General features: G+C 37.0%; 3 protein-coding genes across 4 annotated transcripts in view; all 3 read left to right on the top strand.

Moving 5' to 3' along the window:
- LOC149817473 (GDSL esterase/lipase At5g45910-like) overlaps nucleotides 1–2,534 on the top strand; it is a 3,468-nt gene extending 934 nt beyond the window's left edge. Inside the window, exons 2-5 of the mRNA XM_089985397.1 lie at nucleotides 1–208; nucleotides 962–1,110; nucleotides 1,656–1,932; nucleotides 2,305–2,534. The exon at nucleotides 1–208 is cut by the window's left edge and continues 11 nt beyond it. Of these exons, the coding sequence (XP_089841523.1) occupies nucleotides 1–208; nucleotides 962–1,110; nucleotides 1,656–1,932; nucleotides 2,305–2,534 (864 nt within the window). The remainder of the gene's footprint in view (nucleotides 209–961; nucleotides 1,111–1,655; nucleotides 1,933–2,304) is intronic.
- Nucleotides 2,535–12,564: 10,030 nt separating this feature from the next.
- On the top strand, nucleotides 12,565–16,032 carry LOC149817472 (GDSL esterase/lipase At5g45910-like). Its single transcript, XM_089985396.1, has 5 exons — nucleotides 12,565–12,832; nucleotides 13,488–13,706; nucleotides 14,460–14,608; nucleotides 15,154–15,430; nucleotides 15,803–16,032. The coding sequence occupies exons 1-5, from the start codon at nucleotides 12,565–12,567 to the stop codon at nucleotides 16,030–16,032; spliced, it is 1,143 nt and encodes a 380-aa protein (XP_089841522.1).
- A 26,456-nt stretch (nucleotides 16,033–42,488) lies between these two features.
- LOC149817471 (putative lysine-specific demethylase JMJ16) lies at nucleotides 42,489–56,825 on the top strand. 2 transcript variants are annotated; one of them, XM_089984758.1, is made up of 13 exons: nucleotides 42,489–42,765; nucleotides 47,079–47,217; nucleotides 47,357–47,658; nucleotides 47,838–47,909; nucleotides 48,010–48,087; nucleotides 48,208–48,729; nucleotides 48,809–49,033; nucleotides 49,257–49,418; nucleotides 51,246–51,614; nucleotides 51,727–53,404; nucleotides 53,508–53,611; nucleotides 54,977–55,174; nucleotides 56,299–56,825. In XM_089984758.1, the coding sequence occupies exons 3-13, from the start codon at nucleotides 47,359–47,361 to the stop codon at nucleotides 56,599–56,601; spliced, it is 4,011 nt and encodes a 1,336-aa protein (XP_089840884.1). In that variant the 5' UTR covers nucleotides 42,489–42,765; nucleotides 47,079–47,217; nucleotides 47,357–47,358; the 3' UTR covers nucleotides 56,602–56,825. The 2 variants fall into 2 exon arrangements, with proteins under 2 accessions (XP_089840884.1, XP_089840883.1); XM_089984757.1 differs by lacking the exon at nucleotides 47,079–47,217 and having other exon boundaries at nucleotides 42,668–42,765.
- Nucleotides 56,826–72,089: the final 15,264 nt, after the last annotated feature.

The raw sequence follows: 72,089 nt of genomic DNA, 5'->3' as shown, positions 1-72,089 counted from the left end.
GGTCTTCCTCTTCTTCCTCCATATCTGGCTGATCCTGAGGGCAAAGAATACACCAATGGAGTCAATTTTGCTGTAGCAGGAGCTACAACACTTGATGTTTCATACTTTGAGAGCAAGAACATCAATCAACTATGGACCAACAACTCACTAAACGTCCAACTCGGCTGGTTCGACAGGCTTCTACCTTCACTATGCTCTTCAAAAGCAGGTAACCAACATATAAAATCTTGTTTTCTATTCTTCCCACAACAGATGAAAAGAAAAATAAAAACAAAAGCCCACAAGAGCTCTGCTCATCTGGTAGGTAACTTCAACAAGTAATTGACGGGATCATGTCAAGGGTTCGAAACCAACAGGGGGCATCTCTTGCTGCAAGGTCAGGTCAGAGCGGGGTGTACTCCCTGGTGGGCAGGGGGGGATCTTAATGGTTTTACCAACCGAAGGCCTGTCATTGTGGCTACAAAGCCGAAAAAAGAATCTTATGCCATATGTATATAAATGAATTGGATTAGACATGGTGGTTATGATTAGGGGTATCAATGGGTTCAACCTAAATAAGAAGGTCCGACGGTAAGACCCAAAGGGACTGATTAATACATGGAGCCAGGTATGGTTTGTGAAATTTCGTAAGACCTAGGCCCGACCCAAGTTTCGAAAAAGATTCACAAATTTTCAATTAAAAAGGATAAATTTTTTTTTTTTTTATTTTATTTTACCAGGTATGGTTCGGGTCTGGTTCATGTAATCCATATACGATTCAAGTATGGTTTCTCTTATGTTTTTTGGGTCTTGTTGGACCTGGGTCTGAACTTGATCGGTACCAGTATCTCAAATCAAGTCTAGGTCTGGTTCCACGTGGGTCTGAACCAAACCCAACCTATTGACAACCTTAGTTATGATTGAATGCATCAAAATTAAACTAAAAACTTCTTTGTTTCTCATTTGGGGTATGTGATAACAGAGTGCCACCACTTTCTCAAGTCATCACTATTTCTCGTTGGAGAGATTGGAGGGAACGACTACAATTACGCCTTCTTTCAAGGGAAGAGCATTGATGAGGTCAAGGCTTACGTGCATGATGTAGTGAACACCATTGCAGATGCTGTGAATGTGAGTTTTTAACATTTTTCACACTTTGCTACTTTTTTTACCTTTTTACATTTCTTATCTCCATTTAGAAATTTTGAAGGATTTATAGTACCTTTTCATTACCACCAACATCCAGAATTTCACGGATATTGGTATTTCCTAAGAACCTTGATAAACTAGAAAGTTCTTGATTTAGGGAAATGAACAACAACAACAACAACCCACTAGAATTGTTTTTATGACTCTGGTTAAGGCCTATATCACGGCAGCGGTCGACTGCATGGTCAGTGGGGTGGTTGTGAGGGGTGCTGAGATGAAGCCACCGGATCAAACCCCGCTGGTGCATGGGTGTGTCTGAAGCTTTCAGACGTGGGCCAAGTAAGGCAGGGTATAATTAGTCGTAGGGCTCACACGAGATTTTTCTCACTTCGGCGAGGGTTCCTCATCGTAAAAAAAAACAAACATACTCTGGCAAAGGTCTATGCAACTAACTGGAACTGGCCCAACTTGGTTCGACTTCGAACCTTTCAAGCCTTTGACTACTGAACTAACCTAATGAAATGCAGAGACTGGTAAAACATGGAGCAGTGGAGCTGATGATTCCGGGGAACCTTCCCATCGGCTGTTCGACAAGTTACCTGACGGCTTTCGGGTCGCAAAATGCGTCGGTTTATGACCCTCAGATCGGTTGCCTCAAGAGCTACAACGACTTTGCAGTCTACCACAATTCTCATCTGCAAGTTGCCCTCCAAAGGCTAAGGGAGCAACACCCACATGCAAAGATCATTTATGCTGATTACTACGATGCTGCTATGGGTTTTTTCAGAAACCCCAGCCAGTTTGGTATGCCAATGACTCAATTAAATTTACCTGTTTGATTTATCAGTTTCTGACAAGAACAAAAAAATGATATATATATAAATTGGTCTGAATTGGTTTTTGAATCGAATGGATTTTCCCAAGAAAAAGGTCAAATTAGTCTGAATAGAATCAAATCGAATTGTTTTGAATCAATCTATTAAAAAATTCATTTTTTTTTTTAATAGAGCACCCCTGCATCGAATAAAAAAGGGCAGGTTCTATCCGATTCGATTCGATTCGATTGGGATTTGTTAACATCGTATCCAATGATCCAACCTCCAGTTTTTTTTTTCTAAACCAAAATAAATTGGTAACTAATGTTTGTGTTTGCTTTTCTTCATGTGTAATTTTCAGGATTTGAGAGTGCTCTGAGAGCTTGCTGTGGTAAGGGAGAGCCATACAACTTCAACCTTGGGGCCACCTGTGGACAGCCAGGGATCGATGTATGCGGTGATCCATCCAAACATGTGAATTGGGATGGCATTCATCTCACTGAGAAGGCCTACCAGTGGATGGCTAGTGGATTCATCAATGGATTCTTCACTTACCCCACTCTGAGATTACCCCTAGAATATTGCTATTAATTAATCAAGGCTCTCAACCATTCAATCCCTTCAGTAGTATTTTTTTTATTTCATTTAACTCTCAATTGTTTCTCAACAGCTGGTGATTGGATCCCTCAGGAATAGAATAGTCCAAGGAAAGGTCTTACTTTTTTTTGGTCCAAGGACATGCATGGAAGTATACATCTTATAAAGAACTGATGAAATTATTATTTACCTGATTGTTCAAGGTTGCATATATAATGTTCTTTTCTATTTAAATTCCTTCCAGATTTATTTTTTGTTTGTTCATTCTTGTTGTTTTTCTTGAATGCTAAAAAGCACACAAATACAAAAACAAAAACAAAAAAAAGAATTTGGGGTTGATGGCACCTCAAATTTCCAACTGCCCCACCCCACAAAAAAAAAAAAAAAAAGAATTTGCGGTAGGTCATGGGATTTTTTTCCCTTGGACTATCTAAAGAAAAGCATATAAACATATCTCATTGGGAGTGGTGGTGATGACAAATAGTTGGACCTTAAGGGTGTGCTTGATTGTTTGTCCAAGATTTGATGGAACATAACCGACAGAACACGGAGAGGCCTATTTTGTGTGTTGGATTTCAAGCATCAGCTTCCAAGATTAAATAGTGATTGACTATTTATGATGGCCTTCAAGCTCTGGTTTCTGAAAAATGCCAAAGAGGGGCCTATTCTCATCATTGACCGTTAAACCCAGTTTAGATCTGATCAGTCGATTGAGTCAAATGAGATTAATACCCTCAATTGTTTAAAACACCTGTCGTTCCCTTTTCTACGAGGGTAGATAAGTGTTTTTGAATTGTAAAGGTTAATATAGAAAACTCAAAAGAATAGTAATTTCAAATACGGAAGAGGTTAACCTCATGTATTTGTTTGACTTTTTTTTCAAAAAAAAAAAGAGAGGCTCATATTAGTAAATTTGAAGAATGTGAGGTACTTTTTGGAATCAATGCTAAATAATTCGCACCTAATTGAAATTTGCTCAATTCCTTGCCTTCAATTAATCATAGTGACTAATATAATATTTTCAAGAAATTGCTTGAAAGTTTAAAACGGTAATTTCTTGTGAGATTTTCAAAATATAATGAGATTTAAGGAAAAAACATAAATATCATGATTTAAATGTGATATTTATGCTTTAAATGACTATTTATAATGAAAAAACCATGTGTTTATTTTTAACTAATTTGTATTCATATTTTCTTATAAAATTTATTTTTTACATTTTAAATTTATTTTTTATTGCTAAAATTTTGCCAAAAAATACAAGATTTATGAAAAAATTTCAAATTGTTTTTGAAAAATGATATTTTGCGGTGTCAAAGTAACCTAAGAATAAGATGAGCATAAGTGGTGTGAGTTTTATGAAAATGAGTTTTTTAAAATAATATTTTTAATGAAAACAAGTGTCAAAGCCAGACACAAAATAATAAAAACCGGCTCGCACGAGTGGTGAAATTCGGGTCAAACTCAAAGAACGGAAAATACTTCGTATTCAACACACAATCTAAACTATTCTTTATTGCCAAAATGAAAAAAATAATTTAATAAATAAACAAGAGAGTATTGTCCATGCAGAATTCTTAAACAAATAATAAAGTGTCTTATTACAACCCCAAATAAATTGAATTGAATAAAATAACGCCTATTCTAAAAATAAAAGCAAAAGTGTCTTCAGTGCTTGAAGCTTTTAGAACCTTCTTGATTGATTTGCTTCCCTTTGTCCTTCTCTCTTTAGGTAATGCTTGCTTTCTTGAACTTTTGCTTTTCTGAGAACTCTCTGAGAGCATTTTTGAGGGCCTGAGTAGACCCCAGAGGGTACCTCGAGAATACAAAAAAGGTTTCACCACACGTTCCAAGACTTTTCTGCAAGACACAAAAAGAAAACACACAGCAGAAAAAGAAATCTATGAGAAAATCAAAAGCAAATATGCAAAAAAAGCACAAAAACATGAACTAATTAACACGAACCAACTGTGAACTAATTTACACTAAAAGACGAAATAGCAAAACTACCTAACTAATTAATTCAAGAACTAATGAACAACTAAGCTTAACTAATTCAAGAAATCAAGAACTAACTAAAAAAACCTAAACGAAACTAACTAACACTATATGTTGTACTGTTTATGAATGTAACCGAATAAATAAAATTGAAATATAAAAGTAACCTAGGCTATGCTGAAAATCAAATAAAATAATTAAATAAAAATCGGCTAGACTAATTCTAACTAACTATGCATGATAAACAAAACTTAATACTCTAAAGCATATAACATGAATCCAACGTGATTTAAACTAAAGTAAATAATTTAAAACTATCCTAAGCTACAACCACATGCAATGCATAAAACTAAAACAATGTTAGATATTAAGAAAAACCGCAAATTGCAAAGATCATGAAGATCGGCTAACTAATTTTAACGACTAATTAAACTAATTAACTTCAATCAAACTAATCTATACTAACATTAACTACAAAATTAACCCTAATCTAATCCCTAAAAAAACAAAATTCAACGTGAATTAAAACTAAGAGAAACACACTATTCAAAAATCGGATAACTAAGCATACTTTAAAAAAATGATAATTGCATAAAACTGGCTATTTCTAATGTAATCTATGAAAATAAAATAAAATAAAACTAACTATTTACTGACAAAAGAAAATGCCTAACTTTAATCTAAGTTATTCTAACAAAGAACGATAACGCAATAAAAGAAGATATATTGGTTAATAAAGAAAACCATTATTTAATTGATCTAAAGAACATTGAAATAAACAAAACCTGAAACACATTATTCTAACCTAAACCTAATCAAGAACTAATCAATTGTATACATGAATTGATACAATTTAACACCCCCCATCTCAAACTTAGGGCGTGATGACCGAAAGTTTGTCAAAGAGAAAATTAAATCTGGGAGAACATAGTGCCATTGTGAAAAAGTCTGCCAACTGGCATTCTGAGGTCACATAAGGAAGGTCTGTGATTTTCTGTAAGTAGGCTTCTCTGACATAGTGGTAGTCCATCTTAATGTGCTTAATTGGTAGACTTCTGAAAACTCTGATTTTTAGCAATATAGATTAATTACACTTTTATTATCACAACACAATCTTGTAGGTCCTTGGATCAATATTCCCATATCCTGTAATAATTGATGAATCCACACAATTTCTATAGTCATGGAGGCCATGACTCGATATTCTATTTTTGTTGATGCAAGAGACACCTTCTGTTGTTTCTTGCATTTCAATGAGATCTGTGATTTACCTAGAAAAATACAAAAACCAGTGGTGGAGTGACGCGTATTTGGGTAACCTCCCTAATTAGAGTCAGTATATGCAATGAATTCTAAATTAGAAGTTAAGGAAAAAAATACTCCCTTGTTTATTGTGCCTTTATATATCTGATAATACGAAGTACAACACTCATATGAACTGAAGTGAAGGCATGAAAAATGAAGGGTGATGATGGGATTTCTTTGGAAAATCCTACTCCCTATAGGCAACTTGTGAGATCCCTTATGCATCTTAGCATCACACGACCAAGCATATCTTATGCTGTGTTGAAATTGACTTACAGTATGCACGACATGAGATATGTCTGGTCGTGTGATACTAAGATATATAAGTGATCCCACAAGCTCCAGATAGGGAGTAGAATTTTCCAACGAAATCCCATCATCACCCTTCATGTTTGAGCCCACAACTTCTCATAAAATTTTTTATTTGTAATGCGGGACTTGTCAAGATTAATCCCGCAAGCCAATTTAGTTTAAGACAAAAAATAACCTCTATGAGAGTAAGCAATCTCAATACCCCAAAAAAAAAATAACCTCTATGGGATCTTGTCGAGTTACCTAAGAGAGTAAAACCTGTAGAGTGTAAATGAGTCTTTAAGACCAAGAAGGACTCCAAAGGTAACATAGAGAGACATAAGGCAAAATTAGTTGCTAAAAGATTCACCCAGATGGAGGGCATTGATTATAATGAGGCATTTTCTCCTGTCTCAACTAAAGAGTCAATGAGAATAATTTTGGCCCTCGTAGCTCATTATGACTTGGAGCTATATCAGATGGATGTAAAAAATGTGTTCCTCAACAGGGATCTAAATAAAGAGGTATACATGTAACAACCACTTGGTTTCTCTCACGATGATCGTTTGGTTTGCAAGCTTAACAAATCAATATATGAACTTAAAGAGGCCTCCCGACAGTGGTATATTAAATTTTCCCAAGTCATTATGATGTTAGGGTTTATAGAAAACATTTTTGATCAATGTATATACCTTAAGGAAAGTGAGAGTAAGTTCATTATATTGATATTGTATGTGAATGACATTTTGCTGGCAACGAACGATATAAAGTTACTTACAGAGATAAAACAGTTTCTTGCATCATATTTTGATATGAAAGATATGGGTGAGGCTGCTTATGTACTCGACATTGAGATCCGTCGAGATAGATCAAAAGATTTTCTAGGCCTCTCTTAAAGATCCTATATAAATAAGGTGTTAAAATGATATGGGATGGAGACTTGTTCTCCTAATTCAACACCCATATCAAAAGGTGACAAGTTGAGCTTAAAGGATTGTCCACAAGACGATATTGACAAAACACATATGAGTGTTTATCCATATGCGTAAGTTGTTGGCAACTTACAATACACTAGACATGTTATCGTCCAGATATCTCTTTTGCAGTAGGGGTGCTTGGCCAATTTTAGTCTAACTAAGGCATACCCTATTGGAAAGCTGCAAAGAAAGTCTTGCGGCATTTGCAAGGGATAAAAGATTATATGTTGATATATCATAAAGTTGATCACCTCGAGGTCATTGTCTACTCGGATGCGGACTTAGGAGGATGCCTTGATAGTAGAAAGTCTACTACTGGGTACATCTTCTTACTTATTGGGAGCGTGATGTCTTGTAGGAGTGGAAAGTAGACGACCACTGTTGCTCACACCATGAAGGCAAAATTCATAGTATTGTACGACACTACCTCGCAGGGCATATCGTTGAAGAACTTTATATCACAGTTAAAGGTGGTCGATTTCATTGAGAAGCCACTGAAGGTCTACTCTGATAATGAAGTTGCGATGTCCTTTTCGAATAATAATAAAAGTATTACAACATGTACACATATGAAATTAAGGTACTTTGTTGTTAAAGAAAGGACAAAGAATCATCTAGTGCATATTGTTAATATTGGTACCAAAGAGATAATTGTTGATCCTCTTATTAAAGGGCTAGCACCAGGATTATGTTCCGAACATGTATTGAGGATAGGGTTGTTAAACTTTTTTTATATATACATATAAAAATAAAGTGATCACATTCATTTCATTGATTCTCGTTATTACTTGTTTGTTGTTAATCTCATAAGGATTAGAGATTCAACTAAGGATCTACATAATAGATCATAAAGGCCAATCTATTCATCAAGTTATTCCCATAAAGTTTTTTGGTTAAGGGTTTATCGTCGAAACAAGTGAGAGAATATTGGTATAAACCACCAGCTAGTGGGGGTGGTTACCCACGATGTGGATACCCCCCACAGAAGATGCTTCTTCCGATAAACTTGCACAGAATAAGGGAGAAGGGTTACACAAACGGTTCCCACTTTGTGCCTATAAAAGAGGTATCATGAGCAACCCTCAAAGACGTGTGAAAACACAGGGTGAAAAACAGAAAAATGAGAGAGGAAATCAGTTGGATATCTTACCTCTCCATTCAGTGTTTTTCCATCCGGTGAGGGAACAGATCCTGCCCACCGCCTGCATCCAGCAGCCTGCGCTCGTGGAGTGCAGCAGTCCGGCTAAGGAGAAGTTTTCTCCTGTTCAGCCACAACCAATAGCTTCCCCTGCACCAGCGTCGATCATCAGCCATCATCCAGTTCATCAATGGCGGCATCAGGTAATCCTGCCTCTGCATTTCTTTTGCATTGTTTTATCAGTAACTTGCTATTGTTGTTTTTATTTGTGCGCTGGCTGGCCGAATCATAACCCAACATATTCACATCTAAAATTACTTATAATATCTCTTAACTCAAGTTTGCACAAACTATCGTGGTATACAAGATTGCACAAACTATCGTGGTATAAAACTCATGAGTCATACTATGAAACTTTGGGAGAGGGTGATTGAGTCTAGGTTGAGGAAGGTTGTCATGATATCGGAGAATCAATTTGGTTTTATGCCTGGAAGATCAACTATGGAAGCTATACATCTTCTTAGACAACTTATTGAAAGATATAGAGAGAGGAACAAAGATTTGCATATGGTTTTTATTGATTTAGAGAAGGCATACGATAGAGTACCTAGGGACGTTCTCTGGTGGACAATGATGAAGAAAGGTGTTTCTCTCAAGTACATTAGTATAATTAAAGATATGTATGTAGGAGTAGTAACCAATGTCCGCACTTGTGGAGGGGTGACAACCAATTTTCCGATAACGGTTGGGTTACATCAAGGATCTGCTTTAAGCCCTTTCCTATTTGCGATAGTGATGGATGAGCTTACGAGATCAATTCAAGAAAATGTACCGTGGTGTATGTTGTTTGCTGATGATATTGTTTTGATTGATGAGTCTAGAGCTGGGGTTAATGCTAAGTTAGAATTATGGAGACAGACATTGGAAGCTAGAGGTTTTAAGTTGAGTAAGAGTAAGACTGAATATATGGAATGTCGGTTTAGTAAGCAACGAAGTAGGGATGGGAGTGTAGTGAAGCTTGGTGAGCAAGATATACCGGTGAATGATTATTTCAAATATTTGGGATCCATCATTCAAAAGTATGGAGAAATTGATGGAGATGTAAATCATAGGATAAAGGTTGGGTGGATGAAATGGAAAAGTGCTACTGGAGTGCTGTGCGATCGTAGAATGCCATTGCGGTTGAAGGGAAAGTTTTATAGGACGACTATTAGACCCGCTTTACTATATGGTACGGAATGTTGGGCTGCCAAGAGACATCATATTCAAAAAATGAGTGTAGCTGAGATGCGGATGCTTAGATGGATGTGTGGAAATACAATAAAAGATAAGATTCGGAACGAAGAGATACGTAAGAAGGTAGGTGTTGCACCCATTGAAAATAAGATGCGAGAGAATCGTTTACGGTGGTTTGGACATATTCGGCGAAGGCCTAATGATGCTCCAGTTAGAAGGTTGGAGAAATGGGAAAATATATTAGTTAAAAGAGGTCGGGGTAGGCCTAGGAAGACTTGGATGGAGATGATAGGAAAGGATATGAATGCTTTGAACCTCACCGAGGACATGGCGTTGGATAGAAATGATTGGAGGAAAATGATTCATGTGGAAGACCCAAAATGAATTTCTTTTTTGGTTCATATCGCTGACCCCAATTGTTTTGGGATGAAGGCGTAGTTGTTGTTGTTGTTGTTGTTGTATCTCTTAACTCAAGTGTGAACACTATACTTTTACCGCAATCGAGTCTCAAGGTGCTCAAACAGTATGATATGATCATTACACCAACATATTTGTATTAATGTACAAAACTTCTTGCAGATTTACCAAAATATTTCTCCTAAATTGACTCACAAAACCTGAAATTTTGTGTCACTAGTTTAATCAACACTATTAGACAAGTAGATTCATTTCTTCAATACGAGTCCAATGCACCAAACCTCGCTCAATTTTGAGTTTGGGGTGCAAAGTTATGCCTATTTTACCAAAATGGATCTCGGGTACCTAAAAGGGTATTATGGTCATTTCACATCTATTTATAATTCAAGACTATCTCACAACCCGATCCGAATCTATTTATGATCTGGATCTGACCCTGTCAGATTGGATCTAGATTCATTACTTATCTAAATACATAACAGTTTGACTGGATATAGAATAATCTAACTAGATCCTAGACAATCTAACCGGATCCAGAACACTCTGACTGGATTCATACACTCTCACTGGATCCAGAACGGTCTAATCTAGACCTAGTTCTGATATGGATCCAAGAGTGATCCAATCAGATCTAGAGTAATCAATCTGGATCCAGAATAGGTCTGAATCAAACTGAATCTGAACTAAGAACCCAGATCCAGTTAGACTGAACCAGTTTGGCTTGACTCGGGTTTATCCAAACCGGTTCGATTCAGACCCAATTCGGTTTAGACCAATTCCTCAAGAACCAGTTTGGTCTGAATCGACCCATATAAACCGGTTCGGCGAGACCCGATTTGTTCTGAACCGGTTCAACCAACAAACTCTTTTTTTTCTATCTGGATCGATCTTGGTCTGGGTGCGACCCAGACCGACTCGTTTCAGTTCGGTCTAGGTCGCACCCAGGCTGAACCGACCACACATTTTTTTTGAATGCAAAATTGGTCTGGGGACGACCTAGACTGACACGTTTTGGTCTAAGTCGCACCCAAACTTTGCCTCGGTCTGCTCTAAAAAGCCGAAACTGACAAATCCATATCTCTCTCTCTATATATATATATATAAATAAATATATAAATATATATATGTATATATATATATATATATATATATATATATATATATATATATATATATATATATAGAAAGAGAGACAGAGAGAGAGAACCATTCATTTCTTTCATCGCGAAGGATCGGAGAAACTGACAAATCCATAACCCTGTGTCTTTCCGGTCCCATAATATCTTAATACCTTTACAAAGTTTTGGCATGAAACAATGAAACAATGTACGACATCGAATCAGTTTTCATAAAACGTAGCAACATGTTGCCTGTTTGGGAGACACAAGTCTTTCAGATATACAACATACAAATGTTCCATCAGCCACAAACGATGATATCACGAGGAACTTCTACGTACATTAAATAGATATACAACATTTGTCCCTCAGGCCCTCTGCCATACCGGTGGGAGTCGAACCTTGGATGAAGGGTTCAGCACCTTCTCCCCAAGCCCTCTGCCACTTATAGTTCTGCAATTTAGAACTGGATCTGGAAGTGGACTTGCTCAAAAAAAAAATTAGTTCTGGAACTGGGTAGTCTTCAGCCTCAGACTGACCTAACGATTTGCAACCATAGTGACAAAACATTTTTTGGGTAAATATTGGCAGCCAAATTCTCGTGAAAAATTGATTCTTTTTTTGGGAAGAAAATGGAAAAACATGTACAATAAAATATTGTAATTATTTTTACAAAGAAAAATTAAAAATAAATTCTGGCATTTTTATTGGAAATTAAATATTGGCCAGCCAAAATCTCACATTTTTTTTTCTTCAAAGAAACGCCAATATTGGTCACTATATGTTTGCAACCCTAGTGAGACAGCTCTTCAAGACTCATGTTGAGATCTTGATCCCTTGGACAGCCATGTTTTCTAGAGTTGTAGTCCCAATTAAAGGTCCATATAATTAGTGAAGTAAACCTTGCCTATTGACACCATGGATATATATCCATATTGGGATTAGAACTGTCAACCGAAGAATATTGGTTTCAAGAGTCCATATTACATAAAATTTGTGCAATCCTCAAGTCTCACCATCTCTGGTTGATAAGGATGGAAGAGTTGGTTATCTTCTGGGATTCTTTTTTCCATCTAAAGTCCAGTTATTTGGTCCTCAATCTTGTAGAAGGGTAAATGGAGTAGAACTACGAGTCCTATCAAGTATCATCACTTAAATTCAGTAACACCCCAAAATCAAGGTCCATCATGTGACTGCCGGTTTTATAAAACTTAATGGGCTTTAAAATAGCATAAAGGAGATTTTAGTGTAAAATTTTTTCATGGATTTACAGGTGGCAGCATACGTTCAAGGACTTAATTTTCAAACTCACCATGAAATGAAGAATTTTGTTTAAAGAAGCATGGCCGAAGATTTCAGTTTAATTCCATGAACATAATTACGTACGTAATCACACCACCACAAAAGCTACAGTTCAACTATAACGCTAAACATGCGTGGGCACCCAAAGCCTGCTACAAATAGAACACTGCTCGCTATATATAACGACCATCTAACCCCTCTTGAATTCACTTAAACCTCTCTCTCTCTCTCTCTCGCTCGCCATGGCTTCTTCTTCTGGTTCAGGAGTAATGGTGCTTTCTCATATGACTGTTTTGGCAGCCTGCATGTTCTTTGTTCCTGCAGCTGTTTCACATTCAGATTGCTACACCTCCATCTTTAGCTTCGGGGACTCGCTTGCCGACACCGGAAACCTGCTACACTCCAGGCCTAGTGGGTTTTCGGTCATAGCCAACCTCCCCTATGGAGAAACCTTCTTTGGGCACCCCACAGGCCGATGCTCCAATGGAAGATTGATCGTCGACTTCATAGGTATTGTCTTTTTGTGCTTCTCTACTTCCATATATAGTCTTTCTCGCTTTTAAAAGAATATGGTGAAAGTTGCTTCCATTTGTTGCCAAGGTGGTTCACAGAGTCATGCATTAATATACTACTGGTCTTGGACGTGATAACAGTGGCATCTACTCTGACTCTTAATTAGCCTGAATTTGCTTACATATCTAAGTTGAATCCAAGAACCAGGTAGGATCAGGTTGGCTGCCATTGGATTAGGATCGTGCTTTGCCGATTCTCGGGGCAAACTATCGATTCAAGATTAATTTAGGCATGCCATGATCAGTGTTCAATTATAGTCACTATATATGGCTGAATGAGTTTGTTGTCTGAGTTACTGGTGTGAAGGCCACAGTAGCGAAATAGAACTACTTAATTAGTAGAGTATTTGAATCAGGGTGGACTTCATGACCTGATAAGGCTTTGAACTCTGTGATTTTAGTGTGATTGTGGGGCCAATTTCACTCCCGTATGATTTAGACCTCGATCATGTTTTGCATGAATATAAGTGTGTGAGTTTCATTTAAGGACTATATATACACTTGTATCTAGCATTGAGTCATCTAGTCACAGTAACTATGTTATGATTTGCTATGTTCAGCAATCTTATGACTAATTTCTAATACCTTTTCAGCCGAGGCATTCGGTCTTCCTCTTCTTCCTCCATATCTGGCTGATCCTGAGGGCAAAGAATACACCAATGGAGTCAATTTTGCTGTAGCAGGAGCTACAACACTTGATGTTTCATACTTTGAGAGCAAGAACATCAATCAACTATGGACCAACAACTCACTAAACGTCCAACTCGGCTGGTTCGACAGGCTTCTACCTTCACTATGCTCTTCAAAAGCAGGTAACCAACATATAAAATCTTGTTTTCTATTCTTCCCACAACAGATGAAAAGAAAAATAAAAACAAAAGCCCACAAGAGCTCTGCTCATCTGGTAGGTAACTTCAACAAGTAATTGACGGGATCATGTCAAGGGTTCGAAACCAACAGGGGGCATCTCTTGCTGCAAGGTCAGGTCAGAGCGGGGTGTACTCCCTGGTGGGCAGGGGGGGATCTTAATGGTTTTACCAACCGAAGGCCTGTCATTGTGGCTACAAAGCCGAAAAAAGAATCTTATGCCATATGTATATAAATGAATTGGATTAGACATGGTGGTTATGATTAGGGGTATCAATGGGTTCAACCTAAATAAGAAGGTCCGACGGTAAGACCCAAAGGGACTGATTAATACATGGAGCCAGGTATGGTTTGTGAAATTTCGTAAGACCTAGGCCCGACCCAAGTTTCGAAAAAGATTCACAAATTTTCAATTAAAAAGGATAAATTTTTTTTTTTTTTATTTTATTTTACCAGGTATGGTTCGGGTCTGGTTCATGTAATCCATATACGATTCAAGTATGGTTTCTCTTATGTTTTTTGGGTCTTGTTGGACCTGGGTCTGAACTTGATCGGTACCAGTATCTCAAATCAAGTCTAGGTCTGGTTCCACGTGGGTCTGAACCAAACCCAACCTATTGACAACCTTAGTTATGATTGAATGCATCAAAATTAAACTAAAAACTTCTTTGTTTCTCATTTGGGGTATGTGATAACAGAGTGCCACCACTTTCTCAAGTCATCACTATTTCTCGTTGGAGAGATTGGAGGGAACGACTACAATTACGCCTTCTTTCAAGGGAAGAGCATTGATGAGGTCAAGGCTTACGTGCATGATGTAGTGAACACCATTGCAGATGCTGTGAATGTGAGTTTTTAACATTTTTCACACTTTGCTACTTTTTTTACCTTTTTACATTTCTTATCTCCATTTAGAAATTTTGAAGGATTTATAGTACCTTTTCATTACCACCAACATCCAGAATTTCACGGATATTGGTATTTCCTAAGAACCTTGATAAACTAGAAAGTTCTTGATTTAGGGAAATGAACAACAACAACAACAACCCACTAGAATTGTTTTTATGACTCTGGTTAAGGCCTATATCACGGCAGCGGTCGACTGCATGGTCAGTGGGGTGGTTGTGAGGGGTGCTGAGATGAAGCCACCGGATCAAACCCCGCTGGTGCATGGGTGTGTCTGAAGCTTTCAGACGTGGGCCAAGTAAGGCAGGGTATAATTAGTCGTAGGGCTCACACGAGATTTTTCTCACTTCGGCGAGGGTTCCTCATCGTAAAAAAAAACAAACATACTCTGGCAAAGGTCTATGCAACTAACTGGAACTGGCCCAACTTGGTTCGACTTCGAACCTTTCAAGCCTTTGACTACTGAACTAACCTAATGAAATGCAGAGACTGGTAAAACATGGAGCAGTGGAGCTGATGATTCCGGGGAACCTTCCCATCGGCTGTTCGACAAGTTACCTGACGGCTTTCGGGTCGCAAAATGCGTCGGTTTATGACCCTCAGATCGGTTGCCTCAAGAGCTACAACGACTTTGCAGTCTACCACAATTCTCATCTGCAAGTTGCCCTCCAAAGGCTAAGGGAGCAACACCCACATGCAAAGATCATTTATGCTGATTACTACGATGCTGCTATGGGTTTTTTCAGAAACCCCAGCCAGTTTGGTATGCCAATGACTCAATTAAATTTACCTGTTTGATTTATCAGTTTCTGACAAGAACAAAAAAATGATATATATATAAATTGGTCTGAATTGGTTTTTGAATCGAATGGATTTTCCCAAGAAAAAGGTCAAATTAGTCTGAATAGAATCAAATCGAATTGTTTTGAATCAATCTATTAAAAAATTCATTTTTTTTTTTAATAGAGCACCCCTGCATCGAATAAAAAAGGGCAGGTTCTATCCGATTCGATTCGATTCGATTGGGATTTGTTAACATCGTATCCAATGATCCAACCTCCAGTTTTTTTTTTCTAAACCAAAATAAATTGGTAACTAATGTTTGTGTTTGCTTTTCTTCATGTGTAATTTTCAGGATTTGAGAGTGCTCTGAGAGCTTGCTGTGGTAAGGGAGAGCCATACAACTTCAACCTTGGGGCCACCTGTGGACAGCCAGGGATCGATGTATGCGGTGATCCATCCAAACATGTGAATTGGGATGGCATTCATCTCACTGAGAAGGCCTACCAGTGGATGGCTAGTGGATTCATCAATGGATTCTTCACTTACCCCACTCTGAGATTACCCCTAGAATATTGCTATTAATTAATCAAGGCTCTCAACCATTCAATCCCTTCAGTAGTATTTTTTTTATTTCATTTAACTCTCAATTGTTTCTCAACAGCTGGTGATTGGATCCCTCAGGAATAGAATAGTCCAAGGAAAGGTCTTACTTTTTTTTGGTCCAAGGACATGCATGGAAGTATACATCTTATAAAGAACTGATGAAATTATTATTTACCTGATTGTTCAAGGTTGCATATATAATGTTCTTTTCTATTTAAATTCCTTCCAGATTTATTTTTTGTTTGTTCATTCTTGTTGTTTTTCTTGAATGCTAAAAAGCACACAAATACAAAAACAAAAACAAAAAAAAGAATTTGGGGTTGATGGCACCTCAAATTTCCAACTGCCCCACCCCACAAAAAAAAAAAAAAAAAGAATTTGCGGTAGGTCATGGGATTTTTTTCCCTTGGACTATCTAAAGAAAAGCATATAAACATATCTCATTGGGAGTGGTGGTGATGACAAATAGTTGGACCTTAAGGGTGTGCTTGATTGTTTGTCCAAGATTTGATGGAACATAACCGACAGAACACGGAGAGGCCTATTTTGTGTGTTGGATTTCAAGCATCAGCTTCCAAGATTAAATAGTGATTGACTATTTATGATGGCCTTCAAGCTCTGGTTTCTGAAAAATGCCAAAGAGGGGCCTATTCTCATCATTGACCGTTAAACCCAGTTTAGATCTGATCAGTCGATTGAGTCAAATGAGATTAATACCCTCAATTGTTTAAAACACCTGTCGTTCCCTTTTCTACGAGGGTAGATAAGTGTTTTTGAATTGTAAAGGTTAATATAGAAAACTCAAAAGAATAGTAATTTCAAATACGGAAGAGGTTAACCTCATGTATTTGTTTGACTTTTTTTTCAAAAAAAAAAAGAGAGGCTCATATTAGTAAATTTGAAGAATGTGAGGTACTTTTTGGAATCAATGCTAAATAATTCGCACCTAATTGAAATTTGCTCAATTCCTTGCCTTCAATTAATCATAGTGACTAATATTGTGAGATTTATGAAAATCTCGGGAGAAATTGCTTGAAAGTTTAAAACGATAATTTATCGTGAGATTTTCAAAATATCATGAGATTTAAGAAAAAAACATAAATATCTTGATTTAAATGTGATATTTATGTTTTAAATGACTATTTATCATGAAAAAACCGTGTGTTTATTTTTAAGTAATTTGTATTCATATTTTCTTATAAAATTTATTTTTTACATTTTACATTTATTTTTTATTGCTAAAATTTTGCCAAAAAATACAAGATTTATGAAATTTTTTCAAATTGTTTTTGAAAAATGATATTTTGCGGTGTCAAAGTAACCTAAGAATAAGATGAGCATAAGCAAGGAAGGTTGAACGGCAAAAGGTAGCCATGCTCAACTGGAATTCGAATTAAAAACGAGTTGACATTTTTCAAAAAAAGAGAGGCTCATATTAGGAAATTTGAAGAATGTGAGGTATTTTTTGGAATTAATGGTAAATAGTTGGTACCCAATTGAAATTTTTCTCAATTCCTTGCCCTCGAAGTATAGTGATAAATATTTTGAGATTTATGAAAATCTAGCTATTATATCGCAATAAATTTTCTGAAAGTTTAAAACCGTAATTTCTCATGAGATTTTTAAAATATCGTGAGATTTATGAAAAACATAAATACCATAATTTAAATGTGATATTTACGTTTTAAATAGCTATTTATCGTAAAAAGAACATGTGTTCTTATTTTTAAATAATTTTTATTAATATTTTCTTATAAAAGTTATTTTTATATTTTTTGATTTATTTTTTATTGCCAAGATTTTGACAAAGAATGCAAGATTTATGAGAATTTTTCAAATTTTTGCAAGATTTTGAAAAATGATTTTTTTTTTCGTTTTTAACTTTTGTCACTATGCCTCAAAGTAACCTAAGAATAAGCTGAGCATGAGCAAGGAAGGTTGAACAGCAAAAGTAGCCATGCTCAACTTTTCCCCTCAATTGTCACGCTTTGACAAAAACCATTTGAAGCAGTGGATGGATGCTATAAGGCAGTTGACATTAATTAATGTGCTTTAATGGCAGGACCTAATCTGACATATTGCAAGGTCCAATTTGCACACCAAGACTCTAATGAAAATGACAACTGGATCTGGTGGGCCAAATTTAACTCGAACCATTTGGACAAATGTTGTTACTTTTAATTGATTGGGTCTTGGGGTGTCAACGGTAGGGATTGGTTCCGACTCAAGTGAAACCAGATCCAGACCTGATTTGATATGTTGCTACTGGGTCTGGATATAGGTCCAATCTTACCAACCACAAGAGAAACAATACCCTGATCCTATAAGGACCATACCCCATAAATTTATATTTTTTTTATCTTTTTACATTGAAAATTTATGGATCTTAGTCGGAACTCAGGTCGAGCCCGCGTCTGGTATGAAAGTTCACAGACCATACCCTGCTCCATATATTAATAGGACCCTTTGGGTCTGACCCGGATTCTAGTTGAACCTTCTTATTTATCACCAAACCCTGACCCCATAGGGTTTGTTATGGGTTGGGACTGGGTCAAACCCAACCCCTTGACACCCTTAATTGGGTCTAATCGCTCAAGCACTGATATTTTCTGAAAAAAACAAAATTTTAATTTATGGCAAGATTTCTATTTTACCGAGAGCAACACAACAGCACTTGCCTTTTAGCCCAAGTTACAGGCAAAGATGATGGAAGATTTGAGTTCTTTGACGGCATGAAATTTTAGTGAAACAAAGAAATAGTTTGATAACCATCTCCAAACTTAGAGGCACAAGGCTTTTTAGTTATATTTATGTTTGATGAAACGTTGGTTGTGATTAGGGGTGTCAACGGGTCGGGTTTACCCGGACCAAACCCTATAAGGTCCGGCTATGGTGACAAATAAGAAGACCCGAAAGTTTCGATTAATACATGGACCCGGATTTAGTTTGTAAAATTTTATCCGAGACTCAGGCCCGACCCGAGTTCCGATTAAGACCCACAAATTTTCAACGTAAAAACGATAAAAATTATTTTTTTACCGGGTATGGTCCAGATCTGGTTCATGTAGTTTTTATCCGATCTGAGTATGGTTTCTCTTATAGTAGACCCAATTAAACCTGGGTTCAGACTCGATACCATACCTGAAAATCTGGTCCAAGTCTGATTTCAGCTGAGTCCGAAGCAAACCTTGACACCCCTAATTGTAATGACAACTTGTGTTTTCTCATGATTCATTAAACTCGTGAAAGTGTTGTAATTACTGATTATAATTTGCAATCACAAGAAGCTGAGAAAATCCAAAAAATCACAAGACAATGCAAACATGGTTTTCAAGTGGAAATTGATTTCTCGTGTCTGAAAGAAGGAATTGGGTCACCCAAATGACTCAAAATCACATCACAAGGGAAAATATTCCCTTAGGTTTTGGATCACAAACCTTGCAAATTGCCAGCAAACGTGCCCTTAACTCTCCATAATTTTCCTTGGAAAGTATTTTCCGTTTTTCCTTTGAAAGTACTTTCAGTTGTGGGGTAGTGATTGGATCTGCCCTTCATCCCTGCCTCCATTTTCGCACGGGTTTTGATTTTAACCTCCATCTTCGCCTGCATCTTTGTTTCATGTCCTCCATTCCCTGGGCGGGGAACCATTTCTCCCCGGTCTACTGTTATCACTAAAGACATTTTAGTTATTTACTAATGGCGAACAGAGACGGAACAGGGCGGGAAAAAATGTAAGTCCATCCCTGCCTCCATCTCCACGTGCATTTGGCAAAAACTTGGTCAAATTACCTTGTGGTGGTCGTTTGGAAACTGGTAGCTGGGGTGGGTGGTTTATGCATTTGGAATGGAAAGTAAGGTCCTCTCACTTACACTAAAGAATGGAATCCGTAGCTACCACCTGCCAAATCCAAGATTTGGCAATTCTCACTTCTTCAAATGACACTTCCTATCTGAGCTACTAGTTTCCAAACAAGAACTTATTTTAGGCTCTGTTTGGAAGCTTTGCATTGAGATGAAAACATTATTTACTTATGTTAGCAAAACTATAGTTTTGCCAAGATCATGTTGTGGAAGTTCAGCATTGGGGATGGAACAGCTAAAAACATCCTCTTGTAAAATGGTGTTAAAATGCTGTCTTTGGGTTACCAATAATGCGGTCAAACCAATAGGGGCTCAGCTTGTCTGGCAGGAGCAGTTAGTGCACTGTGAGATGATGCAAGTTGGTACCCCAAATGGTATCTTTGTATAACTGGTAGGGGTCTGCCTAATCCCAGCTTTCTCTGTCCAAAAAAATTAAAATAAAACTAGGGATATCAAAGGATTAGATATATCCAATATCCCACCTTATTCTGAATCCGATTAAGTGGATTTATTAAAAAAAAGATTCAGATTCGGCTTGAGATTTCATAACTAGAACTGATGGATATCGGAATCCGATTACATGTATTTTTTCATACAGTCTTAGCTATTTTCCATCCGAACCCAAGTCTGATTAGTTAGATTTGGTATTGGCTACATCCAACTCTAAATCCAACCTTTTACAACCCTACAAACAATAAAAGGCGTTGAATACACTGCTCCTAAACAGGGGAGGGTGTTAGGGAAATTGCGATTTGCTTCTCATTCAAGGCTCCCAGACAGAACATTAAAATTTTTAATGCCATACTTGTTCTTGGGTACAGCTACATGTAGGGGTGGCAAAATCTGACACGACCGGCCAACCCGCTTATTAGCCGGGTTCGGGTTTGGCTTAAACGGGTTTGTGTCCTAATTAAATGGGTCGACCCGCCTAACCCGTTTATTAAACGGGCCAGGTTCGTGTTAGGGGTATGCCAACCCGTTTAATAAACAGGTTAGGTGGGCGGGTCAACCCGTTTACCCGAACCCGACCTGCCAACCCGCCCACCAATCCGTTTACCTGTTTACTCGTACCCGACCCGTTAACCCGCCCGCCAAACCGTTTACCCGAACCTGACCCGCCAACCCGTTTGTCGTGTCGGGTTACCCGTTTAATAAATGGGTCGGGTTCGTGTTTGCCACAGCCGACCCGTTTAATAAACGGGTCGGGTTCGTGTTGAGGTATGCTGACCCGCCAACCCAACCCGATTGCCACCCCTGGCTACATGTCCTTCCCAACGAAAGGGACATAATATGATATAGAAACTAAAATTAGGGTAATTTTCTTGCTTATTTTTGTCCTTGCACCGGGCACTAAAATCAAGTGTTTGGGTTTTATATATATATATATATATATATATATATATATATATATATATATATATATATATATATATATATGCTTGTTAGGTCTCCTAGGCGGCTGGCTTCCATTGCTAGGGTCTACATTGCCAAATTACCGTACGAATCTAAATTATCAACCATATTCATAAATCTCGTTATTGGATTTTCTTGGCAAATCTAAAAATATTGGAATAAATAAAAAAATATTTTTTCTTGCAAAAATCTTAAAAAAATATCAGTATATTTAAAAATTAAAATGCTTTAAAATATATAAGAATATTTTAAAAATGAAATATAAAAATCAAAGCATGAATTTTCAAAATAAGTGACATTTTCAAAATATTTTCATGTCATATCTAGGGATGGCAGTGAACTTGGGGGAAAACGGGTTGCCCGGTTTGGACAAGTGATGGAGAACATGAAACAGGAATGGAGACGGGGAATGGATGTTAAAATGAAAACCTGTGCGGGGATGGAGGCAGGAATGGACCTACGCTTTCCCCTCCCCGCCCCGTCCCCAATCTTTCTTTAGGGATGACAATGACAATGACAATGGACAGAGGGAAAATGGGGCTCCGCCCTATCTCGGCCAATACTGGGGATGGAGGCAGGGATGGATGTTAAAATCAAAACCCGTGCAGGGATGGAGGCGGGGATGGAAGGTAGGATTTTTAGATGGGGCTGGAGTGGTGACCTTGTCCCCCACTCCAGCCCCAGTCCACTGCCATCCCTAGTTTTATCGGGTTTTTAAAATCTCATAATAAAATCAAGAGATTTTAAAAAAATGGTCCATATTTGTGACTATGGTATCAACCTAGCATGGAGACTGGTACCATGATCCAAACTAAGAGTAGACCCGTGCAGTCAAATGCATCTCTATGTGGATAGGACAGTCAGCGGTCGGGTACCCACCCCCTTGGGGTACGCTCCAATGCTTCCAAATAATAATCTGTTAGTTGGGGTTTGGGTTTGGTTATTTTGAGTCGAGAAAATTGAAGCCCATATGTCAAATACATGGTATCGTTTAAATATTCATACATACAGATACCCGGAGTTAGACATCTTCCAAAAAACGTAGCTTAAACCCAGCTACTTGTTACTTGGGTCGGGTTCAGATTGACCCGAACAATATCCAAGTCAGTTTATGTCGATACCCTACCCGGATAGTTAGGTGAGAAGGTTTGGATACCCGATACAAAACCCAACTCATCGACACCCTTATATGGGAAACCCAGTTGACTTGGGCAATGAATCAGTAATTCATATCCAAGTCAATTCGGCTGATTCTTGTGGCCTTGCCTAATCAAACTGAAAACTCTTGTTGAGATGCCACCCAAGTCAAGAACTCAAGTTGGAATCGGGCTCGACTGGATCAAACCCCAAGTTTTCCTTGACCTGGTGTTTGACTTTCTCTCTTTTTGTCAGCCAACCTGAGGAGTCCCTTTGCCAAGATGGTGCGGTTCTACTCAGTCCATCTATCAGAGGGATGGGCTCAATGTAGTCACAAATACCAGCAATATTTCGAAAATACCATAAAACATTACAATCCTGTTCAAGCCGAGGTGTTTCAAAATACCAACTTATTTAAAACAAATCATACATTATCAAGTTTTTGGTTTATGGTTTTTTATTTTTTATTTTTGAAGTTTTAATTTGTAAAGATTTTATGTATGCCAAATTTTTACCAAGATCTTCCTTAAACTATTTTTTTTTTTTAGTTTGCTTTCTTATGGGTTCTTTCCTCGTTAAAGAAAATCTCAATAGGGAAATTTGTGAGGTTGGATAAGAATGTTCATATGGATCTAAGTGTAGGTAGAATTAGGTGATTGAGTGATCTCTTATGACGTTTCAAAGCCTTAATATACATAATAAGAATGCAGTGACATTTATAAAATTCGAAGGAATGGTAAGGGTGAGATGGTCATTGTACATCATCAAAGCATAAAAATTAGATAAAAACAAGTAGGACACTGTCAAATTTTTATGCTCACGAGTTGCTCGAAGCAGGTTATATGTTCCCCCCGAAGACGGCCGTTAGCTACATCTCGTGTTCGGGGGTCCCAATGAGCGCCACGTATGTAAGCATGTGCAGCTCGTATCGCCATGTTTGTCGGCATCAGATAGCATCGTAGTTGCAAAGACTTAAATACCCTTTACTGCCATTCTCGTCATGGAACAAACAAAAATGCTCTCCATCTAGAGGAGTGAAACGTCGATTCGAGAAAGGACAAAACTGTCCTCCATCTAGAAAAGTGAAACGACTGTTCGAGAAAAGCACAAAATGGTTGATCTTAAGGATTTAAAAAGTCCAAACATTCCGTTTTTGCCCTAAGCAGCAAAGTCTACCAGAGCACCGTTTGCCATCGTCTGCTGTCGTCGAAGCATCTTTTGCTTTCTTTTGCTGCCGTCGGAGCATCCTTTTCCTTCTTTTGCTACCGCGAGAACATCATTTTCCATCGTCTGCGCAGTGGCAGCATCGTTGCCACCATCGGCTGCGTCTGCCTTATGGGTATTTCTCCTCCACTGTCAGATTACCAAAATCTTTTTCCTTCTTCTGCTACCGCCAGAGCATCCTTTGTCGTCTTCTGTGAAGTGGCAGCATCGTTGTCACCATCGGCTGCATCTAGCTTCTGGGTGTTTCTCCTCCACTGTCGGATTACCAAAACTCCTATCATTTCAGTGAGTTTCGTGTAAGGTTTCATTGTGTAAACGAATCGATTTGTAAATCTGAATGTTAAATCTTACAACTGGATGATTGTCTCCATGCTAAATAACACCTATTATCTTACTAAAACAAATCGATTTGTACCTATCTACCTTGTGGGCATCAAAAAACTGTTAGCATGATTGGTTCTTATGAAGGCCAAACATTTCATCGATATGTACTTATGAAGGTTGTGATTTATACAATGATTTGTAAGTTTGAATCCGCAACAATTTATATATTTAAAGCAATAGCGATGTGTATTTATGAAATTACCTCGATTTGTACTTAAGTTTGCTAAATCTTACAACGATGTTTACTTATGGAGCCAAATATTGCGACAATTTGTAATGTTGGTGATCGTTTAACAAATAGGATAATTTATATTATTATATACTTAGGGAGACAGTTATAACGTATAATGATGCAGTTAAATTTATGTGTTGTGAAGGTTAGCAATGTTTGAAGCTCGTCAGACAAGAAATCCTCCGTCGTTCTATGGGATTAATATTAGAGAAGTTATCTGTCAGTCCCATCTATATGAGTGTTATGAAATGTACCAAAATATAATGAAGATTGAGAATGATAAAGACAGGAATAAAGCATTGGAATTGTATTATGCGGAGTATTATCCATCAGATATTGAGGCTGAAGATCAAATGAAGAATGAAGAAGAACTAAAGATAAAGAAGAAGGATGATGAAGAGAAGGAAAAGCAAAGGAATAAGGAGGAAAATAAAAAGCAAAGGCAAATAAAGAAGGCAGAGGAGAGGGAAAGGCAAATGAAGAAGGAGAATGAAAAGCAAAGGAAGAAAAGGCAAATGATGGAGGAGGAGAGGCAAAGTAAAAAAAAGAATAAGAAGAAGGGGGAGAAGGAAAGACAATTGAAGAATAAGGAGGAGGAGGAAGAGAAAGAAAGGTAAAAGATGATCCAGGAGTATTTAGCACAACGAAAGAGGATAAGGCAAATGAAGATGGAGGCAGAGGAGAGGGAAAGGCAAAAAAAGAATAAGGATAAGGAGGAGGAGCGGGAAAGTCAATTGAAGAAGAAGAAGGAGGAGAAAGAGAAGGAAAGGCAAATGATGAAAATGGAATTGGAAAGGCAAATGAAGAAGCATCAGGATGAGGAAGAGAATGAAAGGCAAAGGAAGGAGAAGGAGGACGAGGAAGAGAAGGAAAGGCAAAGGAAGGAGAAGGAGGACGAGGAAGAGAAGAAAATGCAAAGAAAGGAGAAGGAGAACGAGAAAGAGAAGGAAAGAGAAAGGGAGAAGTAGAAGGAGGAAGAGAAGGAAAGGGAAAGGAAGAAGCATGAGGACGAGGAAGAGAAGGAAAGAGAAAGGAAGAAGCATGAGGACGAGGAAGAGAAGAAAAGAGAAAGGAAGAAGCAAGAGAAGGAAAGGGAAAGGAAAAAGCAAAAGGAAGAGAAGGAAAGGAAGAAAAAAATTGAAAAGTAGAGGACGAAGGCGATGGAGTGAAGGACGATAGTAGTAGAAAAGCAATGGTAGGCGGCGGAGCAACAAGAAAAGCAGAGGTTGGAGAGATGGGTTGAAGAGGAGAAAAGTGTGACCAAGGTACATAAATCGATCCTGTCTGTCACGATTTACTGTATTAGTGATTACTATGTATAACCATTTTTGTGATAGCAATTACTGTGATAGGTATTACCTCATATATCGATTACTGTGATATTGATTACTGTATATAGCGATTACTGTGATATCGATTACTATGTATAACGATTATTATGTATAGCGATTATTGTGTTAGCGATTATTGTGATAGTGTGTGTGCAACAATTATTATTTATAGCGATTACTGTCTACAACTAGGTGTATAAGTACAAATGAGACTAATTTATAATTGATATGAATAATATACTATTTTGTGTTACAGGGAGGTCATAAGAGAAGTAAAGCATCAGGTGAAAAGCTCAGAGGGCAGTGTCAGTGGCCTGCAGTTCTGTCATGGTATAGTCAGTTGAGTGCATATCAGAAGGATCGATTATGAAATATGCACTTCGGTGGCCTTTTGGACCAATATTATTTTGAAACATGTGGAACACCATGACCCACCTGGTAAATAAGTAAAATCATCAGACGAACACATTCCAGTTTGATTCTTTTGAGATCACCATGACCCTAGAAGACGTGGCACATATTACTGGCCTTAAGTGCCATGGCAGTGTTGTCCTATTACGAGATTCAAACTATAATGCAAGGGAAAAGTGCACGACCCTTCTAGGAATGTCGATGGATGACTGGAGTCAATGTATTTCTGGTAGAAGCAATTCTATATCGATGAAAGTTTCTTCTTTTCGTAATAAATGGGAAGGTCGGTCTGCTACATGTGCATCTGAAAGAGCTGGTCAAGAGTTGCGCGACTTCCTTCTTTATTTTTTTTGTCTTTATTTTTCGATTGTTCTGGTTCGAAAATAAGTTATTTATGGCTACAATACCTAGAAGACTTAGACTAAGTCAACAACTATGCATGGGGTGTTGCTATGCTTGCATACTTGTACAATCAACTTTACCGTGCGAGTAAGGGTACGAAAACTGTCGGGGGTGTGGCCATTTGTTCAGGTATTTGTTTATTACATATTTAGTACTTGTAGACTAAGCTCGTTGAAGGTTGTAGTATTACTAATATATTGTTTTTCTAGGCCTGAGCGTGAGAGTATATTGTCGCATTGCATCCTTAGTGTGGCTCTGTGATTTATGGTTTTTCAAAGTCGGTGGACTAGAATAAATGTCAAGGAGGATAATGTTAAGTTCATTTTAGATGGGCTGCAACTAAATGAGGTAAATGGTCTAAAATCGTTTACAATCGGTTCAACATTTATCATTCAGTAGTATAAATCGTTGAAATGTTTAACATTCTTAAGTAATCATCACTACAAAATTTTGTCTTCGTTAGTACAAATCATTGTTGCTTTAGCATTTATCTTTTAGTACAATAAATTGTAATAATCATTTGCATTCTTAGTAACAGTCGTTATAATATATTTAGTACTCGTTATTAAAAAGAATTTTAATATTTAGCATTCATTAGCATGAATAATTGTATATACCTAAACCATAATCTCCAATGTACAGGTTGTGTGGAGACTGTATGGAGATGGGGAGGATGAGGACCAATAGCTTGTTGCCGAGGGTGCGAGACTGTCTGACTTGACATTTGGCTGTTTAGCAATTATGAAGCCGAATTACAACATGATAGTCGAATTCTCTTACAATCTGGCTTGGGAAAGTCTATCTCAAAAAAAGCCTGTGGAAGTAAGAAGGAAAATGAATAGTGGTGGGGCCAGGAACGTGAATTGGCACGAACGCTAAAGGGAACAATTTGATAACTAGAACACAAGAGGTGTATGTGCCATAGCGTATGATTATAAAGAACGACAATATGATCCTTTCTATTTCCAAAAATATTGGAAACCCATGCGGCGAAATCTGAAGATTGAGAATATTGGGAACCCATGCCTTCCTTCTGTCCCTCAGCATGTCGCATCCCAGCATCTAAAACCCGTCCATTGTCTCCCTCCAGCTACAACAACGATTCTCTCAGTAACAGTACATGATGAAGAGCGAACACAACTCACAAAAGAGAATGTTATCTCTAACACAAGGTTCGAGATGTTGAAGAGGGAGAATAAGGACTTACAGAAGGAGGTGAGCAATTTGGAGAGACAAATGCAGTCACTGATAGAGATGATGACCAGAGTTTATAATAAGATCAAGGGAACCAAGAGGCCATCGAGGATAGACAGTCTACCAAGAAAAAGAAAGAGACGATTTGTATATCATAGTGCATATGAGTCATTAAGTGCCACTGAATAAACGATAGCGATTCTGTTTATCCCGATAATTATTTGTTGTAATTCTATAATTATTTTTTGTAACATGACATTCTTTAATTGTTTAATTCTTTTTTGAATACTTCTAACACACATGTTCCACTGAACAGATCGTTGTAATGTTCGGCCTTCATAAATAAAAGTGATTGCATTTGTTTTTTTATAAGAGATCACGATTTCATTGCAATCAGTTTTATATAAGAGATCATGATTTGTTTTTTATAGAAGGTGTTCTATCATGATCTGTACAGCTTATATGAATATCCTATTGCGATTTTCCTTCACGGGCTTTGTTCTAGGGAATGATACGTTCCATCGCGATTTGTTATCGCTTTAGCATTCATCTTTCAGTACTATAAATCATTGTAATCGTTTTCATTTTTAAGTAATGATTATTGCAAGATTTTGTATTTCTCAGTACAAATCGTTATCGCTTACGCATTTAACTTTCAGTACTATAAATCGTAGTAATCATTTGCATTCTTAAGTAATGATATTTGCAGGATTTTGTATTCCTTCGTACATATCGTTATGCCTTAAACATTTAATTTTCAGTACTGTAAATCGTTGTAATCGTTTGCATTAATAAGTAATGATCGTTGCAGGATTTTGTATTTCTTAGTACAATTCGTTATTGCTTTAGCATTTAACTTTCTTAAGTGTAAGTCGTTGAAATCATTTTTTTCATTCTTAAGTAATGATACTTTACTGGATTTTGTATTCTTAGTACATATCGTTATGACTTTATCATTTAACTTTTAATACTATAAATCGTTGTAATCATTTGCATTCATTACTCATGATCGTTGAAGGATTTTGTATTCTTTAGTACAAATCGTTATTATAAATAATTTGAACGATACATTACGACATTCATTTACATGAGTATTTAGTTAAAATACATTATGACCAATGGTTTAGCTTAGATACAATACATTACCATCATCATCGAAGAAAACAAACATCAACATCAACCCACGTCCAAATAATGATGTGCTTCGAAACAGACATCATCAACATCAGCACTTTCAGTTTACTTAGTGGCCTTCGCTAGTCACTGGGAACGATTGAAGGCAAATTTATCCACCAATGGAGGTCCTTATTTGTTTGCAAGTTTTTTTTCACGATGAATATTGGCAGCAAATAAATGTATGGATCCCATCAGGCAGAGAATATGCAGCCCGCACGACTAGCATATTTGTCATGAAGTATATCGAAGATTAGGCAGATATTTTTTCAACTGAAAAGTATGGTTTGCAAACGATTGAGAGTCTGATAGTAGAAATAGATCAAATAGATGGTCATCAGTACCCACCTATTTATCATGCAGAATATTTGTGCTTGTTTCAGTATGGAGGCAAAGATTGAGGATGATTATGGTTGTTATATACCGTGTAAGCTTTAATATACTTCACGACAAATACGTCACAGTTGTATGTGTTATGAATATATCGATGTATCTACAGAAGATAACTACTATAATCATCATCAAAGATTATACAGATCTTTCAGCATGGCATAAAACAACTACGGAATCAGCATCAAACACCATCCATCAAGCAAAGGTAGAAGGAACACAGAAGAACAAAGAAGAAAGAAGAAGGAAAAGAAGAAGATAAAGTCGTAAGAGAAAAAGAAGAAGTTGTTCTGCCGCAGAAAAGAAATAGGAAGAGAGGTTAAATAGATTAGGGATTTAGACCTGGACAATGGGTCGGGTCGGGTGACTCCCCCACCTAAACCCATCACATAAATCGAGACATTCAGACTACAAATCTATGTAACTTAATAAATACAAATATAGGTTACTTAATAAATACAAACCGACTTACAACCATAATACTTTAATTTTCAAAATTTAACAATATTTGTCCAATTGTGATTTGTTGTTACGAGCTTTTTCAATGTGAATGATATATCCTATCACGATTTACACATTGACTGATTCATAAATGACAGAAAAGAAAATAATAAACCAATTGAGATGATGTTTAGACTGATACGTCATATCACGTTGACTAGTTTTATAATAGGCAGTTGAAACAATGTTTTTTTATTTAATTAAAGCGCAATGCAATTAATTTGTGCACAATTTTTAAAAATGGGCGGTAAGTGAAATGACGTTTCCTTTATGTATGAATGACATGTCGAACAAGTTCGGCAGACTGTCTATTAGCTTTCCTTTAGAACGATGTGTCAATGAAACAAACATATAACCTGCTTCATCGTAAAGAAGGTATCGATATTGACGTAGTAGACGACGATGGCTATACATCCAGCGATGGCACTAGAGAAGACAACGAAAACTAGACGGCTAGCGATGGCGACGAAGGAGACAACCACAGCTACACGGCCACCGATGGCGATTCAGGCATATATTTTCTAAACCTCATGACTAGTTTCAGCAATATTTGCCTCTTTTATGGTGTATATTTGATTTATGTTGTGTACTATAGAAAGCAATTTCAATGTCGGATACTGAATATTATGCTCGTGTCAGTGGGACATCCACAAAAAAAGGTGGTCGACAACACTATAAAGAGCTCCAAGATAACATCAATCAGATGCAAGATGAATTTGCAGAAGGGAACACTATCAGTAATTTTATACGTATGAAACCATTATCAGTTATATATTTACGTATGCCATAGGTATGTATGTTAACAAGTTCATATTTGTTGCAAACATACTATAGCCGATTTTGTCAATTATATTCAAAGCAATACTAGACGCATCGTCACCCCTTATTTTATGGTATATCTGTACTCTTATTGGTTTATTTTCTTTTATGATTTACTCTTGTTGCTTTGTGGTTTAACCTTACTATTATCACTCTTTCGTTCAACAGACTTACGTCCGTCGAAAGCCATACACCATTGGATTTCAAGATGCACTACCATGTTGGGGTAATGATAATCATTGTAGAGACTTTTAGACAAGTGAAAAGGTAAGTGAACAAACCTTTTGTCCAAGGTTTAGGCCTAACATTCCTAACACGATTTGTCTATCAATTTCTAATATATTGTATCCATTCGCAGATATTGATTCCTACACTCTAGCAAACTGTTGAGCATTGGGTCTTATACGTGATGTATTTATGGGAAAAATAACTATGGTGCTATAACTCATTGGACTTTCACACTGGTGTACAACGTGGCGTTATGCATTTTTTAAGTTTATGTCCATAGGTGTATCGTATCTTTTACAGTGGCCCAGATTTCACTATATTCTGCATTAACCACAGGCGGGATTCCTAAAAGACGTTTTGGGTGCGACATTGGCGAGTGAATTTTTCTATGTGCCGACCATGCTCCTTTACAAAGTAATGTGGTTGATTGTAGCATATTTGTAATAAAGTATATTAAAGCAATATACAATAGATGAGAACCGGGTTTCAACGTTGTATGCTGTTTTTATCTTGTGTTATTGGGGGCTCAATTTATATATTTGTTTCACATTACATTTTTGTTACACGATGATATACCGTGATTCTGCATCGAACTATACAAAAAATTAACTGAGTTTCTAAATGCGAAAGAGAAAAATAATCAGCCAGCAAGAGTACTTACAAGGAAACGAACGACGCGATCCCCCCAGGATTAATTTGATGTACATAGATTTTTAACATGTGTTGTAGACTGTGTATACCAAATTTTGTATGCAAATTTTGTAAGACTGTATACAAATTATGTAAATCTCTCTGGGTTGAAATAAAATTTCAATTTTACTAAACACGCTTGTAAATCGTTGTAATGCTTACCCTACGTAAATTAAAATCGCAAAATAGATTAGCGATGTGTGCGGTGAACAAATGCTTGTAATGTTCGCCCATCGTAAATGAAAATCCTATAAGCGATAAGCGATGTGTGTTGTTCATAAATCATTGTAATGGTCACCCTCTGTGAATGAAAACTGCAAAATAGATTTGTGATGTATGCTGTAAACAAAGGCGTGTAATGTTTGCCTTTCATAAATGAAAATAGTTATAAGCAATAAGAGATGTGTGCTGTTCAGAAATCATTGTAATGCTCACCCTCCGCGAATGAAAATCGCAAAATAGATTTGCGATGTATAGGTCAACAATGGCATGTAATGTTCGTCCTTTATAAATGAAAATGCTATAAGCAATAAGAGTTGTTTGATGTTCAGAATACATTGTAATGCTCACCCTCCGTGAATAAAAATCGCAAAATAGATTTGCGATGTATGCGATAAAAAAAAGCTTGTAATATTCGCTTGGCATAAATAAAAATAGTCCACAACGATAAGAGATGTTTGTTGTTCAGATTTAGGATAATGTTCACCCTCCGTGAATGAAAATCGTAAAATAGATTTGTGATATATGTCGTCAACAAAGGCTTGTAATGTTCGCCTGGCGTAAATATAAATAGTCCATAGCGATAAGAGATGTTTGTTGTTCAGATTTAGGGTAATGCTCATCCTCCGTAAATGAAAATCGCAAAATAGATTTACGATGTATGCGATCGACAAAGGCTTGTAATGTTCACCTTTCGTAAAAGAAAATCCTATAAGCGATAAGTGATGTGTGTTGTTTAGAAATTGTTGTAATGCTCACTCTCCGTGAATGAAAATCACAAAATAGATTTGCGATGTATGCGGTCAACAAAGGCTTGTAATGTTCGCTTTTCATAAATGAAAATAGTCCACAACGATAAGAAATGTTTGTTGTTCAGATTTAGGGTAATGCTCACCCTCCGTGAATGAAAATCACAAAATAGATTTGTGATGTATGCGGTCAACAATGGCATGTAATGTTCGGCCTTCATAAATGAAAATGCTATAAGCGATAAGAGTTGTTTGATGTTTAGAATACATTGTAATGCTCACCCTCCGTGAATGAAAATCGCAAAATAGATTTGTGATATATGCGATCAACAAAAGCTTGTAATGCTCGCCTGGCGTAAATAAAAATAGTCCACATCGATAAAAGATGTTTGTTGTTTAGATTTAGGGTAATGTTCACCCTCCGTGAATAAAAATCGCAAAATAGATTTGCGATGTATGCGATCAACAAAGGCTTGTAATGTTCGCCTGACATAAATAAAAATAGTCTATAGCGATAAGAGATGTTTGTTGTTCAAATTTAGGGTAATGCTCATCCTCCGTAAATGAAAATCGCAAAATAGATTCACGATATATGTGGTCAACAAAGGCTTGTAATGTTCGCCTTTCGTAAAAGAAAATCCTATAAGCGATAAGTGATGTGTGCTGTTCAGAAATCGTTGTAATGCTCATCCTCCGTGAATGAAAATTGCAAAATAGATTTGTGATGTATGCGGTCAGCAAATGCTTGTAATGTTCGCCCTTCGTAAATGCAAATAGTCCACAGTGATAAGAGATGTTGGTTGTTCAGATTTAGGGTAATGCTCACCCTCCGTGAATGAAAATCGCAAAATAGATTTGTGATGTATGCGATCAACAAAGGCTTATAATGTTCAACTGGCGTAAATAAAAATAGTCCACAACGATAAGAGATGTTTGTTGTTCAGATTTAGGGTAATGCTCACCCTCTGTGAATGAAAATTGCAAAATAGATTTACGATGTATGCGGTCAACAAAAGCTTGTAATTTTCGCCCTTCGTAAAAGAAAAACCTATAAGCGATAAGTGATGTGTGCTGTTCAAAAATCGTTGTAATGCTCACCCTTCGTGAATGATAATCGCAAAATAGATTTGCGATGTATGCGGTCAACAAATGCGTGTAATGTTCGCCCTTCGTAAATGAAAATAGTCCACAACAATAAGAGATGTTTGCTATTCAGAAATCGTTGTATTGCTCACACTCCGTGAATGAAAATCGCAAAATTGATTTACGATGTATGCAGTCAATAAAGGCTTGTAATGTTTGCCCTTCGTAAATGAAAATCCTATAAGTGATAAGAGATGTGTACTCATGCAAAAACTTTCATAAGCAGTTTAGGGTTTAGTGTTTAAGTTTTAGGTTTTAGGAATTAGGGTTTGAATAGTAGGGTTTATGTTTTGGGTCTAGGGTTTAGGGTTTAGGGTTTAGGTAATAGGGTTTATGGTTTATGGTTTTGGGTTTAGGTAGTTGGGTTTATGGTTTAGGATATAGGTAGTATGATTTAGGTTTATAGTTTAGGATTTAGGCTTTTGGGTTTATATAGTATGCATTTATGGTTTCGGTAGTAGGGTTTAGTGTTTAGGGTTTAGATATTAGGGTTTAGGGTTTTGGGTGTAGAGTTTAGGATTTAGTGTGTAGAGTTTAGTGTCTAGGCTTTTGGGATTAGGGTTTAGGATTCGAGTTCAGCGTTTAGTGTTTAGGGTATAGGGTTTTGGGTTTTAAGAAGCCACTGTGATAATGATATATCAATCATTGTCTTTGCGAATGATAACGATACATAATATCACGATTTGATGAGCTTTGTGTTTTAGGTTTTTGGGTTTTGCGTTTAGGTATTTGAGTTTAGTCTTTAGGGTGATGAGCTTTGTCTATATGAACGATATATCCTGTCACAGTTGCAAATCGATATCCCTGCAAAGATTTATCCTATCGTGATTTGTTTTGACGAGCTTTGTCCAAGTTAAGGATTTTCCTACCATGATTTACACAATGACATATAAAAGACCAAAAAGAGTTTGAATGTCAAATCCAAACGAGATGTGCTATTGTGATTTGACTGCTACGTCCTATCGCATTAATTAATTTTGTAAAAGGTAGATAAAATGACATTTTTTTAATTTAATTAATGCAGAATGTAATTTATTGGCTCGCGCTTTTTGAAAACTGATGTTATTTTTTGAAAACTGGCGGTCAGTGAAACAATGTTTCCTTTATATATGAATGACACGTCACACAGGTTCTAGATGGTGTGGGTTCGCTTTGCTTCGTGAACAAGGAACCGACAAACCGACTATTCTTTCATAAATGACGTGTTCGTGAATCAAACATATAACTTGTTTCATCGTAATTGTGGTATCGATATCGACTTCTAATAGATTTTATGTACTCTACAACACAATTATGTATAAAAAAATTTGTAAGACTGTATACAAATTATGTAAATATCTCTAGTTCAAGATTTTCGGTAGAGGAAATTGGATTTAGTGTTTTGGGTCACGATCTTTGTCTATGTGAACGATATAGCCTATCACAATTTATAATTTCATACCGATTTAAATCATAGTTGTAAATCGATTTCGCTGCTATGATTTGTCTGATCGCGATTTGTGTTGACGAGCTTTGTCTAGTTAACAATTTTTCTATCGCGATTTACACAATCACATATAAAAGATGCAAAAGATGATGAAAAACAAATCCAAACAAGACTTGCTATCATGATTTGATTTATTCGTCCTATTGCTTTGATTAGTTTTGTATAAGGAAGATGAAATGACATTTTTAACTTCATTATTGCGCAATGCAATTTATTGGCTCTCGTTTATGGTAACTGGCGTTATTTATTTGAATACTGGTGGTCTGTGAAATGACGTTTTCTTCATATATGAATGATACATCGCATAAGTACTGGATGGTGTGATTATCCTATACTTCGTGAATGAGGAACATACAAACTGACGGTTCCTTTATAAACCTCGTGTTCATGAATCAAACATATAACCAACTTCATCGCGAATGGGGTATCAATATCGATGAAGGAGACAACGATAGATACACGACCAACGATGGCAACTCAGGCGTATATTGTCTAAACATTGTGTCCATTTTCTTTATAATTTGTCTCTTTTATGTCGTTTATGCGATTTGTGTTGTGTATTGTATAATGAAATTTCATTATCGTTTATTGAATATTTTGCTAATGTTAGTGGAACATCCACCAAAAAAGTTGGGCGAAAACTTAGCAAATCACTTCAAGACAACATCAATTGGCTGCAAGATGAATTCGTAGAAGGGAACACTATCAATAATTTTGTTTGTATGGAACCACTATCAGTTATCTATTTATGTATGCCATGGGTATGTATGTTAACAGGTTCATATTTGTTGCAAATAGACTATATCCGATTTCATCAAGTATATTAAAAGCAATGCAACAAGCAAAACTAGAAGCATCCTGAGTCCATATTTCATAGTATATCGGTTCTCTTTTATGTTTATTTTGGTTTTTGATTTACTCTTGTTGCTTTGTGTTTTAACATTGCTATTATCACTGTTTTGGTCAATAGAGTATCGTACGTCGATTGCCAAACTCCATTGGATTTCACGATGGACTACCATACTGGGTTAATGATGATCATTGCGGAGACTTTTGATCAAGTGAAAAAGTAAGTGAACAAACCTCTTGTGCAAGGTTACAACATAATAGTCCTAACACCATTTATATGATGGATTTGCAAATATTGATTCCTACACTCTGGCAATCTGAAAAGCATTGAGTCTTATACGTGACAGATTTACATGAAAAACAACTATGGTGTTACAATTCGTTGGACTTATACAGTGGTTTACAACTTAAAATTTCACATTTCATAACATTTCATCTATAAGGGTATTGTATCATGTATGGTGGTCAATAATTTACTTATGCATTAATCACAAGTCAGTTTCGTCAAAGACATTTTGGGAGTCGACGTTAGCGAGTGGATCTTTCGCTTTGCACACCATGCTCCTTTACAAAATAATGGCATCGATTATGGCGTATTTGTAATAAAGTATATTGAAGCTATATACAATGGTCGAGAATCTTATTTCGACACTGTATGCGCTTTATTATCTTCTGTTATTAGGGACTCAATATATATATTGGTGCCACATTACATTTTTGTTACTTGGATTCCTCACAAAACTATGCAGAAAATTGATGGCGTTTCTAATTGCGAAAGAGAAAATAACTCAGTCGGCAAGAATACCTAAAAGACAACAAACGACGAGACCCCCCACACAGGAGTAATTTGATGTGCATTGACTTCCAGTAGATTTTATAGACTATACAACCAACTTTTGTATAAACAATTCTTGTAGACTATATATACAAATTATGTAAATATCACTAGGTTCAAATAAATAAAATTTCAATTTCACTAAATACGCCAATAAATTGGACTATTATATGACACTTCTCATCAACACCAGTTTGACTAACATTATCCATATCCAGCAGTTCAATCTTTGCTTGTCTCCTCCATCTTCGCATTAAATATGACTCATGTATTTCTTGTATCTTCTCTTGATTAAGTGCCTTTAATGCATGACAATATAAAATACCTTTGCACTCATACATTTTGCACGTATATTCAACTTTTTTGTTGTCAACATTATACGTGACATGTGCTTATTATCTTTTCTGATGCTCTTCGCCCTCCCATAAAGTATGGTATTTGTGCATATTCTTGGTTTGCATGAGTCCTTCTATGTTGCAATTCATGACATGTATAACCTCTTTCTTAATCCATTCAAATACAGTTAGTGCATACAAATCTGGATGTCGCATCAATATTTTCATGCACAAAGTTACAGGGCGTGTATTGAAGCATTTCATATCTTATTCAAGCTCATTTTGTCTTATACCGTCTACAAATAATTCATATTGTTTCATGAAGCGAAACATTGTTAAACATGAATACAAGGTTTTCTTTAGCGTGGCATGTATAGATTCAGCTCTTTGTGTGCTTATCATACCTGCACAAAAGTATTGTCTTCCATATTCCAATGCCTACTTCTCTTTTTATGCATATAAATTTTGTAACCACAAACAATCTTCAAGGTTGTATATCTGAATCATTTCCTCTCAATCTGACATAAATGTGACCTCGTCTACGCTCTCAAGTACACACCTTGTAAACTTTTTGTCAAACCCTGTTTTCTGATTAAATATGTGTCATATATTTTTTGCTGCATTTTGAAAGATATGCTACAAACATAGGTGATGATGTGCATCTGGCCACACATGAAACACTGTAGCCGCAATTGCGTGATCACCATATGTAAGTACAACTTCAGGTTGCTTCCCATTCATTTCCTGTGTAAATACTCTGAACAACCACTCAAAGCTTTCTTTGGTCTGAACATACAAAAAAGCGCCACCTAATATATAACTCTATGAGTGATGGTTCATTCCAACAAACTGCATAAATGACCATTGTTCAATATTAATCTTCACTGTCATATAAAAAACAGGCACATCATTGAAGCATTCATAATCTACTCTTGACTTTGAATATGCCCAAAACATATTCACAACATATCCATCTTTATCCAATTGCATTGCACTAAAGAAACCAGGGTCAATGCTTGATTTCTTCTGTAAGTAATCAACCAAAAAATATATTTCTCTATTTTTCATGTTATCTGTCCTCTTCCTTCTCAAGTGATTTCTTAGATCCATAGGTGCGAATAGCACATGCTCGTGACCACCATCTATGTGCACAAACAAATTGTATGTCTTCTTTGGTGCAATGCTGGCGCTATCAGCTATTTCAGCCATTGCAGCATGCACTACAATTATTTTACGATGTGACCTTAATATATGAGTTATAAATAAAGCAGATAAATCATGATTATGATCACTGATTAAAGTATGAACTACATATTTCTCATTTGGAAGTCTTCTTAACACCATTCTCGCTGGGCATTCACATCTTGATTCTGACATGCTCCTTGTTGGATTTCCAATTGATTTCTTCCAACCTTTCTTAGAACAAACATATGTCTTTCTCACCATGACACTCTATGCATTTTTTGACCAAGAAAATCTTCTAACACTGAAGCCAAATTTTAAGGCATAATCATTGTAACATTTATATGCAACATCCTCAGTATTAAACTCCATTCCTTCTACGAGAACAGAGTCAGGTGTACTATTATGTACATTCTCAGTGCCTGTACCTTTATCAAGTGTATTATAAGGATCGTCTACCTCATTATCGAATTGCATTTTTTCTACTGGAACATTCAATTCAAGAGTGAATTCAGTGCTTGCACCCTTGTTATCATGTGCATCATTAGTGCACGTGTTCACTTCTTCAGGTGTGTCATTAATATATATGTTCACTTCTCCATATCTTTCAAATGATTGAGATAGACCATCTTCATTACAACCAGATGATAAGCTCACCACTGTTATAATCAAGATATCAATTTGCGTTAGCAAGCGCATACGTTTACTACGATTTATTCAGGATGCATATAACAAGAGATATCAATAAGGTTAAGCAAGTCAAATAAATGATTTAATGAATCATAGTATAAAAGCAACTGCGGTTTGTAAAGAAACGACATGTCGTACATGTGTGTTGACGATAGTGCTTTCATTATATCAACGATGTTGTGAAGCGAGTTCAATAGAAATCGTTAAATGAGCAACGATTTGAATACGGAAATCGCCACCGCAAGCGCGTAAAAATGTATTTATGCACACACACGTTTTAAAAGTCTTTTTACAAATATCTTACAAATATATACTACAAAACACATAATATCTTATAAATCGATATACATATCGCATAATATATTACAAATTGATACGGCAATTCAGCATAATACCTTACAAATCGACACTACAAAACACATAATATCTTACAAATCGATAAATATATCACAAAATTTATTACAAATCGATATGGAAATTCAGCATAATAACAAATAAATCGATATTAAAAAACAAAACAATATCTCATAAATCGATAGTATGCTATTAAAACCGCGATTTGAGATATAATTAGGGGTGGCAATCAGGTCGGGTTGGCGGGTCAGCATACCTCAACACGAACCCAACCTATTTATTAAACGGGTCGACTGTGGCAAACACGAACCTGACCCATTTATTAAACGGGTAACCCGACATGACATGGTTAACTCGTTTAATAAATTAGTCGGGTCAGGTAAGCGTGTTGGCGGGCGAGTTAGTGGGTCGGGTTCGAGTAAACGGGTTGGCGGGTAAGGTTCGAGTAAAAGGGTTGGCGGGCGGGTAGGGTAAACAGGTTGGTGGGCGGGTTGGCAGGTCGGGTTTGAGTAAATGGGTTGACTCGCCCGCCTAACCCGTTTATTAAACGAGTCAGCCGGGTTGGCGGGTTGGCATACCCCTAACACGAACCCGACCCGTTTAATAAACGGGTTAGGCAGCTCGATCTGTTTACGACACGAACCCATTTAAGCCAAACCCAAACCCGACTAAGAAGCGGGTTGGCGGGTCGTGTCAGATTTTTCCACCCCTAGATACAATGCATATACTGAGTGAATGGAGGATACCGGATGGGGTAGAGACCCTTCCTCGCATTTGTAAACAAGCATTCTTGTCAACAGGTCCCAGCGTCTTACAAATATCAATAAGTTTCCAACCATCAAAAGGACAAGATTCACCTGCAATAACAAAATAATGCTTTAATGACACTCAAGACGACATACGTTCTTCAACAATAGCATGATGACATGGAAGGGTACTCACGACGCCTTAATGGCACTGGGTGAAATGTTTGTGCTTCAATGCTTTCTTCCATAATGCCTAACGACAAAGAAAAAGAAGAGAAGACTGTAAAAAGAGATGACCGACAAATTTGTCTATGACGCCCACGGGAATATTTTGTCATTGGCCGATTGCACCAATGATCGAACCAATCGATCACGAATACGGGGATATTTTGTAACACAAGGCAGGGACGAGAAGGCAACAATGTGTTGTAAAACAGGCTAAAAAATAAGGTGGGAACCTCGACTCGAGACGACGGCAAAGTTTGTGTTATCAAAGGAAGCTCCTGTTACAGCAGTTGGCGCAAAAGTTTACTGCTTAGGGCGAAAATAAAACATTTGGACTTTGAAGAGTTAACATAATACTTTCTGGATGAAGGTTTTTTTTTTGTCCTTTTCTCGAACCGCCGTTTCTCTTCTTTTGAATAGAGGATATTTTTATAATTTTCTTGAGCCATCGTTTCATGACGAGCATAGCAGGAAATGGTACTTAAGTCTTTGCAACCACACCAAATTCTGATGCTAAGTGATGCTGACATAGACGGGGATACGAGCTCTACTAGCTCTTATACATGGCACTAATTGGGACCCCCGAACACGAGATGTAGCTAACGGTCATCTTCGGGGGAGAACGCACACCACCCTTCTTGAGTTGCTCCTACCTAGGGGTGTCAATGGGTCGGAGCTCCTAAATGGGTGATTTCAAACCCAGATCTGACTAAGTGACTGACCAAAATTTTCACAAAAGAACCATATAAGATTTGCATAAATCAGGCCTGGTTCATACTGTAAAAAAATCTTTTTTAAGTTTTTGCATTGAAAATTTGCGGATCTTAATCAGAACTAGGGTTGAACCTGGATTTGGTATAAAATTTAATAGACCATACCCGACCCATTTAGTAATCAAACCTCATTTATCCAACCAGGATAGTTAATAGGACCCTCTTCTTTGTAACCAAACTCTGACCTTATAGGGTTGGATACGGTAGGAATCAGGTTATAACTGACCCGTTGACACTTGACACCCATATGCTCCGATTAAACTCATTTTTTTTCTCTCTCTCTAAAGAATTGCTTTTGGGGAGATCACCCGGTCACCTATTCAACCAATCTTGTGTCACTGGCCGATTGCTTCAACCGACGACTTCACAGCCTTAATGGACATCACAAGAATCCAGTGGCACTTTTGAAATCTAATGCAGAAGTAATGGTAAGGTCGTAATTGCACTTAATTAAAGCATATAAATAGAAAAAAGAATATGAAAAGAGAAAATGGATAAATAATAATTAAGAATGGCAGTGGACTGGGGATAATGGGACCTGCCCCGATTGTATCGGAGATGGAGGACGAGAATGATTGGACTTATGCTTTCTGTTAGTAAAATAACTAACATACTTTCGAAGATGATATTGGATCGGGAAGAAACAGGCCTCCGTCATTTGGATCAGGAATACAGGACATAAAACAGAGATAGAGGTTAAATTCAAACCCGTTCGGAAAAGAAGGGAAGGATGGAGAATAGAATTTTGAGACGGGGCAGGAGTGAAAAACTTGTCCCTGCCTCCGCACCGGACCACTGCCATCCCTAATAATAATCCCAATTAAAGAAGGGTGGGTGGTGGCCTGGTGGGGTGTCCTCCCTAGTCTCAGCCTCAAAAACAGTTTGCCTAGTTGTCCCCACATCAAGTGAGTGTGAGAAAGTGGTCCTTCAACTACCCAACTAATAAGAGAGCCTTAGCCCCTCTCCCTTCAACCTTAAGTCATCCTACCCAGCCAGTTAGGTAAACCCTTTTCTCTCTCTCCAATTGCCTTTTTTTTGTTGTTGTATATGTGCTAAGGTTGACCAAACTGTTGGGGTTCTTTTACACATGGTGATGGGTATGACCAAGGTTAATTTTAGTTGTTTTGGGCACATGAAAGGTATCAAACACATATTCATGTAGAACACCTGATGTGTGGTTGTCATTATTTTTCTTACATAATATATATCTATTTTTTTTTTCACTTTGATTTTTTTCTCTCTTTTGTGTTATATTTCATTATATATAATGACAACCAGGGTTTAATAACTAATTTTCATGATACCTAGGGCGTGTATTTACTGTGACAGAGGATGAGTAGTTTCCTAAACAAGGGTTTTGTAGGCACCCAGTAATATGTCAAACCACCGTGTCATGAAACCAGCGGCTTTTTAATACAAAATATATATTTTTCCTTTATTTGCTTATGCTGTACGCATATTTTGGGGTGTTTACCTGATGGAGAAATTAGGGTTAGATCTGCTCAAATTCTGGTTCCGATATTCTTCAATAATAATGAAATTGACTTTTTCAGATTTCCCATGTTTTTGTTTTGACACGATTTTTGGAACTTTGGGCATTTTTGAGGCAAACCATTATCGTCAATAGAATTGGGAATAGAATTGTTAAGTTTTCTAATCTTTCCAAAATTTTGAAGGTACCCAACAATTGAAAACAACGATTGAACGATTTGGAGTAGTGGGCTGCGCAAAAATAGGTGAGTTGCAATGATTAATTCGAGAGATTTGACTGTGATGCACAGTTTTTGGTATTTGATGTTCTTTAATTTTGTCTCTCTTTTACTGATTTTAATTATATACATGCGTGTGTCTCGTATTGTATGATTTGTTATTCACTATGAGGAACCACAATTGGAAAATGAAATTGCCCCCGTTGATGTTAAACGATCGGTGAATAGATGCCCTTGTATGCATAAACTGATGCTTTGATTTTCTGTGATTAGTAGATCTACATCAAAGGATGTGCTGTTGGGTATTTGGTGGTGGTGTTATGATGGATTGCATGATTTTAGTGGTCTACAATGATTTGATTTTTGGGTTTCTTATTAGCTTTCAAGTTTCTGCAAGAGCGATGAGATTCATGTCTATCGACTAATTATGTGATTTTAGTTGAAATAGAAAAAATCTCGAACAAAATGGAGATAATTCTGGTTATGAGAACTCTATGGGTACCCCGTAAGGGAACTGCCACATTCTTCCCTTAACTTTTATTCTGCTTCCTATTTTTCCTCGTTTTCTATATGCATTCTGATGAATGTTTGATGTCACTTTTGTTAAATTAATGGCCAAAGCCTACTGCTGCAAAGTAGGTGGTGGTTTCATGGAGACTTTTGTTCCATATATTGCTAGAATCCTTAGTTTTGGTGATGTCATTAGGCTTTTATAGGACTTTTTACAATCTTCTTAGAGTAAAAATGATGGTTCTAGTTATTCCATCTGATGGTGTTTAAGGAAAGGGTTCAATATCATGGTAGTTTGAAAAATTATTAGGTTTACGATCTTCCAGTTGAAGTATCATTTATGTTTCAGACGTTAATTAGCTAGATACCACGTAGCCAAATAACTTGCAAGTTATGATAGTCACATAATCTCTATTCTGTTAGGTTGAATGTAATTGAGTTGGGCTTGCATTGCTATAATTTCTCCAATGTTTTGGTTGTTCTTGTCATGGTTAATCCAGAGTTCCGCATTAATGTGTTATATGTGTACATGAAATTGTTCATTCTTAGCTCTGTGATAGACAATTTTGGATATCATCCAATACATCCAAAAATGCAAAAGCTTTTGGTGAGGTAGCTGCCTTTCTTTTAAATTGAACCCTATACGGACAGGTAGCAGAGGTAAGATGAATGAGAGGGATTCTTGCCTACATATTGCACATAAGGGTCTTCTATGCAGGCAACTCATGTATGAGATGCATGGTTGGCTATTCATAGATCGAAAAGGCTAGACAAATGCTCCATGTATGTCTAGCCCTAGGCAGGTGCCTAGATGACATAAGGTAGTCCCTGAAGGAGGTGGACAATCACCTGGCTTTTAGCACCTCATTACAGTCAAAGATGAATGCTTTGCCTTGTCCGGCCAAGTGCCAAGGTGTGCTTTGAGTGCAGTTGTTCTTTGTTTTGTTGCCCATCTGGCTTTGTAATACCTTTTTTTGTCATATAAGACAATTAAAGACAAGACATAGGTTTTTAGGCTGTTTCATTTTCCATCTGTCATGAGAACATCAAATGTAATCACATAGATCATGCAATGTCCACTGTGGGGGTTTATTCTTTCTTTCCGGTTTTTGGTTTAGGTCTGGGTTATGAGTATACATCTTTTAATTGTATTTGGTTTCATTATTTGCTTGACTTTGGTTGAATTGAGCATAGATCTATCTAGATCCATTAGGGTTTCTAAGTGTCCAAGTCAGAAGAAGTCTCTAAATACTTATTGTGATGGAATTCATAATTAGGGAATTGAAGTTTCGCATGGGCCAAGCAATTGGTTGTGGAGGTTAGGATTCTATTGAAGCAATCCTAAATCGTTCTGCTCTCACTCTTACTCTCTTGGACGATCTCTGAGAAGTATCAATTGGTATCAGAGAGTTGATCCTCAGCAAAAAGATGATGAATGGGGAACTCGAGTTGCAGACTTTGGTGCAATAAGCCCCTTGCAACATTGGAAGTTACAAGGTCTGGTCTAAACTATGATGAAGGCATGCCAAATGTTTGATGAAACACTTCTTTGGTGTGGGGACTGTTTAATATTATAGACATACTAAGTGCTTGATGGAACACCCCAGTTTGATCTTGTTCCATACCAGCTGGAGTAGCATGGAGAGGGTGACCAGCAACTTGGGCGTGAACCCCCACTATATCTAGCGGGGGACCAGCCGGTTAGTTGTGTGAAACCAAGTTTGTCAGACTAGGAAGCAGATGCGGGAAACGATACAGGAAGCGGAAGCAAGAAGCGATGCATTTGAAAATGTATAGGAAGTGGGAAGCGATGAATACAAAAAAAGCAATATAAGAATTGAATGAGAATAGAAATGGAATGCAAATAAAAGCTAAAATAAAAGTGACTATTCTTAAATTTCAAGATTTTTTAGTGTAATAATTAAATTTTTAACAAAATCTATAAATGATGACTGCCAATTTAGAGAAAGCACATGGAAGTGAGTGAGAAGCGTGAGAGAAAACACAAAAAATATGAAAAGTAGAGTGAGAAAACATATAAGAAGAGTAGATGAAGCATGTGAAAAGCATAGGAGAAGCGTGGGAAAATTGAGATTCCCATCAAGCTTCGGAAGTGACAAAGCGAGTTTCCGGAAATCGGGCTTCCCACCTATTTAAGAAGCTTCCGGTAACTCTGTGTGAAACTCAAGTGCTTTCCTTCTCATGTTCTTGTTTGCAATAGTCCAAGTGGATGCGACAACAATGTTAGGCCGTGAAGGTTCGTGTTTGCATGAAGTCACCAGTTGTTTGCAGCTATAATGGGTGTGGTGTGGAAGACAGTTTCTGGGGATGTTTAAGTCTTGGCCTAGGAGTTTGGATGCCACAATTGGTTAGATTGCAGACACCATTAAAAAAGGGCTGGATTCTTGCACGGAGGGAACCATGGAAGGCTTCTATTTGCCCCTAATCCTATCTTGGACACCAAGCAACTGTAATGGATCCGTACTCAGCTCAACCAAACTCAAACAGATAATTGGTCCAAATACAATCAAAGGACCTATACTCATACCCAAAACACAAAACAAATGCCCTTAGGACGGGCAAGAACCGTAAACACCTAAAGTGGACGTGCTGTCATTCCACCATGATTGTGTGCATGCCTTGCCCTCAAGCTGTGGTTCTTTAGTTTGGTGTCTCTTCTTTTGGGGTATCTATTCGCCCTCATTGTCTTCATGCATGATCCAGTTGGTCAGTTCATCCTTGGGAGCACAACCCATATTGTAGTCAGATTTATAATTAATGAAAGAAGATTCTTTTGACCAAGCAATTGCTTTTGGATGCTATGGTTCCCTTGAAGCAACCTTAAATTGTTCTTACTTCCTGCTTTTTCTCTTGGATAATCTCTGAGGTCATAGAATATGGATTTTTTTTTCTTTCCTTCATTTTGGTGGTTGTTTTTAAGAACTACAAGAGAAAGTCACAGGAAGACATCCGATGACATACATACATTGATCATGAAAGCAAATCTTGACATGGAGGTTAGAATTGTTATTCTCTTAGTAAAGATTTGGCATTAGATTTTGAGTGTCGATTCCAAGTCTGAAGCTATATTGTTAACTTAATGCCTAAACGTGTTGCTTCCGACATAGGAAGAGCTGGATTAGACTCAGACTAAGATAGTTAAACTTTTATGAATCTGTATACCATAATTGACCTGACTAAATCAGAAACCCATTTGTCAATAATCCAACTTCCCTAGTATACAGAACTGAGAAAAAGCAAGCCTATGGGAAATAGGTAGATTCACCTCGGATCCATCGATGATTTGGTTAACTGTCGGCATTATTTTCTGATTCTAATGCTACTCTAACCATGCACACATACATACATTGTCAGCATCTAGTTTTTAGCTTTGTTCATACAACATTTTTTTTAATCTATGGCCAACCATGATACATTTATCGGTGTCTGATTAACAGAACTTTTCATTCTGGGTGTTTAGATGTCCAAAGCTGTAATCCACTCTTAAGTATAGTAAAGGAAGTTGATTATAAATGAGGAAAGGAAAAAGAAAGTGGAAAAGGAATAACTAATCTGGCTTGGATGTGTTGTCATTGTAGCTGGTAGATGTTTTATGACTTTTTGAGCCGAATAGAAGATGTGAAAATTTCAGCTTTACCTGTTGGCAACTTTCCTTCAAAAAAACATAGATCATATTTTAAGATTTCTTGTTAGCACTTTAGTATGAATGCTTAATGGTGCATTAAATCTTTTTATAGCTGCAAACATAATTCTCATGTTGTCTTTGGTTGACATTGTGACACTTAACAGAAAAATTCTTCTTGGTTCAGTGTATCTGGTATCAGGAAATATGCAATGATGACACATTTTTCTGAAATAGTGGATGTGTCACTGTCTTTCCGAGAGCACTAGCATCGAGGACTTTTTATGGATATCAAACTGATTTTTTTGTTGCATGCTTGGCCTTTGGTAAGATGTCCTCAATTGTCGTACAGTAATAGATGTTATTCTACTGAAATGCGTCTCTAAGACAGTTTGTGGTTGTGTTTAGGTACTCTTCTGTAGCCTCTTTGTCTAATAATAATGTTTTCCTTGTTGGACTTGTCAGTTATGATGGGTACACAATGTATTGAACCTCACATTGGTGAAGGAGAATCTGGGAGGCCTTTTTCTCCACATGGCTTTTTATCACTTACATCATTCACCCTGAAGAAGATTCATAATGATGCTGAAATGAGTTCTGTATCTCCACTAGATGCAACTCTTGTAAACCAGGCAGATATGGATACTGAATGCAGCACCAGCGATGATGTGAAGTTCACCAGGTGTCTTAGGCGAAGGTCTTGGATAAATTATGGGATGTTTGATGTAAGCTCAGATGAGGAATGTGACATGGAGCCATTGAACCTGGTGAGCATCTTGTATCTTGTTATGTCTTGCTATGGAAGTTTTATTTATTGTCAGTGGAGATTATAAAAAAATTTCAGTAAGCAGAGGTATAAGATTTTAGAGTACATAGTTTCTTTATTCTTGTAACAAGTGTTTTGTTTTCTTCCTTTTTTCATTTATCTTTTTTTTCCCTTCTCCAGAACCACTCTTCAAAGCCTCCTCTACCAAAAGGTGTTATTCATGGGTGTTCAAACTGTAGCAACTGCCAAAAGGTTGAGTTGTTGACAATGAATGTGATATCTACTGTTTTTTTTATCTTGTTTTATTTGCTTGTCTTTGTTTAGTTTCTTGATTGAGTTCACTTTTAAACAGGTAGTAGCAAGATGGCATCCGGAAGATGCACACAGGCCTGTCATAAATGAAGCTCCTGTATTCTACCCCAATGAAGAGGTTTGTTGGCACTTCTGAGTTTTTTAGCTTGTGTTTCTGCATGTTCAAAATGAAAATCAATTTTCTTATGAATATTATGAATTTTATTTCTGAAGAGATGTTTATAATCACTTTATCCAGGAGTTTAAAGATACTCTGAAGTATATTGCAAGTATACGACCAATGGTGGAACCATATGGAATTTGCCGTATTGTCCCACCTCCTTCATGGAAACCGCCATGTCCTCTTAAGGAAAAGCGTGTATGGGAAAATGCTAAATTTGTGACACGAATTCAACAACTCGATAAACTTCAAAATCGAGAACCTATGAGGAAACAATCCAGAATTGTGCATATAAAGAAAAAAAGGAGGAGGTGCTTGAGAACAGGGACATCCTGCCACCATAATGATGCAGGAACCACAGATGTACGTGAGGGCCTTAATGAGGATGAGAGGTTTGGATTTCTACCTGGCCCAGAGTTCACTCTAGAATCTTTTGAGAGGTATGCAGATGATTTTATTGGGCAGTACTTTGGCATGAAGGATACAGATCCACTGTCAAGCTCAAGCCAGGGTCAAGCTAAACATCAACAGGAACCATCCGTGGAAGATATTGAGGGTGAATACTGGCGGATGGTTGAGAAGCCAACTGAAGAGATTGAGGTAACTGAGATGGTTTCTTGCTTTCTTGCCTCTAAACATTCTTTGGATGTAAGCTATAATGTCTATCCTTCCTTTCTAGGTACTTTATGGGGCCGATCTGGAAACTGGAGCATTTGGCAGTGGGTTTCCTAAAGCATACTCTGGTTCAAGGAACAATGAGTCAGATGCATACGTGAGATCTGGTTGGAATTTAAATAACTTCCCCAGGCTAGCAGGATCTGTGCTCTCTTTCGAGAAAAGTGATATTTCTGGTGTCCTAGTGCCATGGTTGTATATAGGGATGTGCTTTTCATCATTTTGTTGGGTGAGTTCTGTTTCATTAGGCCCTTTACATGATACAGCAAGTAGGTTATCCAGTTCCATACACATTGAAAATAGTTCACTTATTTCCTATGTGCATGATGTGACATTTGCATATTAGGTTTCTCTTAATCTGACCTTGGAGACGGGGTACAAGATTTTGGATGCAAATGCATTCACCCTTTACTGTGGAAAGAGCCTTACCTTTTCTTTTTCTTCTGTCACAGCATGTTGAGGACCATCATCTTTACTCACTGAACTACATGCACTGGGGTGCTCCAAAATTGTGGTACGGTGTCCCAGGAAGTCATGCCTTGAAACTGGAGGCAGCCATGAAGAAGCATCTACCTGACCTGTTTGAAGAACAGCCTGACTTGCTTCATAAGCTCGTGCGTAGTAAATTGTTCATAAAATAATTATGCAATTTCAAATTCAGCAAGATTTGCACAATAGGTTTATGCATGTTATTCTTCCTTGAGGTTGAATCTTAGCATGACATAGGAATGTTTCTTTTGCATTAAGGGAGAACATTCTGGAATGGTAATGTTGACTGTTGTGCATGAATAAAGTCTTCATACTCTTTCATTTTAGTAACATTGCTGTCACCCCTTACAGACAAGAGGATAGCTGGTCTTTTTGAGGCGAACCATTGAGATTGGTGTTGCAGATTATTATTTAGATTAGAGATGGATATTACAAGCAACAAATTGAAATGATTGAAGTTTTCTCATTTGAAATTGTGTTAGGCCTAATTCCTATTAATGTATGTATAAAATTTTTGATAACAACAAACAATATCTAGTTCTGCCTATGTATCTCTTTGCAAAATTAAGAAGTATTTTTATTATGATCATGAGACAAACTTGGCATAACTTGAGCTTGTAATGATCTAAGCTTGAACAATCTAAGCTGTAGCAGGGATTGATCCTTAAAAAGCAGAGCTGAAAGAGGGGGAGTTTGACTTTTGCTGGCCTTAAAACTAAATTCACTTTTATTTGTTTTTCCACTATTTCTTTCATGTTCTTTCTAGTTCAGCTGTGTATAGTGATGATGTCAAAGGCTGAGAAAGTTTTAGGTGGTTGGTCTCTACTAACAAATGTTTCATTCATTATTATTCACAAAGGGTGGGCTGCTACTTTACGTAGCTACTTTCCTTGTGAGGCTGATGTTAATGTGTTAGACGCCTAACTAATACATTGAAAGGCCTTAGGGTGATTAAGGTGTGTAAAGTCAAACCCTTAAACCACCATGATCCTAATCTACCACTAAGCTCTACAGCGGACGTCCTTGGCAGCCCAATCTAGGATGACTGTCACCAAAAAGCCCTAGGGTGATTAAGGTGCGTAAAAGTCAAGCCCTTAAACCACAAAGTTCTAACACGATGACTATGCAATATGTTCATGGGGAAGTCTTTCAAATAGTTGCATAGCTGAAGGACTCTTGTAGGTACTGCAGTGCACAGGGATGTAAGAGCTAAGATTAGGCAGTTGGATCTTGGCACGGTGTTCTCATGGATTAAGTTTATTAATGACTTTAGGATCAATAAGCTGTCATTTATATGAATATAGAGAAAAAATTTCAGCTATGTGCCGAAGTCGTGCCCTTGCATTGACATTACTTGGATGGACGAGTTTTATCTATATGGTGGTGAAGCATACATTGCATATAGATTACTTGAAGCATTTTCTTGCACTTGTTTGTTAATCATTGCCCTTCTCTTTTTGGGATTCCACTATAATAACTTTTGAATTATGAATTTTCTTTTCTTTTGCTTCTATGTAAAAGAAAAGGCTGACCAGTTGATAGAGATGAAGGACTTGGATTGAGCTGAATGTAAAGCTGACTCTAGTGGACACCTGTCTAATCCCTTCTTCAGTCCAAATTATGACACTGTTGGCATGGGCACGGTAGCCTTTGAGAATCCAAAAAATGAATGCTAGAAGATAATTTATTAAGCCTTTAGAATGATTATAAATCATTGTGGTTTCAATTATGTGACTCGTGACTGATATATTACTGGAGATACACACTTGGGTTGCTACGTGGGTGACATATTTTCTGATGTCCTTTTGCAGTGATTGTATTATAAATCATTATGGTTTGAATCATGTCATGTCTCCTGGAGACACACACTTGGGTTTTGCTATGTGTTCAATCTATTTTTCTAATGCCTTCTTGACCTCTGAATTTATTTTACTTTTTATTTCATTGAACAGGTCACTCAACTTTCACCAGCGATTTTGAAGTTAGAAGGTGTACCTGTCTATCGATGTGTTCAGCGGTCTGGGGAGTTTGTTCTCACCTTCCCTCGGGCTTATCATTCTGGTTTTAACTGTGGGTTCAATTGTGCTGAGGCAGTGAATGTTGCTCCTATTGACTGGTTGCCAAATGGACAGAGTGCTGTGGAACTTTATTCTCAGCAACACCGTAGAACATCCCTGTCTCATGACAAGTTGTTACTAGGGGCAGCACGAGAAGCTGTTAGAGCTCTATGGGAGCTCCACTTTCTGAGAAAAGAGACTCCTGGCAACTTAAGATGGCAAGCTGTTTGTGGAAAGGATGGAATTTTGACAATGGCATTGAAGGTAAACATTTAAGAACATTAGTGTTATTTGATAGTGAGATTTTGTCCTGTAGAATGTGCTTTTGTGCTAAACTGAATTGAGAATTATTCTTGAATCTTCTTTTCTTACATAGACCCGTGTGGACATAGAGCGTGCCAGAAGGCAGTTTTTCTGCAATCCTACACAGTTTATGAAAATGGATGTGAATTTTGATGCTACCAATGAGAGGGAGTGTGTCATATGCTTTTATGATTTGCATCTCTCTGCAGCTGGTTGTGAATGTTCTCCAGATACATTTGCATGCTTAAATCATGCAAAACAATTATGCTCATGTGCTTGGAGTACAAGATTTTTCCTCTTGCGTTATGAATTAACTGACCTAGATATATGTATTGAAGCATTGAGAGGGAAATTGAGTTCAATACACAGATGTGCAAATTTGGATCTAGGACTTTCTTTGAGTTCACATGTCACAAAGAAGGAGAAATCCCAGGAGTCTGAGAACAGAAGTGCATTAGTTGGCAATCTTTCCTTTGAAGAGACAAAGCCAGAAGAACAAAAGCCAGTAGATGATGTTTCATTGAAAAATACTGCTAATGTTCATCCCCAGCAGTTAGAAACAAACAAGCCTCTCGTACAGCCAACCTCTTTTGGCAAAACCAAAATGAAAGATCATACAGTACAGAGCACAGCAGAACTGGTTGGGGACAAAGCATGTCATTTACCATTACATCCAGAACTAAAAGCTTCTACAACTGAGTTGGCTTCTAATGCTCAAGATTCTGTTTTCAAACAGGATAGAGGGGAAATGTCTGACTTGAATGAACCATCTCAAGTAAGGTGTGAAGATGGTGTAGCTTTTTCTGATCATGATGTTCGTGAACTAAGTTCTCCTAGCCATTCCAAATTAAGCAGCCATAAGTTGCAGATTAGTGATGGGCTCTCAGTTCCAAAGCTACCAGTGGAATCCTTCCCTGTTTGCCAGTTTTTAGAAGAGGACACGTCCTATACTAAGCTCCCTGATAACTCTATTAAAGTGCACAAAAGCATATTCTCTGCTTCAGTTACTGTCAGTAAATTGAGTAACTCAGAAAGTAGTAAGTCTAGATCAAGCACACCTCACAGAAATATTATTTGTCTTAGTGATGACGAGAATGATGATCAAGCTGAAAAGGGATGTGGTTCACTTATCCAGGTGAAAGTGGAAGAGTCCACCACAAAAGATGTGAAAGTTTTAGAAAGGTTTATGACAGTTGAGAATAAAACTGATGGCAGTAATTCTCAGAAAGACCAAGTTTCTGGTATCCTGGAGACTGATGAATCAACTGTGGTCAATGGGAAACCTAAACAGTCTGGTGTGCCAACTAAGACTGTGGCTAGCCATTCATTCCGAGAGGCTGTAAGTTCCCATAGAAAAGATGAAAGCTGCAAGGGTAATTTGAGTTCTTCAAGTAACCTTCAAGATTTGTCATCAGAAAAAGGCCTTAACAAACAGCAGCTTGCGAATAAAGGTAGCAATGGGAACTACCTTCACCCTTTGCAATTGAATTCTTGTGGTAACTTAAGCAATGTGCAGAAAGGTGAAAATGTTTCTGATCCCACCACCATTGAAATGAAAAATGGGTCCTGTATGCAGTCTCCAGTCTCATCAAGTCGATCTATTGTTGTACAAAATCTGAATAGAAACTGCCAAAAGGGTCTTCGCATTGCAAAAGTGGTAAGGAGGTTCAACTGTACTGTAGAGCTGCTGGATTTTGGACTTGTGGTCCCTGGAAAGGCATGGTGTAACAGGCAGACGATATTTCCCAAGGGTATGCTGTGTTATGTTTGGAGTTTTGTACAATTATATTGATAAGAATGTACTTTTAGGCAGTTCTATTCCTTTTCAACCTTTTCTTCTTATTTCCTTAACAGGGTTCAGAAGCCGGGTTAGATACCTAAGTGTTCTTGATCCAACACAAATGTGTTACTATGTCTCAGAAATCCTTGACTCGGGAAATTCTTTACCACTCTTCAGGGTAAATTGCTTTTCTGCTCCATGTTTCTGTTTTAAAGATGTAAAGCATGAGCTACTGCTCTGGTTGCTTTTGGTTTCTTACATATTTGTCTTTGTTGTTTCCACACGACTGTTATTTTAGTTTTTAAATCTTTCAATTTCTTACTATGCCATGCTTGCGTATACGAGTGTCTCTATAAATCATTTCTAAGGAGTTTCATAAATCTGTCACTAAGGGATTTGGATTTGGTTTTCTCAAATCACACCCATGTAAATCCAAAAGTAATTTTTGAAATCCAAGGATGAAGAATTATATGCTACCCAGAGGCAACTCTCTCTATTTACAACTTTGTAATGTTAAGTTAGAACAGAGCTGAGACGTGCTGCTTCTGGTTTAGATCGAGTCTGTTAAGTTAGAACAGAGTTGGGCTGAGTTCAGATGCTTTGCTTTTTCTTTCATACCAACTTGGTCGGCTACTGTCTTGGTAACTTCGATCATTGATGAACATTGTCTGCACTCTGCAATCCTTGGTGGCATTTCTCTAGCACCTACTAATCCTTGTTAGTAAGGGGTATATGTGTATGATTCACGACACTTTTTGGTAACATCAATGCATTAACTGCAAGTTAAGAAATTGATTTTGAAGCTATGCAATTTGGTTTTCAAAGTTCCAGAGTCCTTCAACATTGACTTGGAAGGAAGAAAACTCGTGTGTTTAATCTGCTAAGATGAAAAAAGGTCTGCTCTACAGCCATGGATCAGAACCTTCACAATAATCCCTAATAGGCAAAGATAGACCTATTAAGATGACTTTGAGGTGATGAATGATAACAAGACAGTTTTTTCTTCTAGCTTTTTAGCAAGAATACCTTCAGTATCTTGCAATGATACGGATAATTGTGAGTCTCAGTGAAGCTAACTTCAGCATAATCTCCTAGATGTGTAAAGTTAGAAATGATGGATGTTCTGTTTGATAAAGGTAAGGATAAGATTTCTGTTTGATAAAGTTGCATACACACACAGTGTGTGTGTGTGTGTGGAATTTTGAGCAGCATCAGATTCTTACCCATGCTTTGTACAGCTTGTATTTGGAGACTGGAGAGTAGTGGCATACTGGCATAGAACTGCATCTAGTTACAAACTGAAATGTGCCACATTGTTGACATGAAGATCTTGACTGGTATCCAGAAAATCGCAGTTCTAACTTTTCATCAGCTAATATGTAATTTCAGAGTTTTTTAATGCTGAGATCCATGATGTTTCACTTCTCTATGCCACCTAATGTTGTACTCAGGACTGATGAGTGGATGATGTGAAATTATGAAATTATAAATTTATGGAGGTCTAGCATTGTTATGTGACTAATTTTCTTATTCTGGAAATCAGGTTATGGTAGAGGATTGTCCCACTGAGGTCTTCATACATGTTTCTGCCAGTAAATGTTGGGACATGGTACGTGAGAAGGTGAATCAAGAGATTGCTAGGCAACATAGCCATGCTAAACAAAACCTGCCTGCCCTACAACCTCCAGGATCGGTTGATGGATTTAAAATGTTTGGGCTTTCATCGCCATCCTTTGTTCAGGTAGATCTGCTTAACTTTTTTTTTCCAGTTCAAAGTGTTTGGCTGTAAATCAACTAGGTTTCTTTTGTCGTTTGAATTTCTTTTTCCACCGAAGTGAAGGAGATGCTGTTTTTTTAGTAGCAGCTCACTGATCTATTTTATGTACCAAATGTGTGTTAGAATTTTCCTTAGGTGACCATATGGACACATCCTCCTGTGGTTGAAAAACAAAAAAATCCCATCCATGTATATGAAATATTGTTAAGTATGAGCATTCCTGCACATTACAACTGAAAATGAACATGCAAAGTGGCAGTTACTGATTGTTCAACAAGTTATGATCTCTCTCTCTCTCTCTCTCTCACACACACACACACACACACACACACTCACAACTAAAAATATGCATTCTATGCTGTGAGGACCGGTTATTAGTTTGAATAATTTCTATGATTTCATCTGTGACATGGGCATTTTCCTATGAACACTTTATACGAATCTCATCCCAACTTGAACATCCTTTTGGTAGGGTAGCCTTTGTTCTTAAGTTACATGTAGATCTCCTGTTATTGCGGCTGCCTTAGTATTTTGAGTCCTATGCTGGGGGATATGTGTATGTATATGCATATTACTTATTTTTTAACAGGAGTTTCCAGTTTTTGGAGTTTTGAAAATATTGTGAATACATAACTTGCTAGTGCTATCCAAAACAAAATGTTGGCTTGTAATTCAGTATTTGTCTAGGGTGACAAGTGTTGGTGAACTTGTTATTGTTCACTATAAACCATGGACATCGTATACACATATTCATGCATCCTCATGTGCATGTAACATGCAGAGAGAGAGAGAGAGAGAGAGAGAGAGAGAGAGAGAGAGAGAGAGAGAGAGATCATTTGAAGGGGAAAAATTGAAGGCACAAAGAAGCATGCTGCGAACTGGTTGGAGATTTTTTGTGAAGATCAATTCTATTGGACCAGCAGCATGGTGACAGCATTGTGTTTCTTCTCATCATGATGCTGTGTTCAACTGGAAAAAGAAGATGGACAGTAAAATGAAAAATGTGCACTCTTCTGCATAATGATGATTACTTGGTGTCTTGAGCAGAAATAATTTTTTGTTTTTTTCTTGGTATCTGATTGTCACAGAAAATAGTGTCTCTCGACCCTGATCATTTATGTTTAGAATATTGGAGCAGTCGACCAAGTGATCAAAATCCAGAGAAAGCTCTTACAAAAAGTTCATCTGAGGATAACAGAAACAACATAGACTCTGAGCAGATGGCCTCGGACGCAGTAGGATGTATCCTCAAAGGCCTGTTCAAGAAAGCAAACCCTGAAGAACTTAATGCCCTGCATCATGCTCTAAGCAACGGAAATCCATCCTTTGATAAGGGCACGGTAATGCAGGCTCTCAAGGAAGAGATTCAGGAACGCCAAAGGCAGGTCTAGTGATGTTCACATTCTTCCACTTAAAGGATATCTCGATCAGTAATTTTACTCTCTCTCTCTCTCTCTCTCTCTCTCTCTTTGTTTAACCATAATTTTGTGGCATGAGGGTCCAAGATGTTCTGAGAAATAGTTGCAGCATATCGACCTCTAAGGGACATTGTCCAAATGTACAGATTGACAGTATTGAGTAAATGAATCAATGCAATGGATCTCTCTCTCTCTGGTTTTCGGTGCATCAAGTATCTGCGTTCTCAACTGTTGGGCTCTGTTGGGAACCTTGCATTGAGATCTAAACATCATTTCCATGTGTTACCAAAATATGGTGTTGAAGTTGGAGCTGCCAAAAACACTCTTGTTAATCTTGTTAATGGTGTTTAAATGTGTCGTTGGGGCTGCCAACTCCATTCTTAATGCAATGTTTTGGCAACACGACTGCTCCCAAACAGCTGGGCATGAGAGCTTGGGGGAAAGTGGAATTGCAACATACCTTGGATTCAAGGCTCCAAACACAGCCTTAGTGTCAATGGTGTTGGTACTTGACTCTGCATTCCTGTGCTGTAATTGGTGTTCCAACAGTCATGCTTGTGGGCCATAGCATAGTCGTCTATCAATCCACTCAGTTAATTCCATACAAACATAAACATATAATGGTTCAGCCAATCGTTTAGCGATTTTCGGCAGAACGGGAGGCACAACTTGCAAATGAAAAATGTGTTTGCAATGCTCGAACATTTAATATAAAAACAACAAAACAATAACCTGGTTTTCAGGTGCATTAGATGAAGCAACCATGGTTCTTGTTTAACTCTTATTTTTTATAGTATTCGATTTAAACAAAAATATGTGGATGATGTGCTGTTGAATTGTTGAAAGAAGGATGAATGCTACACAGGAACGTTGGTGGCCCTGCTAGTAAGAGAAATGGTAGAAATTGGGAAAATCAACCTGTAATCGGATTGGGGATTGAGATCCAAAACTCACCACACAACAAATTCCTAAGAAACTTCGAAATGGAGAATGTCTTTGTTTAAGGGTTAGTGTATATATAGCATCATGCCTTAAACAAACATGCAGATGTTTGAGACTAATGGATGCACATCTATGCATCTATGTGTTTAATAGTTGTTGACCTTTTATGAACGAATGAGTGAATTTAAAACGATTCATAAATCTGCTAACCATCTATTAAATATAATCACATTCGAGACTAATAGATGCGTATCTTCTCACCTACATGTTTAATAGTTGTCAATTTTTTATGAATGAGTGAGTGAATTCACAACGATCCAATGAATTCGCTAGCCTTCTATTAAATACCATCACATTCGAGACTAATATATGTGCATCTCCTCATTTATGAGTTTAATAACTAGCAACCTTGTATGAACGAGAGAGTGAATTTAGAACGATCTAATGAATATGCTAACCTCCTATTAAATGTCATCACATTCGAAACTAATAAATATGCATCTCTTAAAATGCATGTTTAATAAGTGATGACCTTCTATGAACAAGTAAGATAATTCATAATGATTTAATGAATATGCTAACCTCTTATTAGACACCATTACATATTAAACTAATAACTACACTTTAACTCTTGCTTATTTTCTATGAACAAGTGAGTGAATTCAGAATGATCCAATGAATATGCTAACCTCATATTAAATACTAACATTGCCTAAACAAGTTGCGAATCTCATAAGAAATATAAGCATCCGTTGTTATTCTTTACGGTCCACTTTGGGTAAGAGATACACATTATCCTCATTGCCTAAAAGTAAGTAAAAAAGCTAACTAAAAGTTAAGGAAAAAGGCTACAAATGTTATAAGTTCGTACAAAACACCTAAGAAGGGTAAAATGGTTCAAAAAATATATAAACCTGATAGGAAAATAATTTTGTCAATTAGTAGGTATTTGCGTTAATGCGGTACAATCATTTTCTATTTAAGAAATGAGTTTTCTTTGAAATATTGACAATGGTACGTCCTCCTTCATACGTGCCTTAAAAAGTTTTAAAATATGTGTCTATTTTAGAAATACAGATAAAGCGTCGTTATCGGTCGTTTGAAAAATTTTCAGAATCTAAAAAGCGGAGGGAAAAGTTGCGCTTTCTTGAGTGTAGGGTTGGATGGAGCTCTCTTCCTGACTCCCTCGTCTGCGCCACGACGATCACCGATCTTTCGTCGCCAGGGTACGTAGATTCGGAAACCCTAACCTAGTTCCTCAATTTCCCTTGCATTCTTCTTCTTGCATTGCGATTCACGTAAGGAATACCACGGAATGCCGCGCTTGTTTTAGGTCAGGAATCGCACTCACGAATAGTTTTCGTGATGACCCATTTCTTTTTTTTTTTCGTTTGAAAGATGGGAAAATTGGGTCTTCCCGTGCATTTACTGGAAAGGATGCTGCAATTCGGAAGAATCCCGAGTTAATTGACATAAAAATCGCGTCGAAATTGGAATTCTTGGTTTGTTCTTATGGGATTTTGAGTTCTCAAATCGTAATGATGTGCTAAGGGGGCGCTTGTGTAGCGATGAATCTGGCGGTTTGCTTAGAAAGATGCGGAAGCTGACGCCGTTTATGTTGGTTTCATTGGACAAACCAAAGATGGGGGGCGCTTTCCTCGCGGAGAGCGGCTCTCAGAATCTCCGGGACCCTCACCCCCTTTTATAACATGGAAGAAAGTATGATGGGAAAGTTGTGAATTCCTGTGGTAATCGATAAAAACAAGAATGGCGAGGTTGGGATTTCTGAGGATGGTGCGGAGATGGATGTATCATTGTGGCATTGGTTGATGAAAGAATATACAGAAAAGGGGTTGTATGGGGATGGAGTTAGGGCTGTCCTAGAGATTGGTGAAATTTCGGTGTTCTGCCGGATGAATTAAGGTGAATTCTGATCCTTGTATGCTAGGAATTTGGTTTCTTGTATCTCAGGAATCTCAACTCCCAAAAACAGGAATTGAAAATTACCATGTAAGAGGAACAAAATTCCTTCCCCAAGAATCTTGATTCTTGTACTCAGGGTTTCAGATTCTTGTGTGACAAGGATTGCAATCTCCGAGAATAGGAATCATGATTCGTAATCAATTTCTCTTCAAGCTGATCCCTGTTTTTCCAAAGTACGGATATTGGGAAATGCAATTCCTGTTGTTGCTCGGCTCTTTTGGTATCTAGTTCATTCTTCTTCCTTATTACACAAAACACAACCGCTAGTCCTTGTAAGCTTCTGATTTGGCTGACCTAAAGGAAAAGATGTAGTGAAGAAATGGTGAACCCAATTAAAATAGAAAATGGTCCATGTTACCTATATGTCACATCCATTTCTCACTACTTTGAAAGTAATCTTTTTCAGCATCTCCTTTTCTTTTTCTCAATTCTTACAAGTACATGAGGAATTGCTTGCAAGGTTAACAGGATCTATATGTTATAATTGTCAAGCCTATCTCTAGAAACAGTTTCACTTGAGACGGTTTAACCTTTTTCAGGATTTCCATGTTTCATTGCTTTTGTATTTTGTCAAGATTTCTTATTATATTATACTCTATCAATCTTCCTTCCATCATCCAAAATTTGTTTTTTAAGGCAAGATTTTTCAAGATATGTTGCTTTTCACTCCTACATGAGCTTGTAAAACACAAAAGGAGATCTCTTGAGGTAGTGACAATCATCTAATCTCGTGACATTAGTAATTTTTGGTGCAATAAATACATGTACTACTGAAATGCATGTCTATAGCCCTGATGAGCTAAACTGCGATGATAATGGAACTCTCTTAACAATTAAAGGAAGAAATTCTGTCAACTTGCACACAGCAATAGATGGCAATCACACATATGCTTGCTTGTAAGTGGTTTATAAACCAGGTTGTGGTTCTGAATTTTATCTGAATGCTTTGAAATGCTTCCAAGCGGCTACAAATTGAATTGATGGAACCAAAGAACAACTTAGGATCAGAATTTTTTTTGCGAGGATGATCTACCATAGATTCATAATAAAAGGCTAAACTGGTGTTGAATTCAGTCATCTCTCTCTAGTTTACCATCATTTACATTAATTAAACAATATGGTAATAAAATGCCTACATATGATTTGAAAGCATAGGTGCTTCTTACAATATCAGTAAACAGAAGAATGTACTGCATCGAGGAACATCTTTTTTGAACCCCATGGTTGTTGACCTACTATATATCCTTATTCTATGCTTTCTCCTGTCATGAGGCCAAGCGAATTAGTCACCAGTGAAATGAATACCTATCTCAAAGTGCATAAGCTTTGATGCTATCCATAAAAATCCAACAGAAAATGCACTACTTGGAAAAAGATTGTTTGCTTTCAAACCTTAGTTTACATCTTGTCCAAGTAGCACCTATCTACTTCAAAGAACACATAGGCACTCTAAATTTCCTGAGCAAAATAATCTGCTGCATTTAAGAAAGCCTTGTATCAAGTTCCTGAATAAAATGTCGTTAATGACAACCTACATAGCATGGTGCTACAGCAGGGCGAACCTGTTTCAGGTACCTGACTTGGGCACTATCAGTAGTAGCACACTTTCACCACGGTCTTACAGTGACTGCACATATATAAATGTTGGTTAAATTTATCATCATTCTGGACCATGGAACCTAAATGTCAAATTTATCTTATTGGTTTATGTTTAAGTCCAAATTCACCCAAATTAATTGTTTCTAAATTGTGTTTCAATATCAGATTTAACTGTTCATCTGAGTTCAGAGCTTCCTAAAAGATAAGTATGCCAGATTCATAGGTTGGAGAACTTCACAGAAAAGTTCATTAACAAAGTGATCAACTTGGGTTCAAGTGATTAACTGATGATGCATCTTGGTTGATAAAGTACATGACATGTCATCTTTCTTTCTTTCCTTTTTTTTAGAACATAAGCCACAGGACAAGTTAAACGTCTTAAAATAAGTACTATGAGAAAAAGTCTCAAAAGAAATAAAAGACGGGACAAGTATTTTTCTTTGTACCCCTTTCCAAATAAATTGGCTTTAAATGTTGTATATTATACTAGTACTAAGAGATGCTGCTGAACTCACCCATAATGATTTCATTTTGTTTGCTTTGCTTGGTGAAGTCCTCATCCCTGTAGGATGCAAGAGATAGGTAGGGAAGATAATACAGAATTCACTGTATGATGGCAAATGAAGGTCTAGTTGTTGTGGAAGAGAACAACAGTTGTACAGGTGTTAGTGTAGTTGCATAGATGGGGAAATTCCTTATCATGATTATCATGTCAAGCTGCATCATTTTTGTTTGTCATTTAGAAAGCAAAATATTATCATACATGTTATTCTGTACCATATGAAGTTGAGATAGACAAAATAGATTTATATTTCACTGTTCTTCAGGTTTATTTTCTCTATTGTGTGTGCCACTCTTTTGGACCAAAACAGCTCTTTATTTCATTATCATTGTCCTACATATGAAAAAAAAATATGTAATAAATCAGAATTAGAAAAAAATAATGGACAATTGTTGATCGCTTGCTATCTGTATATCTTATAGACGACTCACAAGGTCTTGCAGTATGTCTAAATTGGTGCATGTGAAGAGTAGCCTAAATTTTCAAATGCCAACAAGGAAAAATCTTCCTGTGATCTCTGATTATTTCTGGGGATTGCCTTTATTTAACTAATGCACTCACATGCGTAGAAACTCAATGATCATATATTTAATCCTAGAGCTTGTGAACTTGGTTCGTGCTTCAAGTGATTCCCTCTTATATAGCACTTTGTGTGTGTGTGTGTGTGTGTGTGTGTGTGTGTGTGTGTGTGTGTGTGTGTGTGTGTGTGTGCATTATTTCTTATTTAATCTTGGAATGAAAAAAGAAAGTTAAAAATGTGTATATAAAATAGTAAGTAAACGGGAAAACTCCATTTAGGGGCCAACCTTTTGCCCATAATTCCAAATATGGGCCTCTGTTTTCCTGGAAACTGTCAAATAGAGGCCTGTATTTATTACTGCCCTTTATAACTCAGGATAAATCACAATCCAAATTACAACAGGGACCATCATTGAAAGTTCAAGCTGTTTACTTTTTCTATTTTTTATTAAGATGAATGAGTATTTTTCAATTTTCAAGGGACTACAAGAAACCAAAAAGGAATCGTGTTTTTCCAATATGATTGTTATAGACCTGAGGTCCCTATTTGACTGTTTTCAAGAAAAGTTTGGTGATGCTTTCATCAGAGGCCCATATTTGGATTTTTTTTATGAAAATGAATCATATTTGGAATTTCAGAAGCATGAGACCCATATATTTGGAATTAAGGGCAAAAGGCTGGCCCCTAAATGGAATTCTCCCTAAGTAAAATTGTTTGGTGATGCTTTCATCGAAGAGTTATCAACTAATAGGGTGGCTGTGAAGACTTACCCTGCATCCTGCTAAAGAAGCTTATCATTGTTAAAGTTGCTTGAGACATCCGATTCTATAATGATCAGATCAACCTGAAATCAAATGCCTTCGTGTTTCATGTTAAGCTGCCTCTCATACAGGTGAAACAAATGCATTTTCAGCTAGTTGACATCCAAATCTGAAGACCACAGAATGCATAGCAAATGCTATACTGAAATGTTGAGTTTTGTGCACCTCAAAGGAAAAAGATGCCCCATATGGTTCCCTTGTAGCCTTTGCTGTATTATAGATTTCTTTATGCACTTGGGTGCAAAAAACAAACAAGTAAATTAATGTTCTCCGTGTTTCATATGAGCGATTTCATGCTAGCATGCACATAGCTGCTGCCTCACTTTATTCAAATCCAAACATTCAGTGTACAAGAGATGTTGGCAGTTTTTTCTGGGAATATCTGGGATTATTTTGGTAGAGCTGCAAAAGGTTTTGTATTGGATGATCCCCTACGATTGATTTTCCTGGATGTCTTGTAGGATGGCCTTTGCTGTACATGTTACTCATCCATTACATCCATGGATTACTTGGCCTTGAGTGACAACTGGAGTTCTTCAAAAGTTTTGCATATTGATGTGTGAGCCGATATTTTCATGATTTTTTTTCCTTAAATCTGACCATACTGATGTAAGCTACATGTTTGTTTGTTTTTCCTTAAATCTGACAGTACTGATGTAAGCGACATCCTTGGTTTTAAAGGGATTGACTCTTGAGTCATGTGATGCATAAGCAGAATTTTTTAATTCTTGAAAATTTGATGGCTCATAATTTTCATATATATTCAAGCATCCAAAAATCATGTATTTTCATTCAAAAAACGATCCAACAGTTGATTCTTAGCAAATGGACTATGCTGAACACATCTGAGGGTCAAATTTGTAAAAAAACATTGGAAATCATTAGTTCACTCTCTACTCATATTCTAATAGCCTTACATATATCAAAGACATTCATATCCAAATAAGCAAGTTGTTTCTTATCCTAATTTTAAATCCTAAATATTTTAAAAGCAGAAGCAAGGATTTCAAGTCTAAAAAATTGGATGTCTTATAACTTATTTTAATTAACATTCTTGTCATATGAGTTGAGAATGTAATTAAAAGTTTGGAAAATGATCGTACTGGACATGTACTGGACATGTAATTGACCTGATTCCTTAAAACCTTACAATTTTTTATACTCTCTATGTTCAAAACCACAAATATTTGACATTGTTAGAACCCTTTTACCTTTTGCAACTGCCAATTTAAGCTTTTTTTACGATAAAATTTTACCGCCCATCGTTTATGTCTAACACTCACATAAATTTAGAATCACAAACATTTTTTATGCGAATTGAGATCTCACACACTTGCATAAATTTATTTGCGAATTTTTAGTGAAATTGAAACCACCAAAATTGCAAATATCCTACTCTTTCTCATATACATCAACATTCCACATAAAAATATTTGTGAAACCTCATTTAAACTGAAACCACTAAAATCCTTTTGTTTCATATAAATCATACTTTTTTTCATATAATTGACAATTGTATATAAACATATTTGTGAAAATCTTACTTTTTCATGAAAATCCTTTTGTTTCGCAAATGAATTGGTTATTTGCGATTTTAGTTCTTTCAACAGTTATATAAAACAATATGATTGTTGTGAAACTATCGTATTTATGCGAATTAATAGGATTTTTATAAATTTATAAATTAATATGCAAAAAAAAATGATATATGCAATTCTAGTGGTTTCAGTTTAAGTGGACTTATGTTTAAGCGAATTTATACAGTATTTGTGATTTTAGTAGTTTCAGTTTTTTAAGTAGATTTTTGCATATAATAACTCAAATAAAAACCTTGAACGTAAGCAAATAAACATTCAAATGATTTTAAAACATATAAATAATGATGTTATATACAAATCATTCAATAATGCTTTTAGTTTGAACATTCAAATCATTTAAACATTTAACAATGCTTTCAGTTTAAACATGGTTTCAGTTTTATATTCAAATCATTTAAATATTCAATCAATAACATTATATACAAATTAATGATAAATAAATAATTTTATATAAAAATTTATTCATAAAAACATTCAAATGACATTATATACAAATCAATGAGTAATCAATGAGTTAAAATGTATATCTTTGAATATATATATAAAAAAATACAAAAACAATCAAATGAATTTTTACGGTTGAGAATATTGTCATTGCTGTGATCGTAGCTCCTCGATGACCTTATTTTTGTTCTCCATAAGGTCTGTTTGAGTACGTATCATATTCTTCAACATGCAGATTTCTTCAAGTGCAAGAGTCAACTCTCCCTCTAATCCACTTACGATCTTTCTATGTTTTTTTTCAACTTTTTTCTCTTCCTAAAAGACCTTCTTTGCTATTGAAGAACATGCAACTTATTGACCGGCTACAAAATCATCATTGATAGCACATTCTATGGATGACAAGCCGATGCCTTTGCCTCCTTTGTGCCCGTCTTAAAGTTTAGAGAGAAATATAGGAAAAAGTATGATATTTGCTAAGGTTGAATATTTGTGATTTTGGACATCAAAAGAATATCAGAAATTGTAAGGTTTTTAGAGAATTGGATCAAATTACCCATAATAATTTTCCATTAAAAGTTTACTTAGGCATTTGAATAGGGTTTCCATAAAAAAGGAAGTGTTATTTACTTGGTACAATTATAATTTTTTCAAAATTAATAAGTTGCTATTTATAAACTCTCTCTCTCTCTCCAAAACGTCTTTTTTTTTACTGAGAAAACTGGGGTTGGGCAAACCCCCTACCAGTTATACAACCATACCATTGGGATTCGAATTTGCAACGTCCCAACACAAGGTGATGTGCACTAACTGCTCCGGACAAGACAATCTTTCCCCCACTATCAATAGCCATAAAATGAAACTATTTGATAATATTTTAAAATTATTAATATATTTATGTTTTCCATTACATTTACTTTCAATCTTGATAAATATATACGATGTAAACCGTTCTTCACCATTTGGGTTATCTTATATGGCCCGGCCATATGGGTGAGCCGATTATCTAGTGGATAATAAAGTGCTTATCGGTATCCCTATGATATCACGTTGTAGGTAGATTTACCAAGGCTATGTATGGAAACATGTCAAGCTGCTATGCTAGACGCTTGTTGTTTTCAAGTGTTGATTCCTTGCCTGCATTTGCATGATTCTGTTTCGATGGTTCTACCGTTGATATTTTGCATGAACATAGAAATGGGAAAAAGATGAAAGACCTTAACAGTTTCTTTTTAATTTAGTCAAGAGCTTACTGATTTCTACAAAGTAGACAATAATTCCTACATTTGGTATTCCCGTTAAACACCTCAGCTGTACCTCATGACAAGAACCTCTTGGGGTAAGTAACTTCCTGATTTATATGCATGAATGAAGAGCATGTATGCAATACCACGTGATTCTTGGATTTTCTCAAGATCCTGTGATAATAAATCACAATCACCACATTTTTTAAAGGTTATTTGTGATTTTGATTGTCAGCTATGACAGTTTTTTCCTTTGAATCTTTTGTAAGCAACAATCCCAGCTTTTAACTTTCCCAGCTGTGATTGTCCATCTCTACTTTGTGACCAAAGCAAACGTTGCCCAACAGTTGTTTTTGCTCATCCTTTTTGTCGACTCCCTGTTAAGTTTTTCATTTTTATGCCTTCAACCTTTTTTTTTGAAAGGCAAGCTGGGGTTAGGCGGACTCCTACCAGAAGAAGGGCTGCCGCATCTGGCAGAAGAATTCGATCCTGGGCCTTCAGCTTGACACAGGACCTGGGATACCACCTGGGTGGTTTTTTACCTTCAACCTTGTCAACAAGGTAAAGCTTTAAAAATGGTCTATGAGAGGGTTGAACTTATTAATGGCAATTGATTATTACGGTTCCATTGTATTGTTTAATATTTTAGCCATAATGGGGGTCTATGTGTTTGTTGGGAGTTGTTGTGCACGGTTGTCTGTAATTAAGACAAAAGAAAAGAGGGCATATGCAATTTAGTTCCCCACCCGAAACCAGAGATATACAGAAAGCCACCTACTTATCAATCACTTGCAAAAGCTTTTCACTTTATAGGTTAGCTCATTCAGTTTTTTTTTTTTTTAAATAATTAATTACTGCGTTTTGACTAGTACCCGCCTAATTAAGATGCAAAAAATAGGTTTTATCCTTTATTGATTAAAGAAATAATAAATATTTGAGGCCATTCGTATTAATTTATGTGTCCAAGCAATGCTCAACTCAGTGATCAGTTAGGACCAACCTTATGTTTGAAACAAATAAGAAAAACAGGCTGTTAAATGTAATAACCAAATAGTTATCTTCCTTTACTAAAACAAGAAAAAAGAAGGCACAGCACAGCACAACAACGAATGATGGGAGGGTGTCTTGTTGTCCAAAGCTGGTTTCAATTCCTATTTCAAGAATGCGTTCCATTTTGATTTGTTCTGTTTCTTTGGGCTTGTTCCTGGAACACGTGCAACTGGTCTGTGTTGTCACCATTTTGAAGTTCTTGATCCAAATGAGTACTGTGTTTCATTTGTCATATAACAGTTTCTTATGTTGCATGGTACGCAGGCATCACGTGCAACATGATCAAGTTCATGAAACTTCAAGTTGAAACTTAGGTCACGGGCTGTGGATGATTGATGGCCCCATAAATTCTGTCCCCCAAATAGGTGGTTTTTTAAGTGGAGTTAATAGTAACCCCAAGTTGGCCTGACAGTACCCACAGTTTGTTGATCATGTCAAGCAGCCTTGCCCAAAGAGGGGGTTGGCTTAGTGGGGGGTTGGGCCTTGGCTGCTAGACCGCTAGTCAAATTTCGATTCTCATGGGCATCACCCTTCTGGGCAAGCCAATGCGTAGCATAGGCTCTGAGAGCAGGGGTTCTAGCCTCAGAGTTTTATGCTGCCAGCACTACGATCGTAGGTATAGCAGGATGAGCCACCACGACCAGGTCTTCGTGCTGGGGTGCGGTTTCTTCGGGTTATAAATTCAAAAAAAAAAAAAAAAAGAGTCAAGCAGAAAGAATCGATGTTCATGTGATACATCTAAATGGTAATGGACAAATCTAAGTAAACGTTCAATAGGACATTGCATGATATGAGTTACTGTTTCATATAATGTTCTCCACAGATGCATACGTACTTTTGAAGAGGTGTAAAGGTTTTAATAGAATGTAGATTTCAAAATTTTCAAGAATTCTTCCTCGAGATGATAAAATTGATTTGAGAACTGCCATGATGAATTAATTGGAACTATTCAAAACTCAGAACCCTACTTTATTACAAAAGGTCTTGTGGTTGAATCCATAATGAATTGGAACTACTCAAAACTCAAAAAGCCTACTTACTACATGGGTCTTGTGGTTGAATCTTACGAGTCTGCTAACAATTCATGGCTAGACCTAGAGTTTACCATGAAACCAATGCATGAAAAGGAATTTCCAAAATTGAAGATATCAATTTGTATGTAAAAGAAAGATATATTTAACAGGAGAAAATTTAAACAATTAAAATCTAGCTTTCGTTGTACTATTTTATAATGATCAATATTGTGTATTTAAAAAACTGATGACTACCAATGACTAAAATACAAACTAGTGAACAACTAAATACTAATTTGTATCTATAATTTGGGGGAAAAAATGAAATCAATAATTTAGATCCACTGTATAAAAACAGTTGACAAGCATGATAAGAATGGTGTTACATCTTGTTGCGACATCTGGCCGTGTGTTGCTAAGTTGTCGGTCCGATGGCCCGGCACTCCAACTGGCTTGACTCACATTGGCCCTCAATATGTGTTGGCATGTGGGCCCACCAATGATTATCTAGAAACCATTTTTGAAACAAGCCCCAAAAGGGTTTGGCGTAGTGGTATGGGACCTAGGCGGCTAGGCAGGTGGTCTAGGTTCAAATCCCATGGGCATCATTCCTTGACTCCTTGGGGTCAAAGAGTAAGCATACCGAGTTTTAACATTGCTAGAAGAGCGACCTATGTAAGGCAAGCAAATCCAGCATGACTAGGTCTCTAATCCTGTGGGTGGTTTCTCGGAGTAAATATAAAAAAACAAGCATACTAGATTATTAAATATGCATCCAAGTGCTAACTATATATGCATTCATATGTATAACTTGCAAAGGATAGGGAGCCTTGTTTTTCCACCAAGGATCACATCTTACGCTTCCACTCATGTATAAATGTCATGCAAATTTTGAAAGTACCGTGATTTTAGCATGATATTTTCATAAGCCAATATAATCATGAAAATATCATGATATTTGAAAAATCTGATATATTGTGTTCTATTGTGATACTAACGCGATGATACTTTTTTTTTTTAATTTATATGGTTCTATATATTTTGAACTGTTTACATATGCTGATCTTTTCAAGCACCAAATACATTTTTTAAATTTAGGAAAATTTTGATATCGAGATTTGCGACATCAAGCCTTGCTCCATCTACATCTACATCTACATCTACATCTACATCTACATCTACATGAGGTGTAATGAAAAGCACTTCACTGTACTAAAAAAAAAAAAAATTATGGATTATGAAAGAGGAAAAGGTGCGTATCTATTTCCAGCCTTCTTTAGTTCATTGTACGGAAACGCATTTCCTTTTTCTTTTTAAGTTGAAATGATCATACACACCTTTTATAAAGTGGTGACTGTTTCCGAATCGAGTGACTACAGCAATAGTAAAAATATAAAGCTGAGTAGAACCCACAGGACGAATATGGTTCTGCAACAGAGTCATGGAAAGAATGACATGATTTAAACAAAGTAGAAATGTGCTTTTTGTTGTTAAATGCAATTAATTAATTAATTGCAAGTGGCAATCATTGAATGCTTTCTTTCTAATTAATATAGAAAACGAGTATTATTAACTTGTGTAATCTTCCATTGATTAATGATATATGGGGTTCATAGTCAAGCAATACATTGTATAATATAATTAAGGAGAAGGTGGTTGGGAAATTTGGGCTGCTTTACTCTCCTTGGGGTTTACTACTATAAACTGAAGCAAATTTGAATTTGGGCTTAATGTTGATGGGTTTCTCATAGAAAAAAAAAAGGTAATGACTAGTGATGAAACTTGGGATCTAGTAGGCAAGCTGGGTTAGGCAACTCATGCCAGTTCATTCAAGGATGATTACAAGAAGTAATTAGAAGGTGCATGTAAATGGTGCAGGCTTGGGTCTTAAGTAGGGGTGTCAACTGGTCGGATCTGGTTCAGACCCAGGTGAGATCAAACCTGGATATGTGGCTTTGCCTGCAGGTATTGGGTCTGGACTCATATCTGATTGGATCTCCCATAAGAAGAACCATACCCAGGTCTTATAAGGATTACATGAACCAGATCCAGTCCATACCAGGTAAAATACTGCTTTTTCTCTTTTTTATATTGAAAAATTGTGGATCTTAATCGAAACTCAGGTCCATATACTAATCAGACTGGTTGAGTCCCACCTAGTTTCTTCTTTATCACCAAACCTTACAGGGTTTGGTATGGGTCGGATCTCAGTCAATCCAGACCTATTGAAACTCTTAGTCTTAACATTAAAGATGTGACGCGACACGACAGGATAACCATAGGGGAGCATGGACTACTACTGGAACCGGTACCGCTCTGTCAGGGCCTCAGGGGAGGTATTTAAGTGGAAAGTACGAGGGTATGTGCATCATTAAGACTGGTAGTTGGGGATTCCTCAGGCATTCTCTCTCAAAAGGAAGTTCGGATCAGGTGCCATATGATGGCACAAAAAAATGTGTCTTACTCACCTAGCCGTCCCCCCCTCTCCTCCTTTCCTTCCCTTGCGCCTTTCCTTACACTAAACCTAAGGATGGTAGTGGACCGGGGCGGGAGACGTTCAGGATTGACCCGACATGGATCTGATTTTTTAAGAGTTGGTTCAGTTTTTAGATTCAGATCCAAACACATTCTGAGTCTGGTTGAGATATACATGAACCTCTGTAGCACTAGATCCGCTGAAAATGGGTAAAATTAATTTACCTTCTTTTTTAAGGTAAAAAAGATAAAATGATGTTAGATTACACAAGATTTTGATCCAGATCCACAACGTAAAGTTTTATTTTTCTGTTTTTTTGATAGGCAAGCTGGGGTTAGGTAGACCCCACCGGTTGTATTGGGTTTTGAACTTGAAATGTCACCAACACCCCGAATAAGAATGAATAGGGATGCAAATGGGTTGAAATCCATGATTGAGGTTTTGCAAATTTTGGCCGTTTCAGATCAGACTTCCCCATGTAAAGTTTAGCTGTTTCCGGATCAGAACCGTTTGCATCCATCGGAACAAAGGAAAGGAAAAGAACAGAAAGGGGGATAATATTGTTAATTTTTATAGGCCAAGTGATGCCTGGTTCGTATACGAGAAGAAAATAAAGGGGTGATTTGGTAATTATGTCAGAGGAAGGGTTGAATTATTTTGAAACAAGGGGGGGGGGGGGGGGGAGCCCACGAGTGTACGACAGATTCAGCGGCATCCATGTGGGTGCAGGGATTGCTGAACCCCTTGATACGACACGTCATCTCAGGTGTGCAATCAGAAACGCAAGATACGGGTCCGTAGTCTCACTGGATTCTCTGAACCACCGCACACACACACACGCGCTCTGCCCCCTTCGACTCCAAAGCAAAAACCATGAAAGAGAGAAAGGGTGCTTGTTACTTTATCATACCCAACAAATCCTACAATGACTATTGGATCCTTCGCAGCTTCAGTTTCCTTTGGAGGTGTTTGGACAGGCTAGCTGTGAAAAAATTCCTAAGGCTCCGTTTGGGGGCCCGTCGGAAGTCTCTTTCTTATCAAAAGCATACTAAAATCTGATTAAATAAGATGTTGAGTAAACCAAATCCAGTTGCAACTAATAGATTTAAAAAAACTGTCAGAATAAATTTGTACAACAAGAATATGCACATCAAAATTCTGTAAACAAAAATAATAAGCCATCCTTAAAATAGCAATCAATTCTATATAAAT

The sequence above is a fragment of the Nuphar pumila genome, chromosome 13, assembly GCF_984573655.1.
Source record: "Nuphar pumila chromosome 13, dmNupPumi1.hap1.1, whole genome shotgun sequence".
Classification (NCBI taxonomy): domain Eukaryota; kingdom Viridiplantae; phylum Streptophyta; class Magnoliopsida; order Nymphaeales; family Nymphaeaceae; genus Nuphar; species Nuphar pumila.
The sequence above is the reverse complement of the archived record's forward strand: the minus strand, read 5'-3'. Positions and strand labels throughout refer to the sequence as shown.

Bases quoted from the DNA above. Each gene is read 5' to 3' on its own strand.
- LOC149817472 (XM_089985396.1), top strand. From the start codon at position 12,565: ATGGCTTCTTCTTCTGGTTCAGGAGTAATGGTGCTTTCTCATATGACT. The intron at 13,707-14,459 runs GTAACCAACATA...ATGTGATAACAG, and splicing joins ACTATGCTCTTCAAAAGCAG to AGTGCCACCACTTTCTCAAG. The intron at 14,609-15,153 runs GTGAGTTTTTAA...AATGAAATGCAG, and splicing joins CCATTGCAGATGCTGTGAAT to AGACTGGTAAAACATGGAGC.
- LOC149817471 (XM_089984758.1), top strand. From the start codon at position 47,359: ATGATGGGTACACAATGTATTGAACCTCACATTGGTGAAGGAGAATCT. The intron at 49,034-49,256 runs GTGAGTTCTGTT...CTTCTGTCACAG, and splicing joins GCTTTTCATCATTTTGTTGG to CATGTTGAGGACCATCATCT. The intron at 49,419-51,245 runs GTGCGTAGTAAA...TTCATTGAACAG, and splicing joins CTGACTTGCTTCATAAGCTC to GTCACTCAACTTTCACCAGC.